At 46.6% G+C, this 72,089-nt stretch overlaps 1 pseudogene; it reads left to right on the forward strand.

Annotated features, from left to right (window-relative positions):
- The first annotated feature begins 41,616 nt into the window (after nt 1-41,616).
- Nucleotides 41,617-54,471, forward strand: LOC123171166 (BOI-related E3 ubiquitin-protein ligase 1-like; annotated as a pseudogene).
- Nucleotides 54,472-72,089: the final 17,618 nt, after the last annotated feature.

Here is a 72,089-nt window from a genome sequence, read left to right on the forward strand (position 1 = left end):
GATGCCAAGTTGTTCTAGACGTACGTGGGGAGCATGCACAAGCACAAATAATAATAAACACCCGTACTATTATTATTTTTGTGATTCTTCTTCGCTTTTGCGACTCTAGTGCAGGAATCCAGTGATCTCGGCAGCCACTTTCCGGATGAGTCAGATATGCTAGCTCTCTTTAGTTTATAACCTCTGTTTTGTTTCTCCCTTTTCCGAACATTTCCTAGTCTTGTTAAACTTTCTCACGTCCTCCATTCCCGTTATTGTGATGAGTTATCTTTCTTTTTTAGCACTACTACTAGTAGTAACCAAGCGATCAAAGTCGGGCTGAACGGATAATACAGTTAGTGTTGATGGGAACAATAATGGAGGCATGGAATTTGGTGAAATTGAGGAGGAGGGAGGGGACCCTGTCACATTCACCCACTCTACCCACGTACTCCTAGGTGTCTGCTGAGCTACCATCTATCTACACATGCGGGAGGATCGGCGCGATTTCACATGCCTTTTAGTTTCAGCCTCTCTCTAATTTCCTCGCTCTTTAATTGTTCCTCTCTTTTCTTCTTTCATTATCCCGATTCGTTGTCCCATCTTCCATGGCAGACAAGGGAAAGCAGAAGCGATTTCATTGGCAAAAGTGGAGGCAGTCAGGATACTAGTTGCCTGCATCTTTGTGCATGCGGCCCTACCTAAGACTGCTCACAGTAGGGAGTAACATAGAGTAGTAACTTGCCGATGTTACTAGTCTATGTTACAACCTCCATAGTGGGTAGTAACACATGAGTGGTATCATGAAAGAGTTCATTTATTAGGCTATAGACTCATTATGTTTTGAAATGTGTGATGTTACAGTAACTAGCTAAGTTACTACAAACCCCTCTCTCCTCATTAATTAGCTGCCACATAAGCAATCTTGTATTGAAATGTGTGATGTTACTAGTCAAGTTACTCCCATTGTGACTAGTCTAACTACAACGATTGATCGATGCTGCCACGTGGCTGTACGGCCTTCGCATCGAAATGATTGATGATGACATGATATGGTCATCCTAAAGCAAACACAAGTGTTGATTAATAATTCATTTTCTCAGCAAAAATAACATAAAATACACTAGTTAATTTATAGTCACAGGGCATTAAGATGTTGTACTCCTACTAAAAAGAACCAGGGCACCGAGACATTTTTGCCATTGTGGCTTTCGTGTGAGCAGTACTGGTCACCTAGCCCACCATCCCATATACATGACTCTCAGTCAGCCATGGGAGATTAAAGGTGGATAAGGTAAGTGTTGTGCTGTGGTGTTTGTCCATGACCCTGCTCTCACATCTCACAAAGCAGCATGATATGCTTCCAGTACATTGAGCGCATGGTTGATATATAAAACTGTGAGATAATCTTTGGCTTTCAGTAGCCCGCAAGCATGCACCAACGCTAGCTAGCTCTGAAGATCCAAAAAAAGTCTAGTGGTTAGAGCATCTCTAGCAGACCCCGCATCCCGCCCCGACTCGCAAAATAACCGTTAAAATATGGGTTGGCGCTGGAAAATTTGCCCGATCAAACACCGCATACGCGTCCGACCCGTAATTTTTTTTGCAGGGTGCGGCAAAAGATCTCCCCCGACCTCTAGATTCACGGGGTGGGAGGACGACCCGAGCTCGGCCTCTATCCGCAGTGAGATTTGGCGGGAGGGACATTTCCGCGCGGCCGTTCCCGCTCCCCCCCACCCTCTGCCACCTTTGCCCCGCCACCTCCCGCTCGGTGCATCTTCCCCCGCAGTCCTTCGCCGCCATGGATGACTCCCTGCTGTCCCCCGTCATCGTCGAGGCCGCGCACGCTCAATCCCCTCGGGCGGATTTCATCGCCGGCCATGTTGGCCCCGCCATCGCCCAAGGCACCACTGCGCCTACCCGCAAGCGGCAGGGCAACGTGGTCGTGCAGGGCGGGAATCCGGTGCCCCCGCCGCGAAGGCCCGCGCTCCGGGCGCCAAAGCCGCTGTGCGATCTCGGCCGGCGGCGGAGAAGGTCGGCAAGGTCTCCGGCGTAAAGCGGAAGAAGATTTCGGCTACAAAGAAGCCGGCTCCTTGATCCACTCCCTCCGCCCCGGAAAGAGGTTCCCCGGCGATGCTGCTCAAAGGTGCTGCTCCCACCGCAAGCGAGGTGTTTGACGAAATGGCCGGAAGGTATGCGCCTTCGGTCATGGCAATTTTCTTTGCTTTTTTCCATTTACGATAGCTCGCGACTTGTGGTCGCTCACTATAGCGGTGATTCGAACAATGCAACTGCCGAGTTCATGAACTTGTTGGACACCAACGCCGTTGACATCGATCAAGCCCCGTTCGCCGCATTCGATTACAATGAAACGGAGGGCGGCGTGGATGATCATGGTGGTGAGGAAGAAGTGGAGGAGATCGATGAGGGGGCGTATGAGCAATCGCAAACAAAAAGTGGAAAACGCCAAAGATCGAAGAACTACACGATCTTGGAAGATCAAATCTTGATCAAGGCATGGAGTGTGGTGTCTCTTGATGCATGCACGGGTACTTCTCAAACCGCCAAGAGGTATTGGCAAAGGATCGAAGATCAATACTTCCGCATGATGGTGAAGTATCCCAATAGGACTCCACGCACCTTTCGGTCGCTTCAAGGTCGCTGGGATGTGATCAAGCCTATGTGCAGCCATTGGGCAGCTTGCTTGGAGCAAGTATGCAATGCACCTCCAAATGGAACCGTGGAATCCGACTATGTGAGTTCGTTTTGACTTTGTTAGTTGTGCACATCATATTGCATCATATGAAATGATTGCATCATTTGACTTGGAAGCTTCGGAAGGCAAATTCTTCAAACTAGAGCATTGTTGGTACTTGCTCAAAGAGTGCGAGAAGTGGAAGTTGATTGACAAAGAATCCCCACCGAAGAGAGGTTCACTTATAAACATGGATGATGATGAGGATGATGATGGCCCAAGAAAATTGAAGAAGCCCGATGGCGACAAGAAGACTAAGGAGAAGATGAAGAGAGAGCACGAAGCGTCAAGCTTGAGGGAGAAGATTGCTGTCACGGTGCAATCAAATGAGTTGATGTTAGTGAAGTCGTTGGAGATCAAGAAAGAGTTGGCCGAGAAGAAGGCAAGGTAGAAGCAAGAAAACTGACAATTGCTCAAGGAAGAGGGGCTGTGCAAAGCGGCCATTGAGGAGGGAAGAGCACGTGCCGCTGAAAACAAAGCCATGTCCAAGTTGCTCGCTGAAGAGAACAAGATCATGACAATGAACCGCAATGACATGGACGACCTCACCAAAGAATGGCATGATATGGCAAGAAGAGATATCTTGAAGAGGAGAATGGTTGCGTCGGCCAGTGCGTGTTACAGTGCCGGAGATGTTTTCTCAGCGGGGTTTGGAACCAATGTCGCCGATGCGTTCAGTGCACCAACCGTTGATTTCGGTGTGGGAGTTGGAACACGCGCCGGAGGTGGATTCGGTGGTTCCGATGAACTCCATGGACTCGATGGCGCGGAGTGAAGATTGATCAAGATGATGCCGGACGTGGTCGTCACTTTTGCAAGACCCTCTTTTGCGTTTGTCCTACAAAACTTAAGCTTTTATTTGCGCGTGAACTGTGTTTTATCGTTTGAATTTGAACTTATTTGTCGGAATTGATGTCAAATTCGATAATTGGGCGTCTTCGGTTTGCGGGTCGACGCGGTGGCTCCCGAACAGACTGCTGAAATTTGAGATGGGCTCTAGGCCCATGTAGCAATTTCTGAAAAATCTCTAAGGGCCCATGTTGGTTATATGCCACTAGGTGTAGTGGGAAGTTTAGTCCCACCCCGGAAATGGAAGAGGAGTTGGACCTCCTTATAAGGGTTTCTCTTCTACATGCTATTGGAGCTTGAGAAGAGAAGAGGCCCTCGCGCACTCCTCCTCCGCCGCCCGCCTCGTCACGACGCGCCGTGGGTTGCGGGATTGAGCCGAGCCGGGCTTACACCTACGCGCTTATTTTACGAGTCACTAACGGAGAGTTTTCTGACAGCTGGGCCACGATCTGAGACGTCGGATCGTGGGCTGTCACGGACTCGGACGTGGGTCGAGCCCACGTCTCTCCACGCGGCTGCGCCTATATAAGTGTGCGGTGTCTCCTAACCCTAGCCGCCACGAACAGATCACATCTGCTCCACGCGCACGCCCACCGTCGTTCCCTTGCTGCTGCTGCCACCGGTGACTCCATCCCGTCCGCCGCGTACACGGTCAACGGGAGAGCAGGTCTCCGAAACCACGCCCTTCTGGTTCCTGTACGGGGTGAGGGGCGAATAGGTTTTTGGGCAGCGATTACGCGACTGCTCACTTCCGATCGTCTACTTCCTCTACGTCCGCGTCGCCTTCATCATTACCATGTCCACCGACGCCGAACGTGCCGCCGCCGAGAAAGCTGAAGCTGACAAGAAGGCTGCCGAGGACGCCGCTGCTGCCACCAAAGCCGCGGCCTCTGCATGGCCTACTGGAGGGTATAACTCGTTTATCCCGCTCCTACTGTTTTCTGTTTTAGCCATGCTAGCGTTATACGTAGATCTTTCTGCAATTAGCGTAGTATGTGCTACTTTGACTGAATATCAGTATGCGATCATATGTGTCAATGCCATGCTAGTGATTTACTTGTGGATTAATTTAATCGAGAAATTGACTATTTACTCAACACAGACCCCACGTAGCCGGCCCATTAAAGAGCATATTCACCGAATATCTTTTTTACGAGTCCGTTTTGCGGGTTCTAAGTCTGACCTCGCCCGCGCCGGTCTGCATATACACTTTTCCGTGAACTGCAAAAGACTTATGCAGGTTGAGATTTTGCGGGTCTACTAAAGATGCTCTTAGCAACGGACAGGAGAACAAATATGTGCCATCTTTGCTGGGGGTGCTGCCTCTGTCTTGGTTGATTGGTATTCAAGGAGGAATAAGTTAAGTTGCATTTAGTGGTGTAGAAGGTAGCTATGTCATGTCATGTGGTACATCCATTTGTGCAGTACTAAAGGTTCGATCAAGTGGTTAGCATGAGCTGTACTACATTCGCAAAAAAAAAGCAGGAACTGTACTACGTGTAGGAACTAGGAACAAAAGACTTTTCTTCCTTCCGTGGAGTGGAGCGAGCAAAAATTCCTCGCATCAACGGAATTTTCATTGTCAAACGATGTTTCTTCTCTTTCCATTCACCCATATATTCACCTTTCGACTAAAGTAGTATATGGCTTTCTAATTGCATTAGGCTTATAAGTGACGCTTGTCAAAAAAAGCCACTGGTATCAATGTTAGCTGAATTGTCTTTATGAAAGGTCATTCACCTGCAACCGCTGGATTTCAAATGGCATGTCTGGTCGAATGGCGTTATTTTTCTCATAACTTGAAGTCTACACGTCTCTCGGCTAAGCTGTCCCAACACCGAAGCAGGTGTACTGAATTTTAGCCGTCAAATCCCGAGCTGATGTGCAATTTAAACAAACATAAGAACAAAAAGTAGAAGTCAATACCCGTGTATGTAGATAAAGTTTGATATAGCTAACCAATTCCCCCTCAAAAAAAAAAGTTTGATATAGCTAAGCGTGTTCCCTTTTCCAAAACAAGACTACATCTCAAAGCAGTCCTGCATATTATTAAAAGAGCCGAGGGCAATTGTGTATCTGTAGTATGCAAACCCGGACGCCCATCCATATAAAAAAAGGATCACGAGGATGACAGAATGCAGCGTCGCGTCGGTGTTGAACTGGATTGCTGGTCATGTAGACTGCTGATATGTTGTCACAGTAAACAATAGTGGCCTGCTCAATAGGCCTATGTAGCTCGGAGAGTAACTGCCGAATCCAGATTGTATCTGCAACGGCATGTGCCACAGCGCGATACTCAGCCTCGGCCGACGAACGTGAGACTGTAACCTGTCTTTTCGAAGACCAAGAAATCAAATTGTTACCAAGAAAAACACAAAAACCGGAAGTGGACCTTCGAGTGTCAGGACAACCAGCCCAGTCTGCATCAGAGTATGCGGTAAGCGAGTTTGGAGAAGAATTATTGAGGTGGAGACCATGATTGAGAGTTCCTTTTAAATACCGAAGAATGCGTTTAACATGATTATAGTGAGGAACCCGGGGATCATGCATATAGAGACATGCTTGTTGAACAGCAAAAGAGATTTCAGGACGAGTAATGGTGAGATATTGGAGAGCACCTGTTAGGCTACGATAGAGAGTAGGATCGGAAAAGGGTTCACCGGTAGCCGAAAGTTTAAAACTAGTATCGATAGGAGTGCGAGATGATTGGCAGTCAAGCATACCAGCACGATTAAGAAGATCAAGAATATACTGGCGTTGGGAAAGAAAAAGGCTGGAGGAATCTCGAACAACAGCAATGCCTAAGAAATGATGAAGGAGTCCTAGGTCAGTCATAGAAAATTCAGATCTAAGAAGAGAGACAATATGATCTAAGAACTTTTGAGAGGAGGCGGTAAGAATGATATCATCTACATAGAGAAGTAAATAGGCAGTGTCAGAAGTTTGATGATACACAAAAAGAGAGGTGTCGGAGAGAGATGGAGTGAAGCCTATTGTTTGAATGAAGGAGGAGAAGCGTTGAAACCAAGCTCGTGGGGCCTGTTTAAGACCGTAGAGAGATTTCTGAAGAAGACATACATGAGTTGGAAAGGATGGATTTTCAAAACCTAGAGGTTGCTGGCAGTAGACAGTTTCTTGAAGGGAACCATGGAGGAAAGCATTTTTCACATCAAGTTGGTGAATGGGCCATGAAGAGGAGACAGCAACACTAAGAACGGTGCGAATGGTGCTAGGTTTAACAACAGGAGAGAAGGTTTCTTCGTAATCAATTCCTTGTTGCTGAGAAAAGCCACGACAAACCCACCTGGCTTTATATCGTGAGAGGCTCCCGTCGGAGTGGAACTTTTGGCGAAAAATCCATTTGCCAGAAACAATATTTGTATTGGGAGGACGAGGAACAAGTTGCCAGGTGTTGTTTTGAAGTAAAGCATTATATTCTTCTTGCATGGCAGCGGCCCAATTGGGATCAAGTAGAGCAGTTTTGTAATTCTTTGGAAGAGAAGTGAGAGATACGGAGGTATGAAGGTTTAGGCGGTCTTGGGGTTGATGAAATCCTGATTTGGCCCTAGTACGCATGCGATGATCATTAATCGGGTCTGCTGTAGGAATAGCACGAGGGGGTAAGGTGGGTACTGGTGAGTCCGGCGCAGCGGAAGAGTCGGACGAAGGAGTAGGGCTGGGTGGTGGAGTGGGAGCAGGGCTGGGTGGTGGAGTGGGAGGAGGGGCCGGGGGTGTTGGGGAGGGAGCAGGGGTCGGGGGTGTTGGGGACGTCTCGGGTGGGGTGAGTGTATGGTTGGGATTGGCTATGGTGGGTGTTAATGGTGGTGGTGATAAGTTGTGTTCGGCAGGTAGGGGAGTATATAGTTGGAAAGGACGGGGAGAGGGGGTGTTTGCGGAGCTAGGGGTGTTGGATGGTGTAGTAGTGCGTTGTGAGAAAGGAAAAATGTGCTCAGCAAACGTGACATGACGAGAGACATGAACGTGTCCGGTGTGAAGGTCGAGACAGCGATAGCCTTTGTGCTCGTCAGAGAAGCCGAGAAAAGCACATGGGATAGAGCGTGGTGACAATTTATTTGCAGAAGTGGCGTAGGCATTGGGAAAACAGAGACAACCGAAAACACGAACCGCGGAGTAGTCGGGGTGGGAAAGAAAGAGGGAATAATAGGGAGTAGTGTTGGGTTTAGTTTTAGAAGGTCGAATATTTAGAAGGAAGGTGGCCATGTGTAGGGCTTCAGCCCAAAACTTGGGAGGCATAGATGATTGAATGAGGAGAGTGCGAACTATATCATTGAGGGTGCGAAGAGAGCGTTCTGCTTTACCATTTTGAGGGGAGGTGTAGGGACATGAGAACCTAAGCAGGATGCCATGTTGTAAGAAGAAAGTACGATTTTTAATGTTATCAAACTCGCGACCATTGTCACATTGGATAAAGCGAATTGGGAGGAAGAAGTGAACAGACACATAGCATTGAAAATTAAGGAAACGAGAATGGACCTCGTATTTGTTGCGTAGAGGAAAAGTCCAGACAAAGTGGGTGAAATCATCTAGGATAACAAGGTAGTATTTAAAACCCGAAACACTTGCAATGGGAGAGGTCCATAAATCACAATTATTAATTCAAAGGGATAAGTGCTACAAGAACTAGAGGAACTAAAGGGAAGACGCACATGTTTGCCTAATTGACAAGACTCGCAAAACACAGAATTATGAGAGTCCCTATTACATGGTATGGTAAATTCACTAAGCATAGAAGCTAAGACGGCGGGGTTGGGATGGCCCAAGCGACGATGCCAGAGATCGACGGAGGCCAGCATGGATGTTGGAGGGGTGGCGGCAGGAACTCCATTAAGAGAATAAAGATCACCGGAGCTATTGAAGCGAGCGATCTCGGCCGTGGTCAGGTAATCCTTCACAGATAGACCAAAAGGGTCAAATTCAGCCGAAACTAGATTGTCGCAAGTAAATTGGCGAACAGAGATAAGATTTTTAATGAGGGCAGGTGCAACTAGAACATCGTGAAGTAAAAGAGGTTTGGTGGAAGAGGGAAGTTGAGCCTGACCAACACAATATATAGGAATAGATGATCCATCTCCAAGGATAATGGAAGGGAAAGGAGATTTAGTGCAAGAAGATAACCAATTACTAGATGCAGACATATGACTAGAGGCCCCTGAATCAAAGATCCAATCCGTACCTGAGTTTCCTTGTGCAGCAAAGTTATTCATGGCCTGGAGAAAGGCAGCTTGATCCCAGCTCGGCGTCGCAGGTGAGGGTGGCGTCGGAAGCAGTGCCGGCGGATACGATGGTGAAGGCAGTAGGGCCGGCTGGGGAGTGTAGTAGGCATTGGCCGGCTGTGGTGGGGGTGGCGTCGGGAGCAGGGCCGGCTGAGGTGTGTAGTAGGCGCCGCCGTCGGTGCTGTAATGACCATAAGGAGCATACGTCGGGGCGGCGTGATAGGCATTGGCCGGCTGTCGGGGGTTGAGAACCCCGGGAGCACCAGTAGGCGGCCGAAGGCCGGGTTGCCAGGCACCTGAGTATGCCGGCGGAGCACCGAGGGTGGACGGAGCGGACCAGGGCATGGGCCATGCTTGAACAAGCCCCGTCCAAGGATCATGAGGAGGCCGCCATGCAACCGCAGATGGAGCACTGGTGGGTGGTGCAGGACTCGATGCTGGTGATGTCGTAGGCGGAACCGAACGAGTCGGCGGCGGCCTGTAGATAGGGTTTTTGCCGCGGTAGTTCGGACTAGGACGCCAGCCTGGGGGCGGTTGAACAGATGACGATGCGGACGGCCCGGCGGCAGGAGCCGGCCTGGAAGGCGGCGCTGGTGTAGATGACAGAGGAGGACGAGCCGCATCATGAAAGACCTTGGGGCGAGAATCCTTGCGAGCTTGTGTTTCCGCCGTGAGTTGTAGCAAGGAACGTACTTCAGCGAAGGTAGGAGGGGGTCGTATCATCGGTATGAACGAGGCTTGCTTGTCAAAGTCTTCGCTGAGGCCGACGACGACGATATTGATTAGCTGTGAGTCGCTAACTGTATCGCCGAGTTCGCGGAGCTCATCGCCAATGGTCTTAACGCGCTGGCAGAACAGGTTCACCGGGGCGTCTCCTTGCACCATATTGCGAAGCTCGGTGTGGAGAGCGTTTTTCCGAGCGTCGGTGTTGCTTTGGAAGAGCTGACGGAGGGAGTGCCAGATGTTGGCAACGGTGGCGCCGTCGTGATCGAGCATGTTGAAGATCTCGGTGGTGATGCGGGTGTAGAACCACTGGACGATCGCGAGATCGTCTTTCAACCATTGCGGATCATCGGGGCGGGGAAGACAGTTGGCGGCGACATGCGAGCGCAGGTTGCAGCGGCCGAGGTGGAGATCGAAGAGATGTCTCCAATGGTAGTAGTTGTGGGCGGCGAGATCAAGAACTATGGGGATGTAGGGGCTGACGTCGGAGATTGTGTCAGCAAGAGATATTGGTGCGGCGAGGATGGGTGCAGGGTAGTTTTGTGGAGCTATGGTGAGGGCCGAGAGAGAAGCGGCCGCGGCGTTGGCAGCCTTGCCGATGAGTGCGGCCCGGCGCTCGAAGTAGCCGGGCGGCGGCGGCGGCGGTGGCGTTGGCGGAGCCATACCCTAAACCCTGGGACCGGTATCTGATACCATGAAAGCTGAATAAAACTGTTGCTTATTGATGATTTGGTGCGGCATACAAGAGTATATAAGAGGGTACAAACCGACTTGGGGTAGGGGTACAAAACTGACTTGGACTAGAAGTCGTATACCATAATGACTACTCTAACAGAAATGTCGAGCCAACAGACGTATGGAATTGCGGTGATAGGCGTGTGGTCTTGTACCCCTTTCGAAAGACTCTGATCACGCGGGTATGTACTACCTCATTGTCCTTTTCTATCTACTCCCTCCGTCCATGAATAAGTGTATATATATATAAATTTTTTAGAACATATTATCGAGTGGAGTGAAAATGCATTGGAAAGGTCCAAGCCATCATCTCTCTTATTTAATTACCCCACCCCAATGAGCAAAGTGCATATAGAAAGTAAGTAGACCATGTGATAAATGTTATTGGTCTTGGTTACTGTATGATAAGAAAGACGCATCTTTTTCTGCTCCCCATTTACTTATACAAAGCAAGTATGGAATAAACATTTTGCATCTAACAAGGCCATCAACAGTAATTAAGGCCAAAATTATTGATATTTCCTCGTACTAATAAGTTGTTTAATACTTGCATACATGCAGTCATAATGACACACAACTGTTCCTTCTTTGCATGCTTGCGGCATATTAATGATCCCAATAAACAAAATGAAAAATTGACTTGCAAAGCGCGTACTCCCTTCATTCTCTTATACAAGGCCACAAACTCAAATTACTGGTACCAAGGTAAAATTTAATGACTGCTTAGCAAGCCAACTTTTCTTTTCGTTAACTGTGATCATTAATACACCTGCATGCATGCAAGGAAGGAATGAGAAGAAAGTACTACCTCCTTTCCGGTTTATAGGGTTCAATTCAAAAACCTTATCAACCAAGGTAGATGGCGAGTGGTGGAATATTTTTTATAGTTTGCAAAAGCACTCAATAATACACTCGTTTTCCTCAAAAAATTATGTTTACCAATGCATTAATTGTAATGCATGCATGCATGAAGTCCATGCATTGGTTAATTTTCTATTAATACTTGCATGCAATGATTTAATGCACCTTGAAATCTGAACATGTGGTAGGGAACCATCAAATTGAGACTTATAAAATAAGAAATCTAAAATTTTGAGATAAGCCCTATAAACCGAAAAGGAGGAAGTAGCACAGTGTCATTATGACTACATGCATGCAAGTATTAAACATGTTGCTAGTACGAGGAAACATCATTAATTTTTGTCTCGATTACTGTTAGTAGCCTTGTATAGATGCAAACATAGTGGCCTTGTATAAGGGAATGGAGGGAGTATTAAATTTTACCTTGGGACCTGTAATATGAGTTTTGGCCTTTTATATAAAAATGGAGGGTGTACTTTAAAGTACAGTGGGAAGATAGACATATACTTTTTTTGTGGACAAGTTTTAAGTGCCAAACATACACTTATTCGTCGATCGAGGGAGTACATACTACATGCCATTTGGCATGTTCAAATACACAAGTATCATTTGGCCTTAGGTTTATCTGGATTTTATTTAAGTGCGGAATTAAGACCTTCTACAACGTAAGGTGCTTAAAACAAATGTGGTTTTTCTTAAGCATCTATACTTATCTATAATACTTAAATGGTTAATCTCCATTATCTCTAATCTCTTAACATTCCACCTCACCAAATGTGCCACATCATCATCCATTAAAACTATTTCGTAGCATATGCATACTTCAATTTAATTGTTCCATCTTCAATGATCCAACCTACTACATGCATACTCTTTGTTCACACACAATTATTTCCAAACATAATGGCTTTTGATTTAGATCGGTTTATTGATAATACAAAATTTATTTAAAGTTAGTCTTTAAAAGCCCGCAGCAACATGCGGGGAAATCACCTAGTTTATACAAAAGGAGTTCATAATTAAGAGTCCAGTTTCTATAAATAAGCATAGATGCGTTGCTTTTCGTTCCTTCAAAGAAAGAAAAGGCGACTCGCCGTCGCCAGGAGTCTCCCCCACCGCTGTCCTCCGGCGGTTCCCCTCCGCCGGCGACCTTGGTCGTCCGTGGTGAGTGAGGTCATCGGATCCGTGTGGATAGTTTTTAGACTCTTGTAGTTTAGGTTTTTTTAGGTTGCTCATCGTCGTGGCTTCGAGGCCGACAATGGTAGCGCTAAATAAGAATTCTTCAGATTCTACTCCGACGAGGCGATCGATCCTATGGTCGGGGATAGATTTGTAAACCAGTCTATTCAAACCAAGATGGTGCGGCGGTGTCGCATCCTCGTGGTGGACCTGTGTCGTCGGGCTCCACCATTGCGACGACGTTTGCTCCAGCACCAGTGCAGAGCTTGAGAAGTAGTCCTGGAGCGGATGCAGATTGCGATCTGCATCATCGGCATCTGGTGGATGGTGGATCGTGTGCTGAGTTCGTGGTTCGTGGATGGCAAATATGGTTTTCTCCTCCGACGTCTTAGTCGTATGGGGGTGCTTGATCTAGAGTTCGACGGCGTCTCCGGGGCGTTTCCCTGGCCTAATCCGTTCAACAGTAATGGTTTCGTCTTTGATGAGCCACTTTGGAGGTCCGCAAAGCTGCATATTAGCGATGGAGCTTCTTCGAGCTCGGGTGTGCAGGTGATCCATTATTTTTTTCTTTGGTGTCTGTTGTGGTGGTGTCAGAGGTAGGTGACGAATGTTGGTGTCAAGCTCAGAGGATTGTTCAGTCTTGTTTGTAATTTTCCTTCTTGGCTGGTGTTCCTTTGTGTAAAGACTAGCTTTCTGCTTTCTTTTCAATTTTGCCAGGTTGGTATGTACGTGATTTGTACTATGATTATTGTGATATAAATGAGGCACGTATTACCATGCAAAAAAAATGCACCGATGCTTCAGAAATACTCCCTCCATCCGAAAATACTTATCAGAGAATTGGATGTATCTAGACATACTTTAGTTCAATATACATCCATTTTGATTCATTTCTCCACAAATAACTGATTTTCAATATTGAAATGGTCTTTAGCGTGTAGCTTTCACTCGTAGCTACTAGTTTTTTACACTGTAGTACATGTATAACACCAAATAAAAATTTAATATTTTAAAATTATTTTTGAATAAAAATCTATATCAACTAACTTTTGGTGTGCTATATGTATAAAAACAAGATGATACCTCACACATTGCCGTGGGAACCATTGTTAAAACAAATGCAAATGTATATGGTATAAGTGCAAACAATAAAACACAAGGAGCATGTGACAAGATATTGAATAAAAAGAGAAAAATAGTTTTGATTTGAGAAAATGCCATTTTTTTATGAAATTGTGAAATATGAGCTATACGGGTCTATTACTAGCATTAAATACAGATATCATCCATAGTCACACCAAAATTAATTCAGTTTTTATTAACTTGTGACTAGCATAAATGATTGTTGAGATGACATGGTTGCATGAACTGGTTAGTGCAAAAATGTAACTCATGGCCACATGCATGACCATTGTTTAACTTGTGACTAACATGCATGACTGTTGAGATATCATGGTTGCATGAAATTATTTTTGAAGTCCTTTGACTCCCGTAGCTAGGTAATACCTCCTTGCCGCGAGAGTTTTCTTCTTCAAAATGATCCACCCAATCTAGCATCGAACTTACGACACGTGTACAAGGTATCCCCACGTACTGATGTAGCAACACCGCAATACTCTGTGGACCAGCCCAAAGAACTGAAGGGAATCTAGATCTAATCTAGAGAGAATTAGAGATATGCGGGCTAGAACGGGGACAGGGCTTCGCCAGAAGGTGAGGGGCAGTCAGGACCTTGGTGTGCCTCCTAGTTCACCCCTGGTTACCTATTTATAGGTGTCTAGGCAAGGGGGATGACTATTCAGGGGAGGTATCCTCCTTCTCTACACCAGGAGGATTCCTACCGAGACTGCAACTAGTTGCCTTGCCCCCCAGCTCTAGGGGTTTCAGCCGACTTCAACCCTCCAAGTTGTCTTGACCCCAAGCTAGGGGGCAACTGAGTAAAACATTCTGGAACACCCAACAACCTTTTGGAAGCTTCTGCAATACTTTAGAACTCCCTTGTATGTTTCCAAACACTTCTAGATATCACTGGAACACTCCAGAACTTCCCAAAACAAGTTTGGGACCCTTCTCTCTGTAACCTAAGCACGCATGACTATATACAGAATACATGCCTACATTACATTGATGAATTGGAGCTAGTTCCGTGTCGCTCTAGGTTATAACTGCTACATGATGAATATTATCTAACGCAATTATCCATCACTGATCCAATGCCTACGCTTTTCATATATTGATCTTTGCTAAGTTACTTTCGCCGTTGGTGCTGTTATGATCACTACAAAATTATTACTATTCCTATTGCCACTGTTACCGTTACTACCATACTACTTTGCTACTGATCACCTTGCTACAGATAGTAAGTCTTTCAGGTGTGGTTGAATTGAAAACTCAACTGCTAATACTTGTGAATATTCTTTGGCTTCCCTTGTGTCAAATCAATAATTTTGAAAATTGTTGCGATCCCCTGTACTTGTGGCTCATCATAAATATGTGAAGACCCCCTCCGTCCATCCCCAACATAGAACCAGACGCGCACAGTGAGCGTGTTTCCATGGATCTGGGGCAAGGTTCTGACTAGCCGTGTCACCCCCCCATCTCCGGCGCAATCATGGCTCAACCTCGTTGAGGAAGCCAATGCCACCGGTGCATGGCCCCCTTTCGGCCTCGAGGTTACTCAACTGCTCTCCACGCCGGGGAAATCGACTGATCTGAATCCAATTTTGAGGCAACAAGTAAATAGCAAAGGGGGAAAGCTCCCCGTCAACCGACAGATTACAGGCTAGGCGTCTACCATGTCAGTTACTTCTCGTGTATTATGCGGACCATGTTTTCCTTGACCAACAACGTCTCCCTTATCCTTATCCTGACCCTCACACACACCGGTCTTCCACTCTTTCCTTCCCCAACCCTTATCTTATGTGTCTCGAATTCTTGCCGGGAGGTGGCCTAGCCACCGTAGTGGTAGCCTGCCCGTATGTGTCGCGGGGCTCTGCAACAAGATGCACCAGCCGCCTTCTCGTCGCGCCCGACGTCTGTCCTGCAGTATTGGCAATAAGAACCCCTGTCCCCATTGCTATAGGTGATTCAATCATATGGGTGTGAGCTGCTGCAAAGGGATGTCGAGCACCGTAGCTTGAAAGGAGCATCATCGCACGCAGCATGGCCGCTAGGGCATGGTAGCTTGCATGGTTTGCAACATATGTCATGTTGCAAGGAGGTTGCTACCTCTTGAGCTTGCGTTGTTTTTCCCTTGAAGAGGAAAGGGTGATGCAACAAAGTAGCGTAAGTATTTACCTCAGTTTTGAGAACCAAGGTATCAATCCAGTAGGAGACAACGCAACAAGCCACCGAATACCTGCACAAACAAACACCAACTTGCAACCAACGCGACAAAGGGATTGTCAATCCCTTCATGGTTATTCGCAAAGTGAGATCTGATAGAGATGGATAAACGGTAAAGTAATATTTTTGGTTTATGGAACGGAAAGTAAAAGATTACAAAAGAAAGTAAATAAGAAACTAGAATTGTACATCGGAAACTTATATGATGGAAAATAGACCCGGGGACCATAGGTTTCACTAGAGGCTTCTCTCAAGATAGAAAATATTACGATGGGTGAACAAATTATTGTCGAGCAATTGATAGAAAAGCGCAAAGTTATGACGATATCTAAGGCAATGATCATGAATATAGGCATCACGTCTGTGTCAAGTAGACCGAAAGATTCTGCATCTACTACTATTACTCCACACATCGACCGCTATCCAACATGCATCTAGAGTATTATGTTCATAAAGAATGGAGTAACGCCTTAAGCAAGATGACATGATATAGAGGAATTAACACAAGAAATATGATGAAATTTCCATCTTTTTATCCTCGATGGCAACAATACAATACGTGTTGGTTCCCCTTCTGTCACTAGGATCGAGCACCACAAGATTGAACCCAAACCTAAGCACTTCTCCCATTGCAAGAAAAACCAATCTAGTTGGCAAAACCAAATCGATAGTTCGAAGAGACTTGCAAAGATATCAAATCATGCATAAAAGAATTCAGAGGAGATTCAAATAATATTCATAGATAAGCTGATCATAAATCCACAATTCAAAGGATCTCGGCAAACACATCGCAAAAGAGTATTACATCGAATAGATCTCCAAAAAATCAAGGAGAACTTTGTATTGAGAATCAAAGAGAGAGAAGAAGCCATCTAGCTACTAGCTATGGACCCGTAGGTCTGAGGTAAATTACGCACGCTTCACCGGAGAGGCAATGATGTTGATGTAGAAGCCCTCTATGATCGAATCCCCCTCCTGCAGGATGCCGGAAAAGGCCCCAAGATGGGATCTCACGGGAACAGAAGGTTGCGGCGGTGGAAAAGTGGTTTAGTGGTTCCCCTGGAAGTTTTTGGCGTATAAGAGTATATATAGGAGGAAGATCTACATTGGTACAACGAGGTGCTATACAAACAGGTTTTAACCCCTTTCCGCGATGACATTTGGAACCGTCGCCAAGTGAGTGTGGGCGATAGGGGGGTCCTTCCCACATGACCCAAAAACCGTCGGGGATATGCCCTCCTGCACACACGCTCGGCAAAATGAGGTCGTGTGCGACCGGCGAGCGCTCAAATACGGAAATACATATAGTAGAGCTAAAAAATATAATTATGCAGGCGAAATTATTTCAGGTCGCAAGTACATCCCACACAGTCAGTACCTGCTAAATATTTCCGTTCGTATGTACATCCCACACAGTCGCTCCAAGGAAAACGTTTCCGTTCATAGGTACCTCACACACAATTTTCCCCGTTAAATCGTTTGTGATAACGTTGCCATTGCACACGATACTAATAATTTTATCGTTTGCGTTATTGAATGCATCACACACGGTGCATAGAAGAAATTGTGTGGCAAAGGCTGTCTATCACACACAATTTTTATATGGTAAACATTTGCGCAAGGTGGCCTAACGCAAACAGTTTTCAAGAGAAGGTCATGTGTTATTGTTCATTGATCCAACACGGTTTATTCCTAGAAACTGTGTGCGTTGCCTGAGGTCATCGCCCACGGTATTTTCTCAATAACCGTTTGCAATAGCAAAACCCAATTAGCAGGCTAATTCTCCATTAGCAGGCTAATTGCCCTATTATTAATAATTCATTTATTAATTTAATTAACATTCATATTAAGCACATAATATATTTCATTTCCATATTAAGGAAGCAGGATTTCATAATTGAAATACATTAGAGTACAACATGATATAGCTTCAGCACTCAGCTACCCCATTACGCAACTGCACCAGCACCAAGTTTCGCATGCAACATGTAGAACCTTTCGAAATTAGCATCATAGACGGTATATAGACAACTGCATCTCATCTGGAAAACTGTTAAAGCGGAAGGCGAATATTGAGCCTTCATTCATGTTGAAAGGTCTTTGCAACTTTAGGCCAGTGCCTGTGGATGATTGACCGTCCGTCCTTCGTCCTCTTCAGGAACACTTCAATATTGAACCGTGGGTGTTGTATGAAAACCTTCCTCGCCTCCTGACCATAGAGGTGGTTTGAGAGGTAATCATCAGTGAACTTCTTTGGAAATGCCTGAAAACAAGGATGTGCATACATATCTTCTATATATTGGAAATAGGGCAAAGGAATAAAAAAAGGCAAGGCATAGTAGTTAGTACCATCTTGTAGTGATCAGGTTAAGTAAGGGTTTGCATGCTATCAGTAAAACATGTTGATGAAAAATAAGCACATTGCAGATTCATCAGATTAATTCAAGCCCACATGGAAAACCGATTTATCCAAACCAAGCATGATTAAGAATTAGGAAATATAACACTTGCATATGTTTCTCATGTATTAAGTGCAGCCAAATTTGATTTATTCCTCACATGCACAACAATACAAAATTGTACCCACAAAAATTGGACATCGCATTGCAGAATTGAACCAAGCAGTTAACTAAACACCACAACAAATGAACCAAACATTAATTGAGCACAACATTGCACAATATAACATACTCCTAATAGAAGATCAGACAGTTAACCAAACCAAGCATGCTTAGCAACTTGGAAATATAGCAATTGTATTTGCTTCTCATGTATTTAGTACAGCCAAATTCAATTTATTCCTCACATGGTATACAATAACAGAATGCACCCACATCTATTGAACATCACATTGCAGAATTGAACCAAACAGTTAACTAAACACCAAAACACAAATGAACCAAACGTTAACTGAGCACCACATTGCACAATGTATAACCAAACCAAGCATGCTTGACCATAGTAATTGTATTCGTTTCTCATGTATTTTGTAAAGATAAATTCGATTTATTTCTCACATGGTACAAAATTGCAGCTTGAAGAATTGAATACCACATTTCCAGAATTGAACCAAACCGTTAGCTGAAGATGACAAGTAATTAACCAAACAATTAATAAGTGAGCACCACACTGCACGACACATAGAACATATACACTAGAGCAACAAATTGCATGGTCAAATTAGATAGCAAAATTCACTTGAATTTGTAATGGAAAGCACTACAGGAATCAGGTAATTTGCCGTCTGTGCCCCACAGACGGCAAAGGCCTAAAAACAGACGGCAAAGAGTTTGCCGTCTGCAAGCTGACGGCAAACTCAGACGGCAAAGCTAAGTCGGCAAAGACTACTTTGCCGTCAGCTTTTCATCAGCCAGATGGCAAAGATTTTGCCGTCAGCCAAATCATTGTGTGACGCCCCCGATTCGACCGTACACTAATCATGCACGCAAATGTGTACGATCAAGATCAGGGACTCACGGGAAGATATCACAACACAACTCTACAACATAAATAAGTCATACAAGCATCATAATACAAGCCAGGGGCCCCGAGGGCTCGAATACAATTGCTCGATCATAGACGAGTCAGCGGAAGCAACAATATCTGAGTACAGACATAAGTTAAACAAGTTTGCCTTAAGAAGGCTAGCACAAAAGTAGCAACGATCGAAAAGGCAAGGCCTCCTGCCTGGGACCTCCTAACTACTCCTCGAAGCCGAACTCCATGTAGAATCATCCTCGGGATCTCTAGCTCCTGGACTCCAGCATCTGGTTGCGACAACCAGGTATAGAAAGGGGAAAAGAGGGAGAAAAGCAACCGTGAGTACTCATCCAAAGTACTCGCAAGCAAGGAGCTACACTACATATGCATGGGTATATGTGTAAAGGACCATATCGGTGGACTGAACTGCAGAATGCCAGAATAAGGGGGGGATAGCTAGTCCTGTCGAAGACTACGCTTCTGGCCACCTCCATCTTGCAGCATGTAGAAGAGAGTAGATGGTAAGTTCACCAAGTAGCATCGCATAGCATAATCCTACCCGGCGATCCCCTCCTCGTCGCCCTGTTAGAGAGCGATCACCGGGTTGTATCTGGCACTTGGAAGGGTGTGTTTTATTAAGTATCCAGTTCTAGTTGTCATAAGGTCAAGGTACAACTCCGGGTCGTCCTTTTACCGAGGGACACGGCTATTCGAATAGATAAACTTCCCTGCAGGGGTGCACCACATAACCCAACACGCTCGATCCCATTTGGCCGGACACACTTTTCTGGGTCATGCCCGGCCTCGGAAGATCAACACGTCGCAGCCCCACCTAGGCTCAACAGAGAGGTCAGCACGCCGGTCTAAAACCTATGCGCGCAGGGGTCTGGGCCCATCGCCCATTGCACACCTGCACGTTGCGTACGCGGCCGGAAGCAGACCTAGCCCCCTTAATACAAGCGCGAGCTTACGGTCCAATGCGGCGCGCGCCACTCAGTCGCTGACGTCAAAAAGAGCTTCGGCTGATACCACGACGTCGAGTGCCCATAACTGTTCCCGCGTAGTTGGTTAGTGCGTATAGACCAAATGGCCAGACTCAGATCAAATACCAAGATCTCGTTAAGCGTGTTAAGTATCCGCGAACGCCGATCAGGGCCAGGCCCACCTCTCTCCTAGGTGGTCTCAACCTGCCCTGTCGCTCCGCCATAAAGTAACAGTCGGGGGCCGTCCGGAACCAAGGCCCACCTCTACCGGGATGGAGCCACCTGTCCTTTCAGCCCCCTCATCAGAATCACTTGCGGGTACTCAACGAGCCGACCCGACTTTAGTCACCACATGTGTCATGTATATAAAGTATATAGTATATACCCGTGATCACCTCCCAAAGTGATCACGGCCCAGTAGTATAGCATGGCAGACGGACAACAGTGTAGGGCCACTGATGGAACACTAGCATCCTATACTAAGCAGTAGGATAGCAGGTAAGGGTAACAACTGTAGCAACAATGACAGGCTATGCATCAGTATAGGATTAACCGAAAGCAGTAACATGCTACACTACTCTAATGCAAGCAGTATAGAGAAGGAATAGGCGATATCTGGTGATCAAAGGGGGGGGCTTGCCTGGTTGCTCAGACAAGAAGGAGGGGTCGTCGGTGACGTAGTCGACCACAGGGGCATCAGCATCGTCACGGGGTCTACCGAAGAGAAGAGGGGGGGGAGAAACAGTAAATACATAGCAAGCAAGTGCATAACAGGACAACAGGCAGAGCTAGACGTGTTCTAACGCGGTATGAGGTGATACCGGTGAAGGGGGGAAACATCCGGGAAAGTATCCCCGGTGTTTCACGTTTTCGGACAGATGAACCGGAGGTGAAATGTTGCAGGTTCACTATGCTAGGGACGCGTGGCGGACGAACGGACTGCGTATTCGGATTCGTCTCGTCGTTCTGAGCAACTTTCATGTAGAAAGTATTTTCATCCGAGTTACGGATTATTTTATATGATTTTCTAAAGATTTAATCATTTTCTGAATTTTAATTAATTATTTAATTCAACATTATCCAAAACAGTGTTGCGATGACATCAGCATGACATCATGCTGACGTCAGCAGTCATCTGACACGTGGGTCCCACATGTCATAGACTGATTAGGGTAATTAGGGTTAACTAATTAATTAACTATTAATTAAACTACTTAATTAAATTAGATTAATCTAAACAGGGTTAATTAACTAATTAATTAATTATTTTTATTTTTATTTATTTATTTATATATTATTATTCCTTTTAATTCCCTTATTTTCTTTTTTTAACAAAAACGTTCTGGAGGGGTCCCATGTGTCTGTGGCCCAGAGGGGCCTATCGGGCGAGCGGGCACTAGCGGGCGCCCGGGCGCTAATGGGCGCTGGAGGCGGGCGCAACCCAGCTGGCCCCGGGCGCCGGCCGGGGCGGAGGTGAGCGCCGTGGGGGGAGGCAGGAGGGGCCGTGCGGTGTGAGGGCTCCGGCGGCTTGCGGCCGGTGGGAGCGAGGCGGCGCGGCGGAGCAGATCAGCAGAGGGGAGCAGGGGCGGCGAGCGGTCGCGGTGGCGCGGCGAGGCGGTCAGCGTGCGGGGCCGGCGACAGGGGGCGCGGCGCGACGGGACGGATGCGGCACGGGTCAGGCGACGGCGCGCCGCAAGCCGCGGCAGCAGTAGGAACAGCGACGAGGCTCGCCAGGAGGGGCGCGGGCGCAGCAGCAGCAAGTGCAGCAGCAGGGGCAGAGGCACGCGCGAGCTCGCAGCAGGGGGGTTCATGCGAAGCGCGCGGTGAGCGCGTCAGGGGCGCGGAGCACTGGAGGCTCGGGCGCGGCAGTGGTGGCGTCCTACGGCGACGGGAGCGGAGGAGAAGGGGGAAATGGAGGAGGGGCTCACAGGGAGCTGTAGGGAGGTGGAAGTGGGCTCGAGGTGGCCGGAGTCCACGACGGCGAGGCAAACGGCGTCGGGGACGAAGAGGTCGAGGAGGTCCGGCGACGGAGAGGACGGCGGCGTCCGACGCAGGGCGGGGCGTGGCGACGCCGGTGAAGTCGGTGGGGCGGCGTCGACGCGACAGGGAGACGGGGACGGGGCGCCGTGCCCCGATCCAGATCGGGCAGAGGGGGGGGCGAGGAGCGAGGGGAGTGGGGGTTTCTTCCCCGATCCAGATTGGATCGGGAGGGGGAGAGGGAGTGGCGATGTGGGGAAGGGGTGCTAGGGTTTGGTGGTGGGGGCGGGTTAGCAGCCCAGCGGGGGGTTCGGCGCGGGTGGGCTGGCCTGATGGCCTAGCTGGGCCAAGGCCCAGCGGGGGGGGGGAGGGGGTTCTTTGTTTTTTTTGTTTTTTGTTCTGTTTTCTGTTTTGTATTTTCTTTTCTTTTACTTATTTTCATTTACTGTTTTATTTTATTTCTTTAATAGTTATAGTTTTATAATAAGTTAAAGCCCACACCTAAATTGGAGTTGTAAAAAGTTTTTAGTGACTAAATAAACTAGTTTAATATTTGTTTATATTTAATAACACTTATATAATTGTTTTTGCTACTGTTTTATTCATCTCATAGTATTTAAACATTTTATAAAGGTGTGGTTTCTCCACCATAATTATCTGTGCAATATTTGGTTCACTCCGAACATTTTAGTTTTAATATTTGTAAACTTTTATTATTTGCTTTTATTTAAATTTTGAATTTGTTTCGGTTCTGAACTATCGAGAGTTTATCAACGGTAAACGGGGTGACGTGGCATCGTTAACGTGGGATTACTGTAGCTTAATTATCCGGGCGTTACAATTCTCCTCCACTACAAGAAATCTCGTCCCGAGATTTAAGAGGGGAGTACGGGGGAAAGTTCTGGTTACGGAATTCTAACGAATCTTCTCGGTCTTGGTTGCTCTTCTCGAAGAAGTTGATCCGTTACGTTGATGTCTTCATTTTTCCTGCTCAAGGTCATCATGATGAAGCTGGCATCCTTTCTTCGGGAACTCCATCGTACTTACGAAGGACAAGGGGTAACTTCGGAATAACAGACCTCTGAACGGTTGACTATCTGGTTGATAACATCGGGGAAGGTGGCGGAAAGTAACTCTCGAATGGAAATTTAAGACAATATCGAGAGCAAAGTAAGGAGGTATCGTGGGGAAGTTTCGAGCGGGCAGGCAATCGTTCGATGCCTGAAGGGTTCAGAGCAACGGGAATAAGTATCGTGTCTGATACCAAAATTGATGATCTCACGAAAGGTGGCACGTGAATTACATACGAAGCCAAGCGTGAGGAATAACCTTGGGAACAGGGGTGTACAAGAGAGTCAGGTTTCGATCCTGTGGAACTGTGGGTTATGGGCCCACCATGTGGTTTTTTTTATAGGAGCAGTGACATCTTGCACGGACATGATAGCAAGGCATGTCAGAGAGTACCCTGTCAGTTATGTCGGCAACACGTTGGTACCAAGGGCGAGGGACGAAGAGAACCATTTTCCTGCTCGTTGAAACGAGGCGGACCATTAGGCAAAGTTCTCGTCCATCGGTGGCTACCGGGATGTCATCAACAATAGTAACAGGGTCTTGCTGACAGAATTGTACACCGAGGTGTTTACATAAGCAGGAGAATATTACTGCTTAGATCATATAGAACTCAAGAAGGGTTAAACAAAACAATGGAAAGGAAAATATCATTATCAGATTAAACAGAACAATGGAAAGGAAAATGTGTTTAAACACATATTTCAAGGGTATATTCTTCCCAAGGGTAAGCAGAGCATGATATCCATGTCGGGATATAACGTAGAAAACCCTTTAGGAAAGAGGAGAGAAATTTCATGCCATTACCCATACAACGGTGTTTGGATAATTGATAAAGAAAGTTTAGCATTGTGCTTCAAATGTTCTTATTGAAATTCGGAGTACCACAGACATGCTTCGAGATAGCATTGACATGGTCTTCAAGCAAAATACAGACTTGGAATACACAAGGATTCATCAGGAACAACATATAGAATAAGTCTTTCAATTTCCTCATGGAAGAATGGTTAACCTTGCTAAAAAGGAAATTATAACAAAAGGTCCTCTGGCTAGGGGTGCTAAGCAAAGACACCACCTTATCGGGTTATGTAGAGACCAATGTTATAACTCTTGGAAATATGTTCCAACCATCATATCTGACCGAGATTCAGATCTAATTGGTGTCACGATACCTCAGACTTAGGATGCCTGAGAAGAAAAGGTGCGGCACAATTTGACGAGATGACATTGTAAGATTCTCGGGAAATGAACTATGGAAGCGAGTTCCGAAACAAGAGTCCATCAGTATACCAACGAGAGGATGAGGAGGTGGCTGATTGACTCAGCGACAATCCATTGAGATTTCCAAAAGATGGATTTCCACAACTATGTGACCAAGGAGATAACATTAGCTAGATCGAATGATATAATGAGGTATGCTCGAGGAAAACATACCCAATTAAACATTGGTTGAAAGGTGCACCCGAAATATGGGATGGGTTGCACGACCAACGTCGGAATGGTGATTCAATAATCAATAGTCTAAGAATGAACGGCCGACCATTGACTTCAAAGCAATAGGGTTGCTAGAAGTTTTAGAATCCGAACAACACAGTTCACCTGTTGGTATCCCGGTTAGAATCAACACGTGAACCTGGAAATGAATGGAGATGGCGAGAAGTATTACTATATCAGGAATTCTTAAGAGGTGGGGCAATCCTCACAACATCCTTGACATGAAAGACAGTAATACTTCAATGTAGAACATAACATAAGCTGGTTAGCAAGGAGCTCCATAACATGATCAAGTTTGTGATGAAAGGAATGTAAGGATGTTGTCGATGGTAACTCAAATTACCAAGGAACGAGGATGGCACTTATCATCAAGAATTCCATTGATATCCTGGAAGGAGTCAAAATGTTGATGATGATCACGACATTTTGTTGTCGAGGGGATCCACGAAGAAGCAATTGATCAGCGACTGCATCAAGCAAAAGGACTGATGCAACAAAAGATTATTGGAGCCACAGATACTACACAAACTCGGGGTCAAGTTTGTTGTTCGAGGTGAAACGATATGACGAGGAAAATCGACGTAAGCTTAGCTCATCGTCGAAAGTGGTGCTCCGGGAATAAGGACCAGGTAGCACAGTTAAAATCATCAAGATAATGATATAGCCGAGCAGGCTAGGGATGACGTGATCGAGTACGAACTCGTAAGCAAAGGAGATTACTAAGAGTTGTTTAATCGTGATGCGGACTCGATTCAGTTATCGATGTCCTTGAGTGTTTAATAACTCGGAGCCCGTGAAAAATTGGAATCAATGAGAATGTAATACTTGATGGAGAACTCATAATAAGTTATGCAGTTCCGTGATAATCTCGAGATACCAGGGGGGTAATACTCGACGACAAACCAAAGTAGAGGTTGGACTGGGGTATTGCTCTGCAGAAGACAAGTGCTTAAACTTGCACGAGAAATGGTATTTAAAAGAGAACATGGTTGGAACCACGATTGCAAAATGTCAGATCCCAGATATAAGATGAACTTATACCAAGGGAATAATTAATTTAAGAAAAGCTTTAATGATAAGATCTACATCGTGTCCATGGGCATGAACGCAAAGTTCAAGGTCGACTCCCACTTCTTCAATGCATAACCTTTCATTCACTTCTCGCGTTTGATGAAGTTGCAGTGTTGAAAATTTTTATCTGGCAAAATACCAGAAGAGTATGACTCATGAAACTTTCGAGTTCACACATATTATGAAAGGCATAGGTTCAACCCATCGGGGCATCGTGGAAACATATACCACAAGCTTCAGGGGTAAATAACTCAAGCTCGATAGTAGAGCATGGGTGTCAAAACGAGAGGATACAATTTACTAAAGGCATTATGTATCAGGGAAAGAACTCACAAGGTGATTAAATATGAGGGCACTGTCGGATAATAATCTAACAAAGGATTTGGTGGTCCACAAGGGATCAGATGTGAGCATCGGTACTCAACTAGAGGAAGAAAGAATGCAAGGGGATCAGATTATAGAAACAACTGGCTAACTCAAAGCTCAAATGCAAAGGAATTATGATTTCCAAATCAAGGGATCAGAAGCAAACGCTCTGATTAAGGATGGATAAGTTCAATAGCCTTAGGGGTACAATCGATGGCAATTTGATTGGTCGATACCAGCTCATGTTTAAAATGACGTTTGAGCCAGAAGGAAGAATCCTAGGATCTGATTGAGGATTGTGAGCATTCGCAATATTTTGAATCAACAGACTCAAAATGATAATGACAAGAGATGCCAATAAGATTACGAGACTTAAGATTAATCATAATGCAAGTAAGCAAGAATTTCAAGAGCAAAAAGGCTCCTGAGGATTTTCGGAAGATCGAATGGTATTTTGAACACTTTTGTGAAATACTTGAATCAACTGGGGATGAGCGGATACTCGGTAAGTGCGAGAATTATCCATAGGGGTATTCAGGTGACAAAGAACAGCAAGGCAGTAAGCTCAAGGATTCTCGGAACAACAGAGATAATTTCGGGGTATCTTGTAATAACAAGATCAACTGGGAAACATTGTATGAATGGCGAGTATACGCGGTTATCCATAGGAGTTTATCGATGAAAGGGAATTGCAAAAGCGATGAACACAAGTTCTCGGGTTATCAGCGGAGAGTATCTTCAGGGTCTTCACGTGCAGCAGACGATCATCAGTAATAAGGGGCTCTCCGGGTGAAAGTGATAACGAGATCCTAATGTTAGATTTAGCAAAATTCACTTAACCCGAATAGAAGAGAGATCAGAGTCCCAGAGTATAGACAAGGAGTAAAAGATCCTAATACCACCCAATGGCGACGTGGGCCCGTAAGCCACACAACCATGTTAGTAAAAGTTTTGCAACGACTAGACTCAACTTTGGCCCAGCAGTTGGAAAGGGGGATTCCTACAGGCAGTCGGCTCTGATACCAACTTGTGACACCCCCGATTCGACCGTACACTAATCATGCACGCAAATGTGTATGATCAAGATCAGGGACTCACGGGAAGATATCACAACACAACTCTACAACATAAATAAGTCATACAAGCATCATAATACAAGCCAGGGGCCTCGAGGGTTCCAATACAATTGCTCGATCATAGACGAGTCAGCGGAAGCAACAATATCCGAGTACAGACATAAGTTAAACAAGTTTGCCTTAAGAAGGCTAGCACAAAAGTAGCAACGATCGAAAAGGCAAGGCCTCTTGCCTGGGACCTCCTAACTACTCCTCGAAGCCGAACTCCATGTAGAATCATCCTCGGGATCTCTAGCTCCTGGACTCCAGCATCTGGTTGCGACAACCAGGTATAGAAAGGGGAAAAGGGGGAGAAAAGCAACCGTGAGTACTCATCCAAAGTACTCGCAAGCAAGGAGCTACACTACATATGCATGGGTATATGTGTAAAGGACCATATCGGTGGACTGAACTGCAGAATGCCCGAATAAGGGGGGATAGCTAGTCCTATCGAAGACTACGCTTCTGGCCACCTCCATCTTGCAGCATGTAGAAGAGAGTAGATGGTAAGTTAACCAAGTAGCATCGCATAGCATAATCCTACCCGGCGATCCCCTCGTCGCCCTGTTAGAGAGCGATCACCGGGTTGTATCTGGACACACTTTTCTGGGTCATGCCCGGCCTCGGAAGGTCAACACGTCGCAGCCCCACCTAGGCTCAACAAAGAGGTCAGCACGCCGGTCTAAAACCTATGCGCGCAGGGGTTTGGGCCCATCGCCCATTGCACACCTGCACGTTGCGTACGCGGCCGGAAGCAGACCTAGCCCCCTTAATACAAGCGCGAGCTTACGGTCCAATGCGGCGCGCGCCACTCAGTCGCTGACGTCAAAAAGAGCTTCGGCTGATACCACGACGTCGAGTGCCCATAACTGTTCCCGCGTAGTTGGTTAGTGCGTATAGACCAAATGGCCAGACTCAGATCAAATACCAAGATCTCGTTAAGCGTGTTAAGTATCCGCGAACGCCGACCAGGGCCAGGCCCACCTCTCTCCTAGGTGATCTCAACCTGCCCTGTCGCTCCGGCATAAAGTAACAGTCGGGGCCCGTCAGGAACCCAGGCCCACCTCTACCGGGATGGAGCCACCTGTCCTTTCAGCCCCCTCATCAGAATCACTTGCGGGTACTCAACGAGCCGACCCGACTTTAGTCACCACATGTGTCATGTATATAAAGTATATAGTATATACCCATGATCACCTCCCAAAGTGATCACGACCCAGTAGTATAGCATGGCAGACGGACAAGAGTGTAGGGCCACTGATGGAACACTAGCATCCTATACTAAGCAGTAGGATAGCAGGTAAGGGTAACGACTGTAGCAACAATGACAGGCTATGCATCAGTATAGGATTAACCGAAAGCAGTAACATGCTACACTACTCTAATGCAAGCAGTATAGAGAAGGAATAGGCGATATCTGGTGATCAAAGGGGGGGGCTTGCCTGGTTGCTCAGACAAGAAGGAGGGGTCGTCGGTGACGTAGTCGACCACAGGGGCATCAGCATCGTCACGGGGTCTACCGAAGAGAAGAGGGGGGAGAAACAGTAAATACATAGCAAGCAAGTGCATAACAGGACAACAGGCAGAGCTAGACGTGTTCTAACGCGGTATGAGGTGATACCGGTGAAGGGGGGAAACATCCGGGAAAGTATCCCCGGTGTTTCACGTTTTCGGACAGATGAACCGGAGGTGAAATGTTGCAGGTTCACTATGCTAGGGACGCGTGGCGGACGAACGGACTGCGTATTCGGATTCGTCTCGTCGTTCTGAGCAACTTTCATGTAGAAAGTATTTTCATCCGAGTTACGGATTATTTTATATGATTTTCTAAAGATTTAATCATTTTCTGAATTTTAATTAATTATTTAATTCAACATTATCCAAAACAGTGTTGCGATGACATCAGCATGACATCATGCTGACGTCAGCAGTCATCTGACACGTGGGTCCCACATGTCATAGACTGATTAGGGTAATTAGGGTTAACTAATTAATTAACTATTAATTAAACTACTTAATTAAATTAGATTAATCTAAACAGGGTTAATTAACTAATTAATTAATTAATTATTATTTTATTTTATTTTATTTATTTATTTATATATTATTATTCCTTTTAATTCCCTTATTTTTCTTTTTTTAACAAAAACGTTCTGGAGGGGTCCCATGTGTCTGTGGCCCAGAGGGGCCTATCGGGCGAGCGGGCACTAGCGGGCGCCCGGGCGCTAATGGGCGCTGGAGGCGGGCGCAACCCAGCTGGCCCCGGGCGCCGGCCGGGGCGGAGGTGAGCGCCGTGGGGGGAGGCAGGAGGGGCCGTGCGGTGTGAGGGCTCCGGCGGCTTGCGGCCGGTGGGAGCGAGGCGGCGCGGCGGAGCAGATCAGCAGAGGGGAGCAGGGGCGGCGAGCGGTCGCGGTGGCGCGGCGAGGCGGTCAGCGTGCGGGGCCGGCGACAGGGGGCGCGGCGCGACGGGACGGATGCGGCACGGGTCAGGCGACGGCGCGCCGCAAGCCGCGGCAGCAGTAGGAACAGCGACGAGGCTCGCCAGGAGGGGCGCGGGCGCAGCAGCAGCAAGTGCAGCAGCAGGGGCAGAGGCGCGCGCGAGCTCGCAGCAGGGGGGTTCATGCGGAGCGCGCGGTGAGCGCGTCAGGGGCGCGGAGCACTGGAGGCTCGGGCGCGGCAGTGGTGGCGTCCTACGGCGACGGGAGCGGAGGAGAAGGGGGAAATGGAGGAGGGGCTCACAGGGAGCTGTAGGGAGGTGGAAGTGGGCTCGAGGTGGCCGGAGTCCACGACGGCGAGGCAAACGGCGTCGGGGACGAAGAGGTCGAGGAGGTCCGGCGACGGAGAGGACGGCGGCGTCCGGCGCAGGGCAGGGCGTGGCGACGCCGGTGAAGTCGGTGGGGCGGCGTCGACGCGACAGGGAGACGGGGACGGGGCGCCGTGCCCCGATCCAGATCGGGCAGAGGGGGGGCGAGGAGCGAGGGGAGTGGGGGTTTCTTCCCCGATCCAGATTGGATCGGGAGGGGGAGAGGGAGTGGCGATGTGGGGAAGGGGTGCTAGGGTTTGGTGGTGGGGGCGGGTTAGCAGCCCAGCGGGGGGTTCGGCGCGGGTGGGCTGGCCTGATGGCCTAGCTGGGCCAAGGCCCAGCGGGGGGGGGGAGGGGGTTCTTTGTTTTTTTTTGTTTTTTGTTCTGTTTTCTGTTTTGTATTTTCTTTTCTTTTACTTATTTTCATTTACTGTTTTATTTTATTTCTTTAATAGTTATAGTTTTATAATAAGTTAAAGCCCACACCTAAATTGGAGTTGTAAAAAGTTTTTAGTGACTAAATAAACTAGTTTAATATTTGTTTATATTTAATAACACTTATATAATTGTTTTTGCTACTGTTTTATTCATCTCATATTATTTAAGCATTTTATAAAGGTGTGGTTTCTCCACCATAATTATCTGTGCAATATTTGGTTCACTCCGAACATTTTAGTTTTAATATTTGTAAACTTTTATTATTTGCTTTTATTTAAATTTTTAATTTGTTTCGGTTCTGAACTATCGAGAGTTTATCAACGGTAAACGGGGTGACGTGGCATCGTTAACGTGGGATTACTGTAGCTTAATTATCCGGGCGTTACACATTGATTTGCTGTCAGCCTCAGATAACGTGGGAAGGCCGGCGCAGGGGGCCGAGGTGGAGCTGGTGCGCGGCGGGGCGAGGGAAGGCCGGCGCGCAGGGGGCCGAGGTGGAGCTGGCGCGCGGCGGGGCGAGGGAGGGCCGGCACACGGGGGGCCGAGGTGGAGCTGGCGCGCGGTGGGGTGAGGGAGGGCCGGCGCGTGGCGCGGCGAGGGAGGTCCGGTGCGCTGCGGGGCGAGGTGAGGCGGGCGGCTTGGCCGGGGCAAGGTGGGAGAGAGGGAGTGCGGGTGGGGTGGGCGGGTGCGAGGTGAGACAGAGGGAGTGGAGAGGATAAGGCCAGCGTGGGTGGGTGGGCCAGCGGGTTGCGCGTGGGTGGCTGGGGTTGAGATCGATCCGGGTGGGCGCTGCAGATCGTGCCAGCTCATCGATCCGCGAGATCGATCCGGGTGCTGTGTTTCTTGCTTTGCCGTCTGCGTTTTGTATTACAGACGGCAACGAGCGTTTCTTTGCCATCTGTAGTACAAAACGCAGACGGCAAAATATTTGCCGTCTGCGATTTATGTTACAGACGGCAAAGATACACTTTGCCGTCCGTAATATAAAACGCAGACGACAAATGGATACTTTGCCGTCTGTAATAAAAAACGCAGACGGCAAAGTTTATTTTGCCGTCAGTTATTCTTTGCCATCAGTTGACTACGGCAAACCCTTTCTTTGCCGTCAACCCGACGAAATGCTGACGGCAAAGACGCCCCCTGACGGCAAATTAACTATTTCCCGTAGTGAAGGCAGGAGCAGCACACGCAACGGGTAAACCGAGCATGCTTAACAAGCGTAGCTAGCAATTGGCAAGGTGCTCCTCCAAGATCTGGGGGTCGGCACGAATGGCAGCCATCACGACGTCATCCGCGTGTGTGGCCGCGATTTGCTTCTCCGCTGCCAAATGATCCTTGAGCTCATGGCTATACTGCGTGCACCATGGCTTAGGGCGGTGCTTATTTGGTGGAGGGGTCGGTGATTTGGGTGGAAGGTGTCGCGCCGGAGGTCGGGGCATGTGGGATGTGGAAGGAGGAGGAGGATGGGGGTCGGGTGTGGATTATTTGCCTGAATAGACGAGGCCGAGCAGCATGAAGGAGGGTTGCCGGTGAGGAGGCGGCGCTGCAAGCAAGGAGTGAAGGTTTCAGCTTGGATAGGAAGGCGGAAACAGGGGAAATGTGTCTTTTGGTAAGGGGGAGGGGCGGGGAGGTAGATATTTCCGCGGAAGCAGAAAATTTGGAATCGCTTCAGCGAAAAAACTGGTGCGCAAAGTGTCATCAGACAGGGTCCCTATTCAGAACTGTGTACGATATGTGAACATCACAAATGATTTAGATAGCTTAACCCGTGTGTGATGACTTTGAACATCAAAAATTTTGGTTCGAATTTCCCTGCAGGTTACAGTGGTCATCCACGTCATTGCATAATTTGGGCACACAAAGGAGACTAACTTCTTAATCGAGCAAGTTCAGCAATTAAACAAAGCTAGCTGACCTAAACATTACTCTAACAAAGTAAAGACCGGCGCTCTTAATTAAAAAAAAGAATACTACCACGGCTAGTGCTCGTCAATCTATGTCGCCGCCTCCATGTCCAGCTCGCGCCCGACGGTCTCCTGGGGAATGGGCTCCATGGGATCCATCGCACCATACTTGGCAAGCATCTTGCCATCCACGAGCTGGGCATGGGCGGTCGTGATCTGGGCTTGGACGGGCTCCGTCGTCGCAAGGTATGCGGCGGAGGAATGAACGGCTGCTCGAAGGCTCTCGCAGATTGCCAACTCTTCGGCCGTGGGTTGCCGACCGTTGTAGGAGAAGTTTTGTTCGATTTGTGCGGTGACCGCCACGAGCTGGGCGTGGGCGGCCTCGACATGGTTGTGGGTGGCCTCCATCAGGGCTAAGGCCGCCGCTACGGAACGGACAGCTGTTGTGCCGCTCTCACCAGTTGCTATCCCCGAGGCAGATGTTGCTGCCGCCTCCTGAGAAGCAACAGCGGCCGTTTGGGATGCCATGGTCGCCCGGTCGCAGATTGCGGCCGCACTCATGCACCTTGTTAGTACGCGCATGGCGGCTGCGGCCGCGGCCGCGCTCTCGCCGGAGTGGGCCGCCGAAATTGCCCTCACGACGCGCGTCCACATCCCCATCTTTCACCTTGCGACGATTGAACAGTGAAATGATATTTGGGGAGCGAGCTAGTGTGCTTGACATGCCCGCTGTGGACTGTAGCCAACGCACCTTCTCGCGTAAGCCATAGGCGTACTATACACCGACGGTGCTCCAAGATATTTTGTGCTGCATCTCACACGGTTGGTGATAATAAACTGCATAATACACCACCGTCGTAGGTTTGCCGGTATGTACTCGGCCGGCCGTCGCCCGGGCTCCGCGCTCGCGCAGCGGCTCGCCGGCTCGCCGATGCTGCTCATAGTGTCGCGACTGCACGCGGACAGTGCTGCGGCTAACATCTAGCACGCCGACCGGGTGGGTATTCTTCAAATGCGAAAATGATAGGGGATGTTCTTGTTTTCATTTGGGTTTGTCAACCTATTCGGTTCAATTTCGACAGCTTATTGAGATGGTCATGTGTGTAGGAAGAGGAATGCTCATTTTGATTTTGGGAAAAAGAATACATCGATTTATTGATAGAAACAAACTTAATAGATGTACGTGCACTCGTTGGTAGAATTGAGGATAATGATGCGGCTGCATGTGCAATTAGAGAAGAAACTAGAAGGAAATCAACGTCTACTTCTTTAAAATCAAAAAAGAAGAATGAAGAATGCAAGATCAAGAATCCGCAGATCAACAATAAATGCATGAAGAATATGTTGGTCCAACTAGTGAGAGCAGTTATGGAAGTTGGATATCTTTTAAAATGCCAAATTGTGGTTCTTGTTTTCTTTCGTCTTACTATTCTAGAAAAGATTTGGTGAATTATTATATATGCAATGCCCTTGAAGAAAATAAAGAAGCAAAGAAATGTGTTTTCATGTCCGAAATTGCAAAGTAAATTACTGATTTATATTATGGGCCGGGGCGGGCGGCAGCCAAGTAGACCCTGCAAAGCGGACCCGTAAAAAATGATATTCACGTGCTAACCCGCAAAGCCATTTTTTCGTGAATTGTATACGCATTTTATGGGTCAACATTATACGGCGTACGTTAAAGATGCTCTTAGTCCATATCCTCATCACCGGAGCCAAGTGCCACCACGCTAGCATGCATGTGGGGCTATTTGCGCGGCGCGCGACACGTTCATACTCGCCGGATCATGCTTGTCCTCCGCATGGGTTTCCTTGGACGCTGTTCCGTTTCTTCTCTCTTTCCTTGGCCTGCGTCGTCACCTGTTTTGCTTTTCCTTTTCCAGTCTAGAAGCAGAAACGTATCCGCTTACCGACGGACGTCTTCCGCTTGAATGCATGCATACGGCGTGTTTGGTTGCCCGCATTAGGCCCAGCCTGGCCCGGGCGGGAAGAATTTGGCCCGTTTGGTTTCCTGCATTCACTGTGCGGCCCGCATCACACGGAACTTAAAGCATGTCCAGGCCAGGCCCAGGGAAAACGCACGAATCGGCAGTAACTCGCGAGCCTGGCTCGGGTGAGGCAGGGGAGGGCGACGCGCTTCTCCCCTCGTGCGAGCAGGGGAGAAGGGCGCGAGCTCGCCCGCGTCGCCAAAAATCGGTGGGAGGATTTCGGCTCACCTCCCGCCGCTCCACCCCTATTTAGCCCCTCCCTCACCGCCCCAACTCCCGCCACCATTCTTCCTCCGTTCGCGCTTTCCCGCCAACGCGCATCGGCACCGACGAGCAGGTAAGCGGCGCATCTTCATCGGCCGGCGGTCCACGGCGTCGGAGCTCCTTCACCGGCCGGCATTCATCTTCCACCACCGTCCCCCTCGTCCTCAAGCTGCAGCCATGGCCTCTGTGAGTCCAATCTCCCTTTCTCTCTGTTCCTTCTAGCTAGATCTGAGTTGCAGATAGGGTTTGTTCTAGATGCATGGTTGATTAGTGGTCTGATCTATGAGCTGATATGGTTGGTTGCTATGCTGCGGTTGCAATTTGTGGTAGGGCTAGATGTTCAAGCATGTGGTAGGCTAGATTAGTAGTAGAGTTTGAAGTTGAACCTTGTGCTTGTGTTGAATCATGCTTAGATCTGTGATTTGTAGCTATTGGTGGTCCATTTGTAGCATGTTGTTTGTTGTAGATGTATGTTCCTGCTCATAGATTGTCTGGTATGCTTAGTATGATAGCGATGAAGCATGTGCTTGCTATGATAGTGATGAACCATGTACATGTATGCTCCTTGTTTTCATGCATTGTCCGGTATGTTGTGTGCTATGCTCACTGTCAATGCGTGCTACGATTGTAGGACATGACCACGCAGACGCAAGATCTTAGTCAGGCCCTTGTCGTGTCCGACAGCCAGTTTGCTCCATCGTTTGTCGAGGACTCGCAGCCTATGTCCGAGATGGCACCTGATTCAGAGGTGTTCGAGTCTGATTCCCTCTATGTGCCAGTAGTGCGCGTTGAGCCAACTCCTGCTGCTGCTGCCGCTGCAATCAAGCTAGCAGCAGCAAAGGCAAAGAAGGATGGTAGGTCGAACAACATGAAGTGGCAGCCGTTCATGTCCACGTTCGTGCTGAACAAGATGTGTGAGCTCATCTCTAGTGGAGTTAGGACTGACAAGGGCTTCAAGGAGGTGCACTTGAACACCGTTGCGAAGCAGGTGTTCGAGTTCTGTGGGCAAGAGGTGTCTGCCACCCAGGTGTACAACCACCTGAGGAAGTGGAGAAGTCGATGGATCCAAGTGTCCAAGCTGAGAGACCTTAGCGGCGCCTCATGGGATGAGAACACTTGCTCCATAGTTCTGGAGGCAGAGCACTACGCCGGCCATGTCGCGGTTAGCTCACAACCCTCTTCCTTTTCATACTGTCCACCATTGCCTACTCCTAATCGCAACTAACAACACTTGTGTTTCATTCTTAGGACCACCCAAGGGACGCTGAGTTCCTCAACACACCCATCCAGAACTACAACCAGATGCAGCACATCTTCTCCTTCGGGCTGGCAACTGGGAAGCATGCCATGGGCTCGGGTGAGCCTCTTGGTTCTCCCATGCCAGACTTCCCTGGGACACCGGACGTCGAGGTCCTTGATGGCCCTGACAAGCCCGCTGCGAAGCCCTTCGACAAGCCATTTGACCCCGTCCATGATAGGAAGAGGAAGAGAGGAGGCCTGATGGAGGAGGAGATCAATGTCTTTTGCAGCATGACTGAGGCGGTGAAGGAGGTGGCAACAGCCATCAGGGAGTGCAAGCCCCTCGACGTCCACCCTGACCTGTATGGCGCTGTCATGACCCAGGGTGGATTCAGTGACGAGGCTCTCATGGCAGCTCTCAGCCACCTGCTTGACAACAAGGCCCAGGGTGTTGGGTTCGTTGCCATGGCCGACGCTCACAGGGTGTGTGGCTCAGGAGCTGGCTGGGCAAGCACTACTACTAGAGTAGTGCTGCCTGTGAGCGTGCATGATCCCCGACGGTGATGGCAGTGGCGACGACGACGACGATGACGATGACGACGTACATTTTGTGTAGCTAGGGCTCAAAAACTATTTGATGGTCTGTATATTTTGGTGAGGTGGTATATACTAACCCCTCACGCTGATGGTGAACTTGCGGTGGTAGGACGACACCCTCTTTTGGATGTGGTGGTAGGTTAACACCAAGGTAGTGCTAGGTTGAACTTGCTATGCCGTATGATCATGCATGCTTTACTTCTCTTCTGCTCCATTGTTGTTGTGTGCTACTTTGCTTGCTACTTGTGCTCCATTGATTTGCTGCTTCAACTCTTGATCTTGTGCATTGCTAGGGCAAGTGGTATGCCGTGTTCATCGGTGAGGTTCCAGGGGTTTATAGTTCATGGGAAGAAGCCAATGCACAAGTGGCATCGTATAGCAACAGCAACTATAGAGGGTTCAAGACTAGGCAGGCAGCAGAACAAGCTTACTCCGCCTGGGTGCGAAAGCACGGAGGCAGCAGTGTCGACAGTGCCAAGGTTGGAGCTGTCAAAGTGGAAGCTGCTAAGGTGGATCGTCAGTTCGGCCTGAAGCTGAAGAACTTCATCATCTTCGCCCAGTTCGTCACCGTTGCTGTGTTGTGGCGTTGGTGTGCTAGGTGTGATCATTGTGGATAAGCTCACCAATTAGGGTACAAGGTAAGCACAACATGTACGCCGTATGCAACCAAACGCCGTGTTCATGTGCCGCTAGGGCCAATGCAGCCAACCAAACAAAATGCACTTGCGTATTACCTAATGCAGGGACTAGGGATGCAGGCAACCAAACAAGTTGCATATGGAGTATTAGGGTCTGTTTTTCCTCAACCAGGCTGGGTTGAGAAGGGTATGCAATGCGTCTACTGTTCCAAACTGGAACCAAACACGCCCTAGGTTGTTTCCTTGTGCACGAAGGTCCATATATATTAGATATTAATGGAAAGCACAACTGCAATATATTCTCTAAAAACACTGCAACATATATGCACCTATTCATTGTTTCCTTTTTTATTGATCGCTTCCAGTACGCACTAGTATTCCAAATGTAGTAGTTAGCTAATTTGTTTGGTTCCTTACAAAAGCTATTTTTATGTGAAACATGGGAGTTTTATTGCATCAAAGAAATTCGGTTACACTCAGCCCTAAGGCTGCTTACAATGAAGGATGGACAGTTATCCATCCAACACTCGGATACCGCTAAGGAAGTAGCATGTTTGGCACAAAGGTCGGCCGTGCCGTTGGCATCCCTACTAACATGTTGCACAAAAAAGAAGCAAAATTTGCAGCTCTCTCCCTGATTTCCTCGAAGATAGGCGTCACAATAGATCCTGTATTACGACGCGAAAGCCAGAGGTTAACCACCTCTAAACAGTCGACCTCCATCACCACATACGAGAAGCCCCTCAATTGGGCAAATATAACTCCCTCGCATAGCGCAAGCACTTCGGCAATGAAATGTCAGTGATACCAGGTACAGGTTTGCTCCATACGCCCAAAACGGAGAGGTGAGACCGTGCTACCCGCCTCCTCCTCCTACCTGCATCAAAGCATCCACCGATCCATCGGTATTAATTTTAACCTAGCCAGGTTCCGGTGGTCGCCAAGCATGACCTTCAGGAATGCTAGATCTATCTCCCGGAAGGTCCAAGAGAGCCAGATCCTCCCTCGCCCTCTTGACTGCCTGAATTGGGTTATATCCGTCCTCATCATGGGTCCAACGATTCCTCGATGACCATATCGCATGCATGATCGTGATGATCTGACATCGTTCCGCCGTGGAAAACCTTGTATCCACCACCAAGTCTCGGGACCATGTGGTTGGATGCAAAGGCGGCAGCTTCAGGTCCAAGACCTCCCTTGTTGTTGCCCAAAAACTCTTAGCATGAGAGCAATGCACTAGGGCATGCATTAGATCTTCATCCATAGCTTTACAAAGATCACATACTGAAGTAGTTCTTATGTGCCGGTATTTCATGGTGTCATAGTCAGGGAGAATACCACGAAGAACTCTCCACCAGAATACACGTACTTTTGGAATTACTTTGAGCTTCCATAGGGCTGTCCACAACTGTTTTTCTGACGATGAAATCTCCGCTACCGTCCCTTCCTCTAGAGCACGCCGCTTGTCACGAGTCACTAGAGCACGATAAGCCGTTTTTACATTGTATTCACCCGATTTCTCAAAGGCCCAAGCCAAAACATCTTCACCACCTCTTGCTCGAATTGGGATATTCAAAATTTCTTCAGCGTCTGGAGCCAAGAAGTTTCTTTTAACTAACTCCTCATCCCAAGTGCATGTGTCAGTATCAAACAATTCTGAAACACGATCTAGGGGATCATTCCCTTGTCGGCCCACAGGTTTGAGGGTGGGAGTAGATGGTATTCATCTATCATTTCAAATAGAAACTGATTCGCCATTGCCAATGCATTTAATGAGACCAAGTTCAAGCGCCGATCGTCCCGCCACGATAGCCTTCCAAGTGGCCGACGCCGAAGACGGTGCATGGGCTTGCATAAAATCTGAATCTGGGAAGTACTTCCCCTTCAAGACGCGCGCACACATTGAGTTTGGGTCAGTTAGGAATCGCCAGCCATGCTTGCCAAGTAGTGCGAGATTGAACCTCTGAAACTCCCTAAAACCCATACCACCCTGAACCTTTGGTGTTGCCAGTTTATCCCATGATATCCAACATAGATGTCCTATCAATGGAACTGCTCCACCAGTATCTTGCCATGGAGGACGTGAGCTGTTTGCAAACTTTTGTAGTAAGTAGAAAACAACTCATGCTAAAGGTAGGAATTGCTTGAATTACTGATTTGAGTAGCACCTCCCTCCCTGCACATGCCAAAAGGCGTTCCGCCCATCCTTGCATATTACCTCGACTCCTTCACCAATATGTTCAAAGGAGCCACTTGTTATACGCCCCACCGCTGTTGGTAGGCCCAAATATCGTTCAGTGAAAGCTTCCACAAAAATACCAAGTGTGTTCTTCATAGCTTCACGAACAGGAGGAGTAGCATTAGGACTAAAATATATAGAACTCTTCTCCTTGTTTACTGCTTTTCCAGAACATTCAGCATATATCCTCAAGATTTCATTTAATCTGTTGGCACTGTGCAGCTGAGCATCGAGAAAAATCAGACTATCGTCTGCGAACAATAGGTGATTAACCCATGGCGAGCGTGTACAGACCCGGATACCAATTAGCCCGATAAATCTGTCACAAAAACCCAGCCTGGACATTATGGCCTCCAAATAATGCCATTCGACTAATTCATAGGCCTTGAGCATGTCCAACTTAACAGCGCAATAAGCTGTGTTGCCTCTTCTCCTCTTTTTCATTGCATGTATACTTTCATAAGCTACCAAGACGTCCGTAATCAAAGGCCCAGGTACAAAGGTGCTTTGTTCCACCCTATTACTTCATCCATCATACTCCGCAAACGGTTAGTGATAGCCTTAGCATCAATTTTGTAAATGACCGGACAAAGAGCAATAGGGCGATACTGAAAGATTTTCTGCTGGTTGCGTACCTTGGGTATAAGTGTAATGGCAGTATCGTTCAGACCCGGCGGTAGTTCACCACCATTCAAAAAATCCAGGACGGTCGCCGTTACGTCATCACCGAGGATGGACCATGCCGTTGGAAAAACTAGCGGTAAAGCCATCATACGCGTATACAAAAGCTAATTTCTTTGGTCGTTTGTTATTGTTTTTCAAAGATATGCGTATATTTAGCCGTATATTGTTGTTGTTATTATTATTATTATTTCAATGTTTTTTAACACAGTACAAACGCAAGCGTTCATATACACGCGCATACACGCACCCTTATGAGCGCACACATGCACACCCTACCCCTATGAGCATCTCCGAAAGACTGAGCCGGCATATCATCTTGAAATTTACGAAGTCACCGTAGACACCTCGTCTTCGATGGGAACGTCTCCTCCCACTGGATGCGCATCGCCGGAAATCCTCTAGAACGCAGAGAAGAGACGACTTCAGAGAGAGGGGACGACTTCCAAAATTCCCGTCGGAGAGAAGAAATAATACTCCCTCCGTCCCAAAATTCTTGTCTTGGATTTGTCTAGATACGGATGTACCTAATACTAAAACATGGTTTGATACATCCGTGTTTAGACAAATTTAAGACAAGAATTTTGGGACGGAGGAAGTATTCTATTTTGTGTGAAGCTAGTTAAACTAAAAGATTGATTTAACCCGAACTGGCACCATGTTGATACGTACGCGTGTAGATGTGTGATGAGTTCCATGCAAAAAAAAAGATGTGTGATGGCACCGACGTACACGTGTACATTTGCACAACTGTGGTTCTATTTTGGCACCGACGTGATTATCTGTATCCCGCAATTAAAAGACGATCGACACTATACTTTGGCAGAGATCTTTTTTTTGAAATCAAATTAAATCAAAAGCTGCCCAAATTAAACTTAGGGATCTGTTTTCACCAAAGTAGAGCCAAGAATGAATGAATGGTCAATCTGTTTTCACCAAATCAATTACTAGCTCATTCATTCCCTTCTATTTTCCTCAACCATCTACAGCTAGCCAGCCAAAAAACGCCTACGTAATATATATCTCAGCACATTAAAGTACGTACGTTGATTCTGCATGCAGATGCAGTGTATGAACGACGTAACGCATGCAGTTTCCTTCTTCCCCGTTTTGCCCTCCACTAAACACGGCTCTGTACGTGATTCCCGATCTTTACCAAGTCCAGAGACCTCACCAGAGCGCGTAATTCTTATAAGTTTCCTCACACCCCAAGATTCGTGCGTGCAGAGATCAAAAGGCTCAACGACGCGTGCTGATTTGGCGCCACAACATATACTAACTTAAACGATACAGTATATGGCCAGCCTTGGTTTCTGCAAATTATAGTCAACCGATCGATGGAATCGTCGGGAACGGAAGTCATCAATTTCGGTGCAGAAAGGTAATACAACGCGGCGAATTCGTGGTTTCTACTCCAAATTTAGGGAGAGATTGAAACGGAAGCCATAAATAAAAGGAAAAATCCCTCCTGAAAAGGGCTGGTCAATCTCATCGTCAGTTGCTTTCTCACTCAGGATAGGGGACATGGACGCCAACCAAAACCCGGTCACGCACCATAAATACCCGGCTGCCTGCCATCTACGGACCTCGTTTCTTTGCCACCCTGCCCGCCCGTCCCCTCGCCGATCGATGACCTCACCACCCACCACATCTGACTAACTCCGGCCAGGGACGCATCGCCTTGGCTGTATATATAGGAGCGAGCGGACGACCCGCGCGCCCCATCAATCGCCATGGCCTCCGTGGACCTGCAACGCCTGCGCCACATGTTACTCACCACCGGCGCCGGCGGAGGCCACCACCAGCTCGCCTCCGCCGCTGCTATGCCAAAGAGTGGGCCTTGTTATGGCGCTGCGGTGCCGAGCCAGCGGCAGCACCAGCCGTACGCGGACCACTTCACGCTGCCGCCGCCACCGACGACGTCGCCGGCCGCGGAGCAGTATTTGGAGTTCTTGCCGATGGCCTCGGCTGATCTGGCGAAGAAGGGCGGCAGCCCCGACGGTGCTCAGGAAATGATCACCAAGAAGCGGAGGCGCGACGAGCAGTCATCGGTGCTCGGCGCGGCCGACGTTCTTGCGACCCACGCGCAGCAGCAGACCATCAACGTCGACCGCATCCTGCTAAAACATGTTGAATTATGAGATGGGCCTACAGCCCATATGACAATTTCAGATTTAATCTCTAAGGGCCTATGTAGGTGGCATAACAAGGTGGTGGAAAGTTTAGTCCTATACCACTAGTGGAAGGAGAGTTGGAGTGGTTTATAAGGGATCCTCTTCCTCGTGCTATTGGAGCTTAAGAAGAAAAGAAGCCCTCGCGCACTCCTCCTCGTCACGACGCGCTGCATCGCGGGTTGCGGGATTGAGCCGAGCCGTGCTCACTCCTATGCGCTTCTTTTTGTCGGTTAGGAATGGTGAGTCTTTGACATGTAGGGCCACGATCTGAGACGTCGGATCATGGGCTACCGACTTGGACGTGGGTTCAGCCCACGCCTCTCCACGCGCGGCCGCACATATATATATGGGGCGCTGCCAACCCTAGCCGTCGCGAAAACAGAACGAATCTCCATCTCCGCCTCCACGCCCACGTGGTTCCTCTGCTGCTGCTGCCGCCGGCGACTCCGTCCCGTTCACCGCGTACACGGTTGATGGGAGAGGGGCGATTAGGTTTTTGGGTAGAGACTACGCGACTGCTTGCTTCTGTTCATCTACGTCCGCATCACCATGCCAACCCTGCCACTGCCACCGCCGCCGCGTGGCCGATTGGAGGGTATACATCGCTTATCTCTCTCGTGTTTCTTTCTGTTGTAGCAATACTAGCGATATGCGTAGATGTTTCTACTATGTGCGTAGTACATGCTCTGTTAGATCGTAATCAGTGTGTTATCAATATTGTCCATGTCGTGCTCATGATTTATTCATGGATTAATTTAATCGAAAAACTGTCTATTTACTCATCAATCCAAAAACCTAATCTGTGTAGGAGTTTTTCGAATTCTGGTTTTGCTGCTGCACTGAAACCGTCTCCGTTTACGGGGACGTACTTTAAGCATTGGTAGACAAAAACCACCTTATGGCTCACGGCCATGAACGTGTTCTGGGTCGCCGGTGTGACTCCCACAGGAACGATCGCTCCTGAACAGGAGAAGGCGTTCAAGGAGGCCACTGTCGTGTTCCTCGGGGCAGTTCTGAGCGTGATCGGAGATAAGCTGGTTGACGCATATTTGCATGTGCGGTCTGCCAAGGACTTGTGGGAGGCGCTCGAATCTAAGTTCGGGGCTGCCGATGCAGGGAGCGAGATGTATATTATAGAGCAGTTTCACGATTACAAGATGGTTGAAAACCGTCCTGTATTGGAGCAGGCTCATGAGATAATATGCATTGTTAAGGAGCTTGAGCTTCTTAAGTGCGAGTTACCGGGCAAGTTTGTCGCGGGCTGCATAATCGCTAAGCTCCCCAATTCCTAGAGGAACTTTGCCACTACTCTGAAACATCAGAGGCGTGAATTCTCTGTGGAGGATGTCATTGGTCATGTGAGTGTTGAGCAGAATTCAAGGGCAAAGGACTCGCACGGAAAAGGGGTCGAAGGAACTTTTGTGGCCAATATGGTGCATCAGAAGAACTCCAATTCCCACAAGCCCAAGGGAAAGAACGGTGTCCAACAGAGTGTCGACTTTAAGAAGAAGGGTAAGAAGACCATCAAGAAGAACAAGAAGGATAAGGGCTACTTTACTTGTGGTTCGGTTGAACATTGGGCCAACAAGTGCCCAAACAAGTTCAAGAAGCTAGGGCAGGACTCCAAGTCTGTCAATATGATTGTGAGCAACAATGAGAGTGGTGCATCTGGGTACGGTAATTTATTTGCTGTATTTTCAGTTTGGCCGTCCACCGATTGGTGGGTCGACACAGGTGCAAGTGTTCATGTGCGTGCTGACATTTCATTGTTTTCTTCTTACCAGGCCAAAGGTCATGAGTCCGTACTGATGGGGAATGGCGCGAGTGCTTCTGTTCTTGGTGTTGGCACGGTCGATCTGAAGTTTACTTCGGGAAGGATCGTGCAGCTGAAGAACGTGCAGCATGTCCCCGCCATCAAGAAGAACCTCGTTAGTGGCTCCCTTCTATGTAGAGAAGGGTTTAAGTTGGTATTCGAGTCTAATAAATTAGTTGTTACGAAATATGGACTATTTGTTGGAAAGGGTTATGAATGCGGAGGCATGTTCCGCCTTTCTCTTGCAGATCTATGTAATAAAGTCGTGGACAATATTCATTTGAGTGTTAATGAATATGAAGTCTGGCATTCACGTCTTTGTCACATTAGTTTCGGCGTTATGACGCGGCTAGCAAAATCGAATTTAATCCCGAGTTTCACTTTAGCCAAATGTTCTAAGTGCCACTCGTGTGTGCAATCTAAGCAACCTCGCAAGCCTCACAAGGCAGCAGAGGAGAGACACTTGGCGCCACTGGAACTCATACATTCTGATATTTGTGAGATGAATGGTGTGTTGACTAAAGGTGGAAAGAAATATTTCATGACTTTGATAGATGATTCCACTAGATATTGCTATGTGTATCTGTTAAATACTAAAGATGAGGCTCTACACTACTTTAAAATCTATAAGGCAGAAGTTGGGAATCAACTCGAAAAGAAAATTAAACGAGTCTGGTCAGATCGTGGTGGAGAATACTTCTTGAAAGAGTTTGATGCCTTTTGTGCAGAACACGGTATTATTCACGAGAGGACGCTTCCCTACTCACCCCAGTATAACGGGGTTGCCGAGCGGAAAAACTGTACTCCAACTGATTTGGTTAAGGCCATGTTAGATACGTCGGGTTTATCCAAGGCATGGTGGGGGGAGGCTATAATGACATCATGTCATGTCCTGAATAAAGTTCGGACAAAGGATAACGAGATCACTCCTTATGAGAAGTGGACCAGGAGAAGGACAACACTCTCGTACTTACGTACTTGGGGCTGCTTGGCGAAAGTTAATGTGCCGATCCCCAAAAAGCGTAATATTGGACCAAAGACTGTGGACTATGTTAATTTGGGCTACGCTATGAATAGTGTTGGCTATAGATTTCTAGTAGTGAAATCTGAGGTAGCTGACATGAAGGTCGGTACAATTATGGAGTCTAAGGATGCTACATTCTTTGAGGACATTTTCCCCATGAGAGATGTACAAAGCACTTCTAGACAGGAATCTGAGGAGACTCCTGAACCTGCCATTCCGATGTAATATTATAAACAAACACATGATGATAATACTGAGGAGGATAATGAGGAAACCCTTTGTAGGGGCAAGAGACAAAGGACTGTAAAGACCTTTGGTGATGATTTCTTCATATACCTCGTGGAGGATAATCCCACTTCTATTTCAGAAGCGCATGCATCTCCAGAAGCTGACTACTGGAAGGATGCGGTCCGTAGCGAGATGGATTCCATCATGGCTAACGGGACTTGGGAGCTTACTGAACGTCCTTATGGTTGCAAACCATTGGGATGCAAGTGGGTGTTCAAGAAGAAGCTTAGGTCCGACGGTACGATAGAAAAGTACAAGGCTAGACTTGTGGCCAAGGGCTACACCCAGAAAGAAGAAGAAGATTTCTTCGACACTTATTCACCTGTGGCCAGACTGACCACCATTCGAGTATTACTCTCGTTGGTGGCCTCGCATGGTCTTCTCATTCATCAGATGGATGTTAAGACGGCTTTCCTGAACGGAGAGCTAAAGGAGGAAATCTATATGCAACAGCCTGATGGCTTTGTGATGAATGGTCAGGAAGGAAAGGTGTGTAAGTTGGTGAAATCTTTGTATGGCCTGAGACAAGTGCCTAAGCAATGGCATGACAAGTTTAATGAAACGTTGACATCTGTTGGCTTTGTTGTTAATGAGGCCGACAAATGTGTATACTATCGCTATGGTAGGGGCGAAGGAGTTATACTATGTTTGTATGTAGACGACGTACTGATATTTGGAACTAATCTCAAGTTGATCGAGGAGGTTAAGTCTTTCCTATCTCAGAACTTTGAGATGAAGGACCTTGGAGTGGCTGATGTTATCTTGAACAATAAGCTATTGAGAGATGATGAGGGTGGGATTACACTTCTGCAATCCCATTATGTTGAGAAGGTGTTGAATCGCTTTGGATATTCGGACTGCAAACCATCTCAAACACCATATGATTCTAGTGTGCTGATTCGAAAGTCCGAAGGCACAGCTATAGATCAATTGAGATACTCTCAGATCATTGGTTCACTCCAGTATCTAGCGAGCGCAACGAGGCCTGACATCGAATTTGCTATTAGCAAACTGAGCCGATTTGTTTCCAAACTGAGCGATGTACATTGGCGTGCTCTTGAGAGAGTTATGCGCTATCTGAAAGGTACTATGAACTATGGACTTCACTATACCGGATACCCGTCGGTACTTGAAGGGTATAGTGATGCGAATTGGATCTCTGATGCTTATGAGATGAAGGCCACAAATGAATATATGTTTACTCTTGGAGGTGGTGCTATTTCCTGGATGTCTTGCAAGCAAACAATCTTAACAAGATCGACAATGGAAGCATAATTAACAGCATTAGACACATCGGGTGGCGAAGCGGAATGGCTTCGAGATCTGTTGATGGACTAGCGAGTGGTTGAGAAGCCGGTTCCGGCCATCCTTATGAACTGCGACAATCAAACAGTTATTGTCAAGGTGAAGAGTTCAAAGGACAACATGAAGTCCAACAAACACATAAGAATGAGATTGAACGCTGTCAGAAAATTGAGGAACTCCGGAGTGATAGCGTTGGATTATATTCAAACGGCTAAGAATCTGGCAGATCCCTTTACTAAAGGGCTATCACGTGTTGTGATAGATAGCGCATCAAGGGAGATTGGTATGAGACCCACATGAGTTGTCATGGTAGTAACCCAACCTATGTGATCGGAGATCCCGTGAAGTAGGACCTGGGAAAACAAGCCAGTGGTGAACTGAGGAGAGTAACTTTACTAACCCACTCCGTTGGAGATGCAATACTCTCAGAAACTGTATGGAAGGATGACTACTGTCTTAATGTGTTCCAAGGCTTATATGTATAAGCAAGATGCTATCCTACAGAGCGATCTTTGGAGGAACACACCTATATGAGCCCGACTGCTGGTCACAGTCTATGAGATTGGGGTGATCTCTAGCAAGCTCATGAATAGGCCAGGAGTGTGACTAATATGCTCCACCTGAGGGACCGGCCTTCGCTAGCCTCGTATCAGTGAAACTTGTGGTGAAACTTCTTGACGCCAAACTGACAATTCAAGGCATAGTCCATTGTTCAGTTGTGAAGGAGTGTAACTACTTGGTCTAGGTGGAGCTCAACCTTAATCGGTCTCCACTGAGATGCTGGTATATCAAAACATCGTTTGGAACAAAGGACAAAGTGGGCCCCTGAGATCTGGTGGGGGATTGTTGAAATATGAGATGGGCCTAGAGCCCATATGACAATTTCAGATTTAATCTCTAAGGGCCCATGTAGGTGGCATGACAAGGTGGTGGGAAGTTTAGTCCCATACCGCTAGTGGAAGGAGAGTTGGAGTGGTTTATAAGGGATTCTCTCCCTCATGCTATTGGAGCTTGAGAAGAAAAGAAGCCCTCGCACACTCCTCCTCCACCGCTCGCCTCGCCACGCCTCGTCACGACGCGCCGCGGGTTGCGGGATTGAGCCGAGCAGAGCTCACTCCTATGCGCTTCTTTTTGCCGGTCAGGAACGGAGAGTCTTTGACAGGTAGGGCCACGATCTGAGACGTCGGATCATGGGCTACCGACATGGACATGGGTTCAGCCCACGTCTCTCCACGCGCGGCCGCACATATATATGTGGGGCGCTGCCAACCCTAGCCGTCGCGAAAACAGAACGCATCTCCATCTCCGCCTCCACGCCCACGTTGTTCCTCAGCTGCTGCTGCCGCCGGCGACTCCGTCCCGTTCACTGCGTACACGGTTTACAGGAGAGCAGGCCTCCGAAACCCCGCCTCTCCGAATCCTGTACGGGAGAGGGGTGATTAGGTTTTCGGGTAGCGACTACGCGACTCCTCGCTTCTGTTCATCTACGTCCGCATCACCATGTCGACCGACGCCGACCGTGCCGCCGCTGAGAAGGCTGGGGCTGACAAGAAGGCCGCTGAGGATGCCGCGGCTGCTACCACCGCCACCGTTGCCGCGTGGCCTATTGGAGGGTATACATCGCTTTATCCCTCACGTGTTTCTTTCTGTTGTACCAGTACTAGCGATATGCGTAGATGTTTCTACTATGTGCGTAGTACATGCTCTGTTAGATCGTAATCAGTGTGTTATCAATGTTGTCCATGTCATGCTCATGATTTATTCATGGATTAATTTAATCGAAAAACCGCCTATTTACTCATCAATCCAAAAACCTAATCTGTGTAGGAGTTTTTCGAATTCTGGTTTTGCTGCTGCACTGAAACCGTCTCCGTTTACGGGGACGTACTTTAAGCGTTGGCAGAATAAAACCACCTTATGGCTCACGGCCATGAACGTGTTCTGGGTCGCCGGTGTGACCCCCACAGGAACGATCGCTCCTGAATAGGAGAAGGCGTTCAAGGAGGCCACTTTCGTGTTCCTCGGGGCAGTTCTGAGCGTGATTGGAGATAAGCTGGTTGACGCATATTTGCATGTGCGGTCTGCCAAGGACTTGTGGGAGGCGCTCGAATCTAAGTTCGGGGCTGCCGATGCAGGGAGCAAGATGTATATTATAGAGCAGTTCCACGATTACAAGATGGTTGAAAACCGTCCTGTATTGGAGCAGGCTCATGAGATAATATGCATTGTTAAGGAGCTTGAGCTTCTTAAGTGCGAGTTACCGGGCAAGTTTGTCGCGGGCTGCATAATCGCTAAGCTCCCCAATTCCTGGAGGAACTTTGCCACTACTCTGAAACATCAGAGGCGTGAATTCTCTATGGAGGATGGCATTGGCCATCTGAGTGTTGAGCAGAATTCAAGGGCAAAGGACTCGCACGGAAAAGGGGTCGAAGGAACTTCTGTGGCCAATATGGTGCATCAGAAGAACTCCAATTCCCACAAGCCCAAGGGAAAGAACGGTGTCCAACAGAGTGCCGACTTTAAGAAGAAGGGTAAGAAGACCTTCAAGAAGAACAAGATGGATGAGGGCTGCTTTACTTGTGATTCCGTTGAACATTGGGCCAACAAGTGCCCAAACAAGTAAAAGAAGCCAGGGCAGGACTCCAAGTCTATCAATATGATTGTGAGCAACAATGAGAGTGGTGCATCTGGGTACAGTAATTTATTTGCTATATTTTTAGTTTGGCCGTCCACCGATTGGTGGGTCGACACAGGTGCAGGTGTTCATGTGTGTGCCGACATTTCATTGTTTTCTTCTTAACAGGCCACAGGTCACGGGTCCGTACTGATGGGGAATGGCGCGAGTGCTTCTGTTCTTGGTGTTGGCACGGTCGATCTGAAGTTTACTTCGGGAAGGATCGTGCAGCTGAAGAACGTGCAGCATGTCCCCGCCATCAAGAAGAACCTCGTTAGTGGCTCCCTTCTATGTAGAGAAGGGTTTAAGTTGGTATTCGAGTCTAATAAATTAGTTGTTACGAAATATGGACTATTTGTTGGAAAGGGTTATGAATGCGGAGGCATGTTCCGCCTTTCTCTTGCAGATCTATGTAATAAAGTTGTGGACAATATTCATTTGAGTGTTAATGAATATGAAGTCTGGCATTCACGTCTTTGTCACATTAGTTTCGGCGTTATGACGCGGCTAGCAAAATCGAATTTAATCTCGAGTTTCACTTTAGCCAAATGTTCTAAGTGCCACTCGTGTGTGCAATCTAAGCAACCTCGCAAGCCTCACAAGGCAGCAGAGGAGAGACACTTGGCGCCACTGGAACTCATACATTCTGATATTTGTGAGATGAATGGTGTGTGGACTAAAGGTGGAAAGAAATATTTCATGACTTTGATAGATGATTCCACTAGATATTGCTATGTGTATCTGTTAAATACTAAAGATGAGGCTCTACACTACTTTAAAATCTATAAGGCAGAAGTTGGGAATCAACTCGAAAAGAAAATTAAACGAGTCCGGTCAGATCGTGGTGGAGAGTACTTCTTGAAAGAGTTTGATGCCTTTTGTGCAGAACACGGTATTATTCACGAGAGGACGCCTCCCTACTCACCCCAGTCAAACGGGGTTGCCGAGCGGAAAAACTATACTCCAACTGATTTGGTTAAGGCCATGTTAGATACGTCGGGTTTATCCAAGGCATGGTGGGGGGAGGCTATAATGACATCATGTCATGTCCTGAATAAAGTTCGGACAAAGGATAACGAGATCACTCCTTATGAGAAGTGGACCAGGAGAAGGACAACACTCTCATACTTACGTACTTGGGGCTGCTTGGCGAAAGTTAATGTGCCGATCCCCAAAAAGCGTAATATTGGACCAAAGACTGTGGACTATGTTAATTTGGGCTACGCTATGAATAGTGTTGGCTATAGATTTCTAGTAGTGAAATCTGAGGTAGCTGACATGAAGGTTGGTACAATTATGGAGTCTAAGGATGCTACATTCTTTGAGGACATTTTCCCCATGAGAGATGTACAAAGCACTTCTAGACAGGAATCTGAGGAGACTCCTGAACCTGCCATTCCGATGTAATATTATAAACAAACACATGATGATAATATTGAGGAGGATAATGAGGAAACCCTTGGTAGGGGCAAGAGACAAAGGACTGTAATGACCTTTGGTGATGATTTCTTCATATACCTCGTGGAGGATAATCCCACTTCTATTTCAGAAGGGTATGCATCTCCAGAAGCTGACTACTAGAAGGATGCGGTCCGTAGCGAGATGGATTCCATCATGGCTAACGGGACTTGGGAGCTTACTGAACGTCTTTATGGTTGCAAACCATTGGGATGCAAGTGGGTGTTCAAGAAGAAGCTTAGGCCGGACGGTACGATAGAAAAGTACAAGGCTAGGATTGTGGCCAAGGGCTACGCCCAGAAAGAAGAAGAAGATTTCTTCGACACTTATTCACCTGTGGCCAGACTGACCACCATTCGAGTATTACTCTCGTTGGCGGCCTCGCATGGTCTTCTCATTCATCAGATGGATGTTAAGACGGCTTTCCTGAACGGAGAGCTAAAGAAGGAAATCTATATGCAACAGCCTGATGGCTTTGTGATGAATGGTCAGGAAGGAAAGGTGTGTAAGTTGGTGAAATCTTTGTATGGCCTGAGACAAGTGCCTAAGCAATGGCATGACAATTTTAATGAAACGTTGACATCTGTTGGCTTTGTTGTTAATGAGGACGACAAATGTGTATACTATCGCTATGGTGGGGGCGAAGGAGTTATACTATGTTTGTATGTTGACGACATACTGATATTTGGAACTAATCTCAAGTTGATCGAGGAGGTTAAGTCTTTCCTATCTCGGAACTTTGCGATGAAGGACCTTGGAGTGGCTGATGTTATCTTGAACATCAAGTTATTGAGAGATGATGAGGGTGGGATTACACTTCTTAAATCCCATTATGTTGAGAAGGTGTTGAGTCGCTTTGGATACTCGGACTGCAAACCATCTCAAACACCATATTATTCTAGTGTGCTGATTCGAAAGTCTAAAGGCACAGCTATAGATCAATTGAGATACTCTCAGATCGTTGGTTCACTCCAGTATCTAGCGAGCGCAACGAGGCCTGACATCGCATTTGCTATTAGCAAACTGAGCCGATTTGTTTCCAAACCGGGCGATGTACATTGGAGTGATCGAGAGAGAGTTATGCGCTATCTGAAAGGTACCATGAACTATGCACTTCACTATACCAGATACCCGTCGGTACTTGAAGGGTATAGTGATGCGAATTGGATCTTTGATGCTGATGAGATGAAGGCCACAACTGGGTATATGTTTACTCTTGGAGGTGGTGCTGTTTCCTGGAAGTCTTGCAAGCAAACGATCTTAACAAGATCAACAATGGAAGCAGAATTAACAGCATTAGACACATCGGGTGGCAAAGCGGAATGGCTTCGAGATCTGTTGATGGACTTGCCAGTGGTTGAGAAGCCGTTCCGGCCATCCTTATGAACTGCGACAATCAAACAGTTATTGTCAAGGTGAAGAGTTCAAAGGACAACATGAAGTCCAACAAACACATAAGAATGAGATTGAAAGCTGTCAGAAAATTGAGGAACTCCGGAGTGATAGCGTTGGATTATATTCAAACGGCTAAGAATCTGGCAGATCCCTTTACTAAAGGGCTATCACGTGTTGTGATAGGTAGCGCATCAAGGGAGATGGGTATGAGACCCACATGAGTTGCCATTGTAGTAACCCAACCTATGTGGTCAGAGATCCCGTGAAGTAGGACCTGGGAAAACAAGCCAGTGGTGAACTGAGGAGAGTAACTTTACTAACCCACTCCGTTGGAGATGCAATACTCTCGGAAACTGTATGGAAGGATGACTACTATCTTAAAGTGTTCCAAGGCTTATGTATAAGCAAGATGCTATCCTACAAAGCGATCTTTGGAGGAACACACCTATATGAGCCCGACTGCTGGTCACAGTCTATGAGATTGGGGTGATCTCTAGCAAGCTCATGAACAGGCCAGGAGTGTGACTAATATGCTCCACCCGAGGGGCCGGCCTTCGGCAGCCTCGTATCAGTGAGACTTGTGGTGAAACTTCTTGATGCCAAACTGACAATTCAAGGCATAGTCCATTGTTCAGTTGTGAAGGAGTGTAACTACTTGGTCTAGGTGGAGCTCAACCTTAATCGGTCTCCACTGAGATGCTGGTATATCAAAACAGCGTTTGGAACAAAGGACAAAGTGGGCCCCTGAGATCTGGTGGGGGATTGTTGAAATATGAGATGGGCCTAGAGCCCATATGACAATTTCAGATTTAATCTCTAAGGGCCCATGTAGGTGGCATGCCAAGGTGGTGGGATGGTTTGTCCCATACCGCTAGTGGAAGGAGAGTTGGAGTGGTTTATAAGGGATTCTCTCCCTCGTGCTATTGGAGCTTGAGAAGAAAAGAAGCCCTCGCGCACTCCTCCTCCTCCGCTCGCCTCGCCACGCCACACCTCGTCACAACGCGCCGCGGGTTGCGGGATTGAGCCGAGCCGAGCTCACTCCTATGCGCTTCTTTTTGCCGGTCAGGAACGGTGAGTGCTTGACAGGTAGGGCCATGATCTGAGACGTCGGATCATGGGCTACCGACTTGGATGTGGGTTCAGCCCACGTCTCTCCACGCGCGGACGCACATATATATGTGGGGCGCTGCCAACCCTAGCCGTCGCGAAAACAGAATGCATCTCCATCTCCGCCTCCACGCCCACGTTGTTCCTCTACTGCTGCTGCCGCCGGCGACTCCGTCCCGTTCACTGCATACACGGTTGACGGGAGAGCAGGCCTCCGAAACCCTGCCTCTCCGGATCCTGTATGGGAGAGGGGCGATTAGGTTTTTGGGTAGCGACTACGCGACTGCTTGCTTCTGTTCATCTATGTCCGCATCACCATGTCGACCGATGCAGACCGTGACGCCGCTGAGAAGGCCGAGGCCGACAAGAAGGCCGCTGAGGATGCCGCGGCTGCTGCCACCGCCACCGCTGCCACATGGCCGATTGGAGGGTATACATCGCTTATCCCTCTCGTGTTTCTTTCTGTTGTAGCAGTACTAGCGATATGCGTAGATGTTTCTACTATGTGCGTAGTACATGCTCTCTTAGATCGTAATCAATGTGTTATCAATGCTGTCCATGTCATGCTCATGATTTATTCATGGATTAATTTAATCAAAAAACTGCCTATTTACTCATCAAAACATGTATTTCCCGATCGATCTTTGCGTTTTAGGCTTTAATTTCTACTACCTTTTGTTAACCGTTGTCTATGATGCAGGCGAAAAATATGTGGACTGCTTTGGCGGAGCAGAGGCAGAGCCACACGAGGCTCATCGTGTCGACCGTGGAGGCCAGGGCGGCGAAGCGGCTCAAGGCCAAGGACGAGGAGATTGAGCGGATCAGGATCATGAACTGGGCGCTCGAGGAGCGCCTTCAGAACCTCTTCATGGAGGCTCAGATGTGGCGCGACGTCGCGCAGTCCAATGAGGCCACGACCAACGTGCCCCGCCGGGACCGGCAGCGGGCGCTCGACTCCCAGGCGATCCGTGGCGGTGGGACAAGCGGCGACCGTCAGGAGGACGACGCCGAATTATGTTGCTAGGGGAAGGAGGAGGTGGGCACACTGGTAAAGGAGCCTCCAACGACAGGAGCAGGAAGGTGCAAGGGGTGCCGCGAGGGCGCGGCCGTTGTGCTGCTGCTGCCGTGTCGGCACCTCTGCGTGTGCGCGCCGTGCGCTGCCGTGGCGCAGGCGTGCCCGGCGTGCGGACGCGCCAAGAATGGCAGCGTCTGCGTCAACTTTTCGTGATGCGGGAGGAATAGTTTTAGAGTCAACATTTTGTTTTCTTGTGAAACTTACTTGAGTCGACTTTTTTTTGTATTCTTTTGTTCACTTTTTTGTTGTTGTTGACGGGGGGGTGATAGATAGGAGGATGGTTGGATGACATATATATGAGAGGATGAGTTTCCCTTTCTTTTTTTAGTTTAGCTTTTGGCCCAAACTGTTGGATCCATCTTTCAACAAGAAGAAAAGCAGTTGAAAACAGTTCATATTATTGCATATCAATGCTCGAAATTAAATACATAGATTAGGAGTTGGACACCATATATGGGGTGTGTCTAATGGTTTTGCAGCAGGGGATGGTGAAGCGGGTCAAAGATAGGAATCCGATTTAGGTCCAACTGTAGAGTGACCTGAATTTAAAGAATATTTGCTCGGTTGGCAAAAGGTTGGTTAAAATTCATACGATGGACTATATAGAATAGAAGGTCATTATTTAATTACTTCAGATCCAACTGTCTGAAGATTGATTCGAATTTATAGAAAACTAGCAAAAAAAAGGGGGGAATAAAACAAAATACTCTCCTAGCCTAATGGCTCAAGACTATATTTTGCTGCATCACTAAAATACTCTCTGTCTCTCACTCTCACTCCCTGTCTCTCTCCATGTAATGTATTTTTTGACAATCTTAAACATATAAAATTGAGAGTGAATTGCAGAAAACCACCAGTTTGAGGGCTAGGTTAGCAGAAATCACTAAGTTACAGTTTCTTGGCAAAAAACACCAACTCTCTCGTAAACAATTTGCAAATACCACTAATCGGCGGATCGGGCACCGATAAGTGGATTTATGACAGGTGGGGCCCGGTTTTTGCCGATGTGGCGCTGTCAGCTGGTCGGACAGCCGTTAGACGCCGTTAGACGGCGCCATTCGTTCTGTTTCCTCTTATCCCCCATTTCCCCTGTCTTCTTCCCCCGTTTCCCCCTTCTTCTCCCCTGTTCCTGGTCATGCGGCGCACCGTCCCCACCCCCCGTCGCAGACATGAGTCCGGCGAAGTCGAGCGATGCTGGCGGCGGCGCCCAGCCGTCCACTGGCGAGATGTGCGGGAGCTCGAACCCTACGAAGGCGACTGCAGAAGAAGAGGAGGAGGAGGACCCGCAGTACTCGGTGAATTCAGGGCAGCCAGATCTTTCGCCGCGGAGCTGAAGGCAAATCCAGTTGGAAGCCAACACATTGCTTCAGCTTTCGGCGGCGTCTAGTGAGATCCCAGTCCCATTCCCTTCCCCAATCACATTCCCCTTCTATTGCTAGGGTTAGGGTTAATGTAGTTCTAGGGTTTGTGTGTGTTGTAGTTCTAGGGTTTGTGTGTGTTATAGTTCTCTAATTAGAATGATATAGTTCTTTAATTAGATGCTTACAACTAGGGTTTCTGTAAATAGAAGGATATGAATTGTTGCACTCAAATGATGTTCTGCTCTGGTCTGTACTAGCTTGCTTCAGTTTCCCTTAAGTACTTATAGTGCACTATTGTATTATTATTTGCAGTCTTGAAGATGAGGTTTGGGAATTGAGGATGCATTTTCATGACAGAGATAATATTGAAAGGGGTATGAGGATGTCAGACATCACATATTACAATTTGGTAGCACTGATGGAGACAGAAGGGTATGGTTTTAGAGATTATATGTATTATGTGAGGGACCCTGGGCTAGGGATTGAAGGAATGGAAGAAATAGATGATGATGATAAGTTAGCGGAAATTTTAGACCACATAGCAGAGCAGAATAACAAGATATTGAATGTGACAATAGTTAGGGCCAGTGCAGAGAAAGTTCCCAATATAAATACCAGTGTTAATGTCATTGAGACGCAGACCCCAATAGAACAAATTGGAGAGCCCAAACTGTATCAGATTGATGATGAAGGAGTGTTGTTCAATGCTGAAAATGTGCATGTAGAAGCTGAGAGTTGTGATGCAGGAGGAGAACAAGAGCCAATGCCCATGCAGTTTGACACACAGCAAAGCAGAATAAATGTGAGCCTGGAACCTGCTTTAGGTGATGCAGTAGTGGAAGCATACCATGTGACTGACAATTCAGAGGAGCAACTGATAATAGAGCAAGAAATGGAGGAGAAAAGGAGAAATGAAATTGAAATGTTTAGGAAGAACAAGAAGGAAAGAGTGAAGGAGACTTGTTTGAACAAGAAGGAAAGAGTGAAGGAGACTTGTTTGAACAGAAAAGCATCAGTGATGGACAATGAAGAGGATAGTGATGATGATGATATGGTGGAATATGGTGATATCTTAGCTAGGCTTGAGGAGATGAGAAGACAGAGGAATGACCCAGAACTTCATTTTGAAGGGGACACAGATGTTGAGGAAATGTGTGACTCAGAGGTGGATGATGAGCTGTATGTGCCACAAGGTGAAGAAGAGGATGTAGATGAGGAAGAGGAGGAGGAATTGGAGGAAGAGGAACAAGAGGATGAGCTAGGGCAAGATGTACCAAACAAGAGAAGGGCCAAGAGACAAAGAAAAGGCCCAACAAGCAATTCACATGGCAGTATAGAACACATGTTTGAGGAGGACTGGATTCCATCATCTGATGAGGACAAGAAACCACAAGACCTTGGTGGGGACGATGATGATGGTGCTGAGGCATTGGCATATGCGTTGCCCAATGGTAGAAAAAGCAGAGCAAAGAAGATGAAGAAGAGGTTATGGTTTGATGAGCACAGAGCTCATCCAGAGGAGCAATTTGTGAAGCATCTTTGCTTCTTAAATGTATACCAGTTTAGAGCTGCACTTCAAACCCTGCACATTGCTCAAAACAGGAACTTTGTCTACCATAGAAACTATAGTGATAGGGTGATAGCACAGTGCATAGATGAGCAATGTCCCTTCTATATAGCAGCTTCTCAGATTGCAAATGAGAAGTCATTTACAATTAGGAAGGTGTATTTAGTGCACACATGCCCTTCTATGTCAGAGAATACTAAAGTCACTGCTAAGTGGGTTTCAAAATTCTGTGAGGAGGCTATCAGAAATGACCCATGCACAACAATCACAAGTATTATTAATACTACAAAGAGCAAGTATGGTGTGGACATATCAACACACATGGCATACAGGGCAAAGAGGGCAGCAAAGGCTGTTGTGTTAGGAGACCAGAAAGCCAAGTACACCAGGATTAGGGATTATTTACAGGCTGTGTTGGATACAAATCTAGGTTCAAGATGCATTGTGACAACAAGATATCTGAAGCAGCATCCAAGCACTAACCCTAGGTTTCATGCACTGTTCATTGCTACCTCTTGAGCACTGCGTTGGTTTTCCCTTGAAGAGGAAAGGGTGATGCAGCAAAGTAGCGTAAGTATTTCCCTCAGTTTTTGAGAACCAAGGTATCAATCCAGTAGGAGGCCACGCACGAGTCCCTCACACCTACACAAACAAATAAATCCACGCAACCAACGTGATAAGGGGTTGTCAATCCCTACACGGTCACTTATGAGAGTGAGATCTGATAGATATGATAAGATAATATTTTTGGTATTTTTATGATAAAGATGCAAAGTAAAATAGAAGACAATAAAAATAGCTAAGTGTTGGAAGATTAATATGATGGAAAATAGACCCGGGGGCCATAGGTTTCACTAGTGTCTTCTCTCAAGAGCATAAGTATTTATGGTGGGTGAACAAATTACTGTTGAGCAATTAACAGAATTGAGCATAGTTATGAGAATATCTAGGTATGATCATGTATATAGGCATCACGTCCGAGACAAGTAGACCGACTCCTGCATGCATCTACTACTATTACTCCACACATCGACCACTATCCAGCATGCATCTAGAGTATTGAGTTCATAAGAACAGAGTAATGCTTTAAGCAAGATGACATGATGTAGAGGGATAAACTCATGCAATATGATATAAACCCCATCTTGTTATCCTCGATGGCAACAATACTATACGTGCCTTGCTGCCCCTACTGTCACTGGGAAAGGACACCACAAGATTGAACCCAAAGCTAAGCACTTCTCCCATTGCAAGAAAGATCAATCTAGTAGGCCAAACCAAACAGATAATTCGAAGAGACTTGCAAAGATAACCAATCATACATAAAAGAATTCAGAAGATTCAAATATTGTTCATAGATAAACTTGATCATAAACCCACAATTCATCGGTCTCAACAAACACACTGCAAAAGAAGATTACATCGAATAGATCTCCACGAGAGAGGGGGAGAACATTGTATTGAGAACCAAAAAGAGAGAAGAAGCCATCTGGCTAATAACTATGGACCCGTTGGTCTGAGGTAAACTACTCACACATCATCGGAGAGGCTATGGTGTTGATGTAGAAGCCCTCCGTGATCGATGCCCCCTCCGGCGGAGCTCCGGAACAGGCCCCAAGATGGGACCTCACGGGTACAGAAGGTTGCGGCAGTGGAATTAGGTTTTTTGCTCTGTATCTGGTAGTTTGGGGGTACGTAGGTATATATAGGAGGAAGGAGTACGTCGGTGGAGCAACAGGGGGCCCACGAGGGCGGAGGGCGCGCCCAGGGGGTAGGCGCGCCCCCTACCTCGTGCCCTCCTAGTTGATGTCTTGACGTAGGGTCCAAGTCCTCTGGATCACGTTCGTTCCGAAAATCATGTTCCCGAAGGTTTCATTCCGTTTGGACTCCGTTTGATATTCTTTTTCTGCGAAACTCTGAAATAGGCAAAAAACCAGCAATTCTCGGCCGGTCTCCGGTTAATAGGTTAGTCCCAAAAATAATATAAAAGTGTATAATAAAGCCCAATAATGTCCAAAACAAAATATAATATAGCATGGAACAATAAAAAATTATAGATACGTTGGAGACGTATCAAGCATCCCCAAGCTTAATTCCTGCTCGTCCTCGAGTAGGTAAATGATAAAAACAAAATTTTTGATGTGGAATGCTACTTGGCATAATTTCAATGTAATTCTTCTTAATTGTGGTATGAATATTCAGATCTGAAAGATTCAAGATAAAAGTTCAATATTGACATAAAAATAATAAGACTTCAAGCATACTAACTAAGCAATTATGTCCTCTCAAAATAACACGGCCAAAGAAAGTTCATCCCTACAAAATCATATAGTTTAGTCATGCTCCATTTTCGTCACACAAGAATGCTCTCATCATGCACAACCCCGATGACAAGCCAGCAATTGTTTCATACTTTAGTAATCTCAAACTTTTTCAACTTTCACGCAATACATGAGCGTGAGCCATGGATATAGCACTATGGGTGGAATAGAATATAATGATGGGGGTTATGTGGAGAAGAGAAAAAAGGAGAAAGTCTCACATCAACGGGGCTAATCAATGAGCTATGGAGATGCCCATCGATTGATGTTAATGCAAGGAGTAGGGATTGCCATGCAACGGATGCACTAGAGCTATAAATATATGAAAGCTCAACAAAAGAAACTAAGTGGGTGTGCATCCAACTTGCTTGCTCACGAAGACCTAGGGCACTTGAGGAGGCCCATTGTTGGAATATACAAGCCAAGTTCTATAATGAAAAATTCCAACTAGTATATGAAAGTGACAAAACAAGAGACTCTCTATCATGAAGATCATGGTGCTACTTTGAAGCACAAGTGTGGTAAAAAGGGTAGTAGCATTGTCCCTTCTCTCTTTTTCTCTCATTTTTTGGGCCTTCTTCTTTTTTATGGCCTTTCTCTTTTTTTTATTCCTCACTTGGGACAATGCTCTAGAAAATGATGATCATCGCACTTCTATTTATTTACAACTCGATACTAGAACAAAGTATGACTCTATATGAATGCCTCCGGCGGTGTACCGGGATATGCAATGAACCAAGAGTGACATGTATGAAAGAATTATGAACGGTGGCTTTGCCACAAATACTATGTCAACTACATGATCATGCAAAGCAACATGACAATGATGAACGTGTCATGATAAATGGAACGGTGGAAAGTTGCATGGCAATATATCTCAGAATGGCTATGGAAATGCCATAATAGGTAGGTATGGTGGCTGTTTTGAGGAAGATATAAGTAGGTTTATGTGTGAAAGAGCGTATTATATCACGGGGTTTGGATGCACCGGCGAAGTTTGCACCAACTCTCAATGTGAGAAAGGGCAATGCACGGTACCGAAGAGGCTAGCAATGATGGAAAGGTGAGAGTGCGTATAATCCATGGACTCAACATTAGTCATAAAGAACTCACATACTTATTGCAAAAATCTACAAGTCATCAAAAACCAAGCACTACGCGCATGCTCCTAGGGGGATAGATTGGTAGGAAAAGACCATCGCTCGTCCCCGACCGCCACTCATAAGGAGGACAACTCAAAGAACACCTCATGTTTCAAATTTGTTACATAACGTTTACCATACGTGCATGCTACGGGACTTGCAAACTTCAACACAAGTATTTCTCAAATTCACAACTACTCAACTAGCACAACTTTGATATCACTACCTCCATGTCTCAAAACAATCATCAAGCATCAAACTTCTCTTAGTATTCAACACACTCATAAGAAAGTTTTTACTAATCTTGAATACCTAGCATATTAGGATTATTTAAGCAAATTACCATGCTGTTTAAGACTCTCAAAATAATCTAAGTGAAGCATGAGAGAATAATAGTTTCTGTAAAACAAAACCACCACCGTGCTCTAAAAGATATAAGTGAAGTACTAGAGCAAAAACTATATAACTCAAAAGATATAAGTGAAGCACATAGAGTATTCTAATAATTTCCGAATCAAGTGTGTCTCTCTTAAAAGGTGTGTACAGAAAAGATGATTGTGGTAAACTAAAAAGAAAAGACTCAAATCATACAGGACGTTCCAAGCAAAACACATATCATGTGGTGAATAAAAATATAGCTCCAAGTAAAGTTACCGATGGAAGTAGACGAAAGAGGGGATGCCTTCCGGGGCATCCCCAAGCTTTGGCTTTTAGGTATCCTTAGATTATCTTGGGGGTGCCATGGGAATCCCCAAGATTAGGCTCTTGTCACTCCTTGTTCCATAATCCATCAAATCTTTCACCCAAAACTTGAAAACTTCACAACACAAAACTCAGCAGAAAATCTCATGAGCTCCGTTAGCGAAAGAAAACAAAAGACCACTTCAATGTACTGTAATGAACTCATTCTTTATTTATATTGTTGTTAAACCTACTGTATTCCAACTTCTCTATGGTTTATAAACTATTTTACTAGCCATAGATTCATCAAAATAAGCAAACAACACACGGAAAACAGAATCTGTCAAAAACAGAACAGTCTGTAGTAATCTGTAACTAACGCAAACTTCTGGAACTCCAAAAATTCAGCCAAAATAGAAAGACCTAGAAAATTTGTTTATTGATCAGCAGCAATTGGAATCAATATTTTATCACGTTCTGGTGATTTTTAACAATTGTTTTCGTGAACAGAAAGTTTCTGGAATTTACAGCAAGATCAAATAACTATCATCCAAGATGATCCTATAGGTTTAACTTGGCACAAACACTAATTAAAACATAAGAACAAATATAACCAGAGGCTAGAACAAATATTTATTCCTAAACAGAAGCAAAAAGCAAAAAAATAAAAAAATAAAATTGGGTTGCCTCCCAACAAGCGCTATCGTTTAACGCCCCTAGCTAGGCATAAAAGCAAGGATAGATCTAGGTACTGCCATAATAATAAGATAGATCATTAAAACTCATTTCATACTCTCTACGTTCGGCAGCAAGCTTTCTTTGTGGCAAGCAAAAGTAATCAAAAGGGCTAAATTTAATGGGACAAAAATCCCCAAGATCAACCTTAGGAGGTATAGGTTCCTCCTTCGGCCCTTCATATTGCACAACCAATTCATCACTATAGGCATTCTTTTGACAGAACTTGGTGAGCCTATATTCGAGAGAATATCCTAGCTCATTATTTCCAATAGCAAAATCATCATTAAGTTCAGAAATTCTATCAACTAGAATATTGGTAGGAACCTTTTTTCTAAGGTTTTCATTAAAAGCAACATAATCTAGAGATTGAAAACGCATTATTTCCTCTTGATCAAATAAGATAGTTTCTATGGGAGGACGTCCAGCGTCCACCCTATTCCTTGGCCTCTTTTATAATAAATCTGAACTCATGAGCCAAAAAGATAGTAGCGGCACGCTTAACAGAAGAATGCTCAATGTTAGAAAATTCTAGGAAAATCCTCTGTATGCAGGGGTGCATGTGCATAAATTGTCTTTCAAGTTCAACTACAAGCATGGCGATAGCATCCGCAAGACTACTAGTTCTATGAAGAATAGAACTACCCATAGAAGGCAAAGCACCGGCACAAGTAAAGAAATCTTGGATAACTCCTTTTCCATTAATGTTACCACTACCAATTCGGAATTTTTTTGTATGTAAGGTAGGGGATTCTTTAGCAGGAGCACCAGAATTTTCCATGATATTATTATTATCCTTATCGACAATAATTTCCCCAGTTTCAGACATAATGGTAGAAAGTGCGCGGAGCAAAAAGAAAGAGGTAGGCAAAAGAGAGAGAGAGCGAATAAAACGGCAAGGGTGAAGTGGGGGAGAGGAAAACGAGAGGCAAATGGCAAATAATGTAATGCGGGAGATAAGGGTTTGTGATGGGTACTTGGTATGTTGACATTTGCGTAGACTCCCCGGCAACGGCGGCAGAAATCCTTCTTGCTACCTCTTGAGCATTGCGTTGGTTTTCCATTGAAGAGGAAAGGGTGATGCAGCAAAGTAGCGTAAGTATTTCCCTTAGTTTTTGAGAACCAAGGTATCAATCCAGTAGGAGGCCACGCACGAGTCCCTCGCACCTACACAAACAAATAAATCCTCGCAACCAACATGATAAGGGGTTGTCAATCCCTACACGGTCACTTACGAGAGTGAGATCTGATAGATATGATAAGATAATATTTTCGGTATTTTTATGATAAAGATGCAAAGTAAAATAAAAGGCAATAAAAATAGCTAAGTGTTGGAAGATTAATATGATGGAAAATAGACCCGGGGGCCATAGGTTTCACTAGTGTCTTCTCTCAAGAGCATAAGTATTTACGGTGGGTGAACAAATTACTGTTGAGCAATTGACAGAATTGAGCATAGTTATGAGAATATCTAGGTATGATCATGTATATAGGCATCACGTCCGAGACAAGTAGACCGACTCCTGCCTGCATCTACTACTATTACTCCACACATCGACCGTTATCCAGCATGCATCTAGAGTATTAAGTTCATAAGAACAGAGTAACGCTTTAAGCAAGATTACATGATGTAGAGGGATAAACTCATGCAATATGATATAAACCCCATCTTGTTATCCTCGATGGCAACAATACCATACGTGCCTTGCTGCCCCTACTGTCATTGGGAAAGGACACTGCAAGATTGAACCCAAAGCTAAGCACTTCTCCCATTGCAAGAAAGATCAATCTAATAGGCCAAACCAAACTGATAATTTGAAGAGACTTGCAAAGATAACCAATCATACATAAAAGAATTCAGAAGATTCAAATAGTGTTCATAGATAAACTTGATCATAAACCCACAATTCATCGGTCTCAACAAACACACAGCAAAAGAAGATTACATCGAATAGATCTCCACGAGAGAGGGGGAGAACATTGTATTGAGATCCAAAAAGAGAGAAGAAGCCATCTAGCTAATAACTATGGACCGGAAGGTCTGAGGTAAACTACTCACACACCATCGGAGAGGCTATGCTGTTGATGTAGAAGCCCTCCGTGATCGATGCCCCCTCCGGCGGAGCTCCGGAATAGGCCCCAAGATGGGATCTCACGGGTACAGAAGGTTGCGGTGGTGGAATTAGGTTTTTTGCTCCGTATCTGGTAGTTTGGGGGTACGTAGGTATATATAGGAGGAAGGAGTACGTCGGTGGAGCAACAGGGGGCCCACGACGGTGGAGGGCGCGCCCAGGGGGGGTAGGCGCGCCCCCTACCTCGTGCCCTGCTGGTTGATGTCTTGACGTAGGGTCCAAGTCCTCTGGATCACGTTCGTTCCAAAAATCACGTTCCCGAAGGTTTCATTCCGTTTGGACTCCGTTTGATATTCTTTTTCTGCGAAACTCTGAAATAGGCAAAAAACAGCAATTCTGGGCTGGGCCTCCGGTTGATAGGTTAGTCCCAAAAATAATATAAAAGTGTATAATAAAGCCCAATAATGTCCAAAACAGAATATAATATAGCATGGAACAATAAAAAATTATAGATACGTTGGAGACGTATCATTCATATGCTTGAACGGATGCAAAGAAGGGTTTCTCAATGGCTGCAGACCATTCATAGGTAAGTCAATAGTATTTTTGCTAAGTGCTACTAATGTTTGATTTCATGTGCTAATCAATTGTGATTTCATTTATTTGTTGTAGGTCTAGATGGTTGTTTCATCAAGCTCACTATTGGTCAACAAATTCTAGCTGCAACTGGAAGAGATGGGAACAATAATATTTTTCCCATTGCTTTTGGAATTGTTGATAAGGAGGACACTAACTCCTGGACCTGGTTTTTATACCAGTTGAGACAAGCATTAGGTGGAGAATCTGGGAAGTTTGGGAACTACATAATAATTTCAGATAGGCAGAAGGTAATCAGTTGTAATTACTTTCTTTATTTACTTTCTTGTATTTACTTTCTTGTATTTACTTTCTTGTATTTACTTTCTTGTATTTACTTATTGTACTATCACACACACAGGGCCTTTTAAAAGCCATTACCAGAGTGTTTCCCAATTGTCCCCAAAGGTTTTGTCTTAGACATATCTACCAGAACTTTCAAAATGCTGGGTTTAGCGGGCCTCAATTAAAGCAATACATGGATGCAGCCAGTTATTCATACACTGAACATGGTTTTAAAACTGCAATGGCTGAATTAAAGACTGAGAGTGAGGCTGCTTGGGAATGGCTAAGCAAAATACCTAAACACACTTGGGCCAGACATGCAATGGATATGAGCTGCAAAACAGACTTAGTTGTTAACAATCTAAGTGAGGTTTTCAACAAGTGGGTTCTTGATGTCAGGGCTAAACCAATTAGGACCATGGGGGATGGAATTAGGACAAAGTTAATGGTCAAGTTCAATGCAAATAGAACAAAGACTGAGACTGTAAGATGGGAAATTTGTCCAACATATGCTGAGAAATTAGAGGAAGCAAAGAAGTTTGCAAGGAACTGTCATGCTTTGATGGCTGGGCCCAATCTTTACCAAGTCACTAGTGGGGAGAGAACTTATGCTGTGAACCTACAACATAGGACTTGTGGGTGCAAGAAGTGGGATATGACAGCAGTTCCTTGCAATCATGTTGTTTCTTCCATACACAAGGCTATGCTTCAGCCAGAGGACTTTGTTCATGATTTCTTCAAAAAAAGCCTGGCAGCTTACAGTCCCATTATATCCTGTACCTGAACCTGATATGTGGCCAAGGACAGACAGTATGGACATTGAGGCTCCAGTTTTCAAAAAACATAAGGGAAGGGCACAGACTAAGAGGAGAAAGGGCCAATATGAGAAGCCAGCTCCCAAAGACACCTCAAGAATGGCCTCAATTACTTGCTCTAATTGCAAAAAGGTTGGCCATAGATACACCAACTGTAATGTTGCTTTGAATCCATCACTGGCAATGAGAAAGAACAGGCATGAGGTAACCAATGTCCTAATATTGACTATTTGATGTTGCTTTGAATTCATCTTCCTGTTCTTACACTATTTGATCTCTTTGTAGCCAAGCAGCAGCTCTTATGAACCTGATGCAACCACACCAGCAAGGAGGGCCTCTTCCGCTGCTGGTGCTGCTGCTGCTACTGCACCATCACCAGCACAGACGGCATCTTCTTCTTCTGCTACAGCACCTGGACCAGCAAAGAAGAGGGCCTCTTCTGCTTCTGCAACAACACCTGGACCAGCAAAGAAGATGGCATCTTCTGCTTCTGCAACAACACCTGGACTACCAAAGAAGAGGGCCACTTCTGCTGCACGACCACAAAGGACAGCTGCTGGTAGTTCATCATCTGCTGCAAAGGGTAACACAGCAGTAACTAGATCTTCAACTGCTGCAAAGGGAGCAAGGGCATCTTTCTTGACTCCAAGGCCAACTGGTGTTTCCCAAAGAATAAGGAAGCCCACCCAGAAAATTAGAGATTACTTGACTGCTTCAGGTGCTCCATGGGAATGATGCATTTTAGGTGTGTGAAAACTCTTGTGATGATGGTCAGTTTGGTTGTGTGTCAAAATACTGTCAATTTGGTTGTGTCAAACTACTGTTGAGATGTTTGGTTGTGTCAAAATAATGTCAATTTGGTCAGTTTGGTTGTGATGATGGTCATGTAGTTGAGATGTTTAAGTTAAGTTGTGATACTGTTGTAACGCCCCGAGACCGACGCTCCAGATGCCTTCCTTGTTTTGCGAGTCACCTGTGTTATTTATTTGTTTGTTGCATCTCATCTCATGTCATCATTTGCATTGCATCGGCACTTTGTTGCCGTCATTTTTCAAAACTTGCATCCCCTCATAGTTGTCGTGTCCCCCTTGCTTTCGCTGACCGTTCCGAAACCAACCTTGTTATTCGTTTTCCCTCTTGCCTAAACTGGAGTCTCTTTGCACAGTGCATCGACCCCTCGCCTGTGCCCGAAAACTTCCCCGAACCCGAACCGGACTATCGTTACCGTTGGGTCCGGACCATCCCCTAACATCTATTAAACATCTCCGTTTTCTTATTTAGACTCCCTAAACCTATTTTATCTCGACCATCCGATTTCGATCGGATGATCCAAACTCCCTCTCCTTTTCCATATATAGTCAAACCTTAAACCATTTGAGACCAAACCCTAAAATCTAGGGGAGCTGTCCCATCTTCCCCGTCGCCCGCCGCCACCTTCCAAATCCCCCTCGGGATCTCCCCTTCCCGATCCACCCAACCAGCCTCCACCTTCCCGATCCACTCCACCTGAGCCAACCCGCAGCACCACCCACCTCCCTCGACCTGTGCGCCTGCCCAACCGGTGTTGCAGCTCTTCACCTGCTCGATCCAAGGAGAGGAGATCCTCCTCGCTCTCCCGAAGCCCCTGTCTCCTCCTGATCCAGGGAGGAGGAGCTTCTTCTGGTTCCCTTCCCGTACGCTTCCTCTGCATCGCCCTCGAGCAGGAGGATCCCGCGCGCCACCTCAACCTCCCGAGCTCACGCCTGCGCCCCACCACCGTCCAGCCGACCGCCAGCACCAAGGCCGTGCCCCTGCATCCTTCCCTCTTCCTCGAGTTCTCTCTCTGCCGCTCAAACTCTCTCTATTGTCTTTTTCCCGCAGGATGTCACGGATGCACGAGCTCGATCCTCGCTCGCTCGCGCCTTCGTCTTCGACCCTCGTCGCCTCCGACCAACAGCAGGTCGACCGAAGCCGCGCCTGCCCTCACCTTGCTTCCTTCTCCTTCTCTGCTCTCTCTCTCTCTCTCTGAATGCTCCCTCCCTGTCTTTCTTCCACAAAGAACTGACGCCGCTCCTGAGCTCCACCCGCGTCGTCGTTGCACGGATCCGGCGCCGGCCAGCCGGATCCGCCCCGTCTCCACCTCGCCGGCCTTCCTTGCAGCCCGCTGCCGCTCGAGGCCGCCGTGCGCCAACTCCCCGCTGCCGCCGTCGTGCCCTGCTTCTGCCTCGCCCGCTCATCTCTGTACGCGAGGGAAACGAGCGCCTCGCCCGCGTTAACCCCGTCCTCGACCGCGCCAGCGTGGCCAGCCTCCTGGGCCACAAGCTCACCCGAAGCCCAGATCTGCGCCGCTTGGACCGCCTCCTCTCCAGCTGGGCTTGGCCCATGTGTGAGCAGCTCCTCCAGCCCCTTTTCTCTGTTGTGGCCTAGCCAGTTTCGGCCCGTGTAGTTTTTTTCCCAGATCTGCGATTTTAGCATTATCCGGAGAATTGCAGTTTTACAAAAAAAACCCTCATGTTCATGCATTCAATAACTAATTAACCGTGCATCGGTTTAAAATACTTCATATATGTAAAATGCTTAGAATTCTGTCTAGTTTCATAATATCCAACTTTCATCCATGTTAAAAATGTTTAAGTTGTTGTTTACATTTAATTTGCATAAATGCCTTGCCAAAATGCTTTATTTCATAACTAAATAACCGTAGCTCCATTTTAAATAAACTTTATACGTAAATGGGGTGGAAAAATGCATAGATTAACATGGTGCACTTCATTTTGCTGTTTAACAAATTAAAATTGTGTTTAGGGCAGAACAGTACCAAATCCAAAATACGCATATGGGGATTTTCCGGAATTGGTGTTTGTTGTTTCCAGCCTCATTTAAACTTGCCTAAATAGTTAGTTTACTTATGCTTCACCCTTTTGCCATGTTTAATAACATTTAATATTGTTGGGTACATAACCAAGAGAGAACTAAATAATTGATGTGGTGTTTCGTCAATATGCAACTCGTTGCTTATTGAGCTCCACTTAATTTGTAGTATTGTGTGTGCACTTTGCCATGCCATGCCTCATTAAACTGGACATGCATCATACTTGATTGTGCATCATGCCATGCTTATGTGTTGGTTGTTTACCATGTTGTTTGCTTCTTTCCGGTTTACGTCTCTCGTTAGCTTCGGTTTCGTTCCGGAGATGTGAGGATTCGTTCGACTACGTCCGTTTTTCTTCTTCATGGACCCGTTCTTCTTCCTTGCGGGATCTCAGGCAAGATGACCATACCCTCGAAATCACTTCTATCTTTGCTTGCTAGTTGTTCGCTCTATCACTATGTTGCGCTACCTACCACTTGTTATATCATGCCTCCCATATTACCATGTCAAGCCTCTAACCATCCTTTCCTAGCAAACCGTTGTTTGGCTATATTACCGCTTTTGCTCATCCCCTCTTATAGCGTTGTTAGTTGCAGGTGAAGTTGAAGATTGCTCCATGTTGGAACATGTTTATGTTGGGATATCACAATATATCTTATCTTAATTAATGCATCTATATACTTGGTAAAGGGTGCAAGGCTCGGCCTTATGCCTGGTGTTTTGTTCCACTCTTGCCGCCCTAGTTTCCGTCATACCGGTGTTATGTTTCTTGATTTTGCGTTCCTTACGCGGTTTGGTGTTATGGGAACCCCTTGACAGTTCGCTTTGAATAAAACTCCTCCAGCAAGGCCCAACCTTGGTTTTACATTTGCCTCACCTAGCCATTTTCCCTTGGGTTTCCGGAGCCCGAGGGTCATCTTTATTTACCCCCCCTCCCCCCCCCCGCGGGCCAGTGCTCCTCTGAGTGTTGGACCGAACTAGAGCCACTTGCAGCGCTACCTCGGGGAAACTTGAGGTCTGGTTTTAGTTGTATGTAGTGTTCATCCGGTGTGCCCTGAGAACGAGATATGTGCAGCTCCTATCAGGATTTGTCGGCACATTTGGGCGGCTTTGCTGGTCTTGTTTTACCATTGTCGAAATGTCTTGTAAACCGGGATTCCGAGACTGATCGGGTCTTCCCGGGAGAAGGAATATCCTTCGTTGACCGTGAGAGCTTATAATGGGCTAAGTTGGGACACCCCTGCAGGGTATGAACTTTCGAGAGCCGTGCCCGCGGTTATGTGGCAGATGGGAATTTGTTAATGTCCGGATGTAGAGAACTTGACACTTGACTTAATTAAAATGCATCAACCGCGTGTGTAGCCGTGATGGTCTCTTTTCGGCGGAGTCCGGGAAGTGAACACGGTTTTGGGTTATGTTTGACGTAAGTAGGAGTTCAGGATCACTTCTTGATCATTCTAGCTTCTCGACCGGTCCGTTGCTTCTCTTCTCGCTCTTATTTGCGTATGTTAGCCACCATATTTGCTTAGTGCTTGTTGCAGCTCCACCTCATTACCCCATCCTACCTATAAGCTTAAATAGTCGGGATCTCGCGAGTGTGAGATTGCTGAGTCCTCGTGACTCACGGATACTTCCAAACAGTTGCAGGTGCCATTGATGCCAGTGCAGGCGATGCTACCGAACTCAAGTGGGAGTTCGACGAGGAACTTGGTCGTTACTACGTTTCATTTCCTGATGATCAGTAGTGCAGCCCAGTTGGGACGATCGGGGATCTAGCATTTGGGGTTATCTTCTTTTCATTTGGATTTGACCGTAGTCGGTCTATGTGTGTATCTTGAATGATGTATGAATTTATTTATGAATTGTGTGAAGTGGCGATTGTAAGCCAACTCTCTTTATCCCATTCTTGTTCATTACATGGGATTGTGTGAAGATGACCCTTCTTGCGACAAAACCTACAATGCGGTTATGCCTCTAAGTCGTGCCTCGACACGTGAGAGATATAGCCGCATCGTGGGTGTTACAAGTTGGTAATCAGGGCCATCCCCGACTTAGGAGCCCCCTGCTTGATCGAATCGCTGGCGTTGTTGAGTCTAGAACAAATATGTTTTGAGTCTTAGGATTATATATATCGGAGAGTAGGATTCTTTTTACTCCCCAGTCCCTTCGTCGCTCTGGTGAGGCCTCCTGACGTAGATGTTTTGACTTTCCTCTCCTCAAATTTCAGTAAAAAAAAAATTAGGATCACGCGGGTATCTTGGAATCGTTCCGATGGTTTTGTGACGAGAACATTGTTCCTGGTGCCTCCTGACATTTAGGGGGTTGTGGCAGTGTCCCGGGGAGTTGAGCTCCGAGGTGTTGTCGTCACAATTTTATCGCTGCAGTTCTGGAATACCTGAGTTTCACCAACATCGAAAATCTCTTTTATGCAGTTGTTGGTGAGATGACCTCGACGCCACCCAGTACTGGGGCGGGAGTTCGGGAGTATTGCCATAACTCAGATAACGGATGCTTTTCGAAGGTTGAGGTACACGATTTCCGAAGGTTTCTTGGTTATGTGTTGACGGATGGATACAGCTAGATCTAGGGATTATTAGTTTTGGGTGAGATATATTGTGTCCCCTGTATCCCCAACACTAGATTGCATAACAGAAAGTTTCGGGAGTTTATAGGTGGGAATTGAAGTAGCTCCTAGAATATCTTTTCGACGGATGTATGATTTGAGATTGGGGTCCAACGTCTAGTGGTTCGCTTTTCACGGTCGATTTACAGTGGTCGTGAGGCGTCTTAAAGAATCCTTGTCTTGTTTGTCATTCGTGACATCCGCTGTACGTCGTGCCCGTGGGGCCTCATCACGAACACTTTGGGCGAAATCTCTATCATATGTTTGTTTCCGGCTTATTCTGCGAGCCAATCCTTTGTTTTGTTTTAAGTTGTGGTATTCAAGTTGCTTCAATGTCAAGTGTTGATTCCATACCTTATTCTAGGCGGTGTTCTCATATTTCTATGGGGATACTAATCCTTCTTGATCATCGAGATTGCCATCTTAATTCTATTTCCAACCGGTGCGTTTCTCTTCGAGATGATACCATCATTCTCCCCATCCGCAAGATCAATTATAAGTTTTCTCCACGGTGTTTATTCCATATGCCCCAAGTTGCCTTTGTTTTTCCCGCCCTCCCACCCTTTTTCTTCAAGGACTTAGATTTCTTAATCAAGTATCCATCTTATGAATGGAAAGTCTCTCCATTCTTTTCCGTCAATGTTCTTATCCGGTGATTCTTAGGAAGATACTAACAGAGCTT

The sequence above is a fragment of the Triticum aestivum genome, chromosome 7D (genome assembly GCF_018294505.1).
Source record: "Triticum aestivum cultivar Chinese Spring chromosome 7D, IWGSC CS RefSeq v2.1, whole genome shotgun sequence".
Lineage (NCBI taxonomy): Eukaryota > Viridiplantae > Streptophyta > Magnoliopsida > Poales > Poaceae > Triticum > Triticum aestivum.